Source organism: Chelmon rostratus, chromosome 3 (assembly GCF_017976325.1).
Source record: "Chelmon rostratus isolate fCheRos1 chromosome 3, fCheRos1.pri, whole genome shotgun sequence".
NCBI classification, from domain to species: domain Eukaryota; kingdom Metazoa; phylum Chordata; class Actinopteri; order Chaetodontiformes; family Chaetodontidae; genus Chelmon; species Chelmon rostratus.
Genome location: NC_055660.1, coordinates 21621248 through 21673070, shown reverse-complemented (window position 1 = coordinate 21673070; position 51823 = coordinate 21621248). Strand labels below are relative to the sequence as shown.

The following is a 51823-nucleotide window of genomic DNA, read 5'->3' as shown; positions in this document are numbered from 1 at the left end:
TTTACTCTCTGGCAGAGATGTGGTATTCATAAGTTTAAGGATATGTACATAAACTCTATTTTTGCAAGTTTTGGCGATCTATCGCACAAATTTGGCCTCCCTCATTCTAGCTTATTCCGTTATTTCCAAGTCTGCCACTTCCTTCAACATCATGATCCCAACTTTCCTTACTTATCATCGCCCTCTGGTTTAGATGAATTGTTAAAAATTCCATATGATTCTAAAAGACTTATCTCAAGAATTGGTGAATGTATAGCCTCCTTTAAAAGCATAACACTGGCAAAGATCAGGGCAGGATGGGCAGATGAGATGGGGGAGGACTTGGAAGATGACACTTGGGAGAGTGCTCTATTAAGAGTGAACAACAGCACTTCCTGCGCTAAACTGAGCATTATGCAATTTAAGGTCCTACATCGCATCCACTCCTCCAAAGCAAGACTGGCTAAAATATATCCTAACACAGATGCAAGCTGCGACAAGTGTCAAAACGCTTCTGCTGACCTGACACATATGTTTTGGTCATGTCCAGCCCTGGCAACCTATTGGTCTTCCATCTTTAAAGTTATGTCAGAAGCACTGAATATCATTCTTGAACCGAACGCAACTATGGCCATATTTGGTGTCACAGATGGAAGACACGCAACACTAAGGAAAAGTTATAAAAACATAATTGCTTTTACGACATTGCTTTTACGTAGAAGAATACTATTGCACTGGAAATCAAAATATCCACCCAAAGTGTCTTACTGGTTTAGTGATGTAACACAATTCATACAATTAGAAAAAATAAAATATACTATCAGGGGATCCAGGGATAAATTCTTCTCTGTCTGGGATCCAGTACTGAAGCATTTAGATAAACTTAAAACTGTGCCCACTTAATTAATGTGTGGTGGCCATCTCTCCCATATGCTTTTTTGATGATTGGTGATTGTATTTATGTGAATTACTTCTTGCTTAGTGCATAGCTTGTATATTTGTTTTTGTGTAAGTGTATATGTATATATATATATGTGTGTATATGTGTGTGTATGCATATGTATCTATTCTTCTATTTTTATTGTAATCAGTTTTAATGGTTTGGTGTCCGCCATGTTTTTTAGGGTGGGGGGTGGGGTTAAAATATAAATTTGAGCACAATGATTCCTTTTTATGTATTTTTATGTTCTATGTTGCTAATGCTCAATAAAAAGACATTTAAAAAAAAAAAAGATGGCCTCACATCTTAAAAAATGCTCACAATGTCCACGTGGTATGACAAAAACATTAGTGGTCACTGCAATCAGTCCAGTTTGTACTGAACAGATCCCTTCTTCATATAACTCAAGTGTGACAGGGACAAAATCCACAGTCCTTACTGAGAGATCTGCTTTATTGATCCAGTATCTGTAGACACAAGGAATTTGACCCCGGATTTAATATTCCGTGTTAATACACATTTCAAAGGCTCTGCCACAGCTCATCAAGGAAACACCATCAGAGGAATTCTGACTACAAACACTCAGGAAAATTTGACAAATTCAGCCTCATTTTAACTTCACCTGTTTGTCAGAGTCATTTTGGCACAGAGTAAGACTGGAAATTTTGTCCTGCCACCCATCACCTATATTTGAATCACTTTAGAAAAGGATCTCTGAACAGCTCGAGTGTATAAACAAACGCTTACATTTTTTATTTGCCATTTCAACATTCAATCACAAACAAATTTCTTTCACTCAGCAAGAAAACACAACTGAAGAAATGTCAACAACATTCATACTGTATGTAAAAGCAAGTGCATAAAATTATTAGGAAACTTAAACCATAATTGAAAAGGGTTAGTTTACCCAAATGATTGGCAATAGACTGAACACTAAACAAGTCAAACAAAATACTGCACACTTCCACCACCAGTATAATAAAATATACATGCTGAGTTCATTAAGTCCAACTCAGACAGACTGAGTAGCTTAATAAGTGCACACAACCTGGTGGGTGTCAGCAGGTCATTATTTTTCTGCATAGTTGAAATATATTAAGGATTTTCAGGAAAATTATACACAGCACACGGCATCAATTTAAAGACAGAAAGAATGTATGCACTGAAGCAATAAACTGCTATTCTGATGTTAATGGATATACTGAACTGAACCTGGCCAAGCTCACCATCACTGACTCCCTGTGAAAACTAATGAGCACACAAACCTAAATGCAGACTTGGCTGTGGTGTGTGTGGGCAGTTCTGATCAGGCACATACTGAAGCATTGTTTCAAACACCTTGATAAACTCTTTCTCAGCTCCTTTCCTTGGTATGTATTCTTTCCTTGCACTGGCTGGCTAAGCTTGATTATCACTTTCACATCTGAAGTCTCCCTGTAGCTTCTCCTCCTGCAGCGTAGATGTCCATGGTGGCCTGCCAGTTCATCATTCCAACTGTACGCTGTTCCCACGCATTGAAGCAGGACGGAGGAGATAAACAACGAGAGAAGGCGGTGGGAAGAATACAACGTCTTTGCCATGAACCAATCTTGGATGATAAAAGATTATCCTTTGATCTCTGTGTGTGTCAGAGCTTGAGAAATGTATTGTATGTGCAGACTGTTATATGAGCAGTATTTCAGGCTCTGACACAGCGCAGTAGAGCATGAAGCCCATCTGATCCACCTGGTCCTCTGACAAGCCGCTGAGCAGATTGACAGCTGGCTTGAAGTAACTGTGCAACGCCCCTTGTTCTAGGTAGCCAATCAGCTCTACAATACACTGCTGGAATCTCACATCCAGGCTGATCTGGGACCAGCTGCTCTCACTGTCGCTGAGGTGCAGGATGAGATTGGCTAGCGGGGCGGCTTCGAGTGGTCGCAAGGCGGGATTCAGTCTGCATGCCGCCTTGAGGATTTTAAGTGTCTGTCTGCGGCATCCAGCATCAGCGGCGTCGAGCTGAGCCAGGCGCTGAGTCTCCCACGGGTAGAGAGAGAGGTGCCAGGCGTTGACCCAGGGAGAGGTGAGCTCAGGCTGGGCAGTCAGGACCACGTCCCCCTCCCTCAGCAGAGGCAGCATGGAGATGAACAGGGGCTGATCACTGCTTTGAGCCCCTTATTTTTCATGTCCAGGCCTGAAGGATTACATTAGGAGAGAAGTCCATTAGAGAGAGCAAGCACATTAAGCTTCACACACAAAAAACATCACACAGCTTGTAATAAATCTATGTGTTTGGCCACTTGGGTTGCCTATTTACACCTTCAGAAGATAAGGAGTAATGTGAACAATCATCTGGACTTTTACATGCAAGACTGTGGGAAGGGTGTCACACATCAGGAACAAAATTTAGCAATTGATAAAAGGATAACAGGTAAATCAACAGCATCCTTGAATAGCAGCTTACCACTGACATTTAACCAGTTTTATCATTTTTGGGCAACTTGGCACTTAATCGCTGCATCACCAACTATTGAACAATTGTGTTATCACTTCTTTGTAAACTTCAAACTGTAACATTTAAAAGTGCAACAGCAGTGGTGTTAACTCATGAAAACCAAGCATTTGACTTGTAATTGAATGTCAACATTGAAAACAACAAAGAACACGAACCGAATCTCCAGTCTCAGGTCTGGTCCTCCCAGTACAGGTCTGACAAGACAGTCCATAGTGCTGCTGATGGATGGCCAGTTTATAGTTTCCATGATAGTCTTACTAAACATGTTCACAACAGCTTCTGACGACAGGTAGCCGCCCACCAGGTACCTACGAGACACAAGGAGAGACTGGTTTCAGTGAATGGCTCAATACCCGTGCTTAAAGGATAACTTTTTTTACAACCTGGACCTTATTTCTAGCATTAAATACGGCCATTTACTCACCCAGACAACTTTGGTGGCATTTGGAGTCGTTTTGAAGAAATTAGCCCCAGAGGAGCGTAATGCAAGTACTCGGGGCATCCATGCGCAGCCTCTATATAACGCATAATCGGCGGTTAAACTCGTTCATATTCCAATATTTTGTTATGATTTGCTGGTGCTATTCCCCTCTGAGCCCGTGGTGGCATGTTATCAATATCCGGCGTCTCTAGACAACTACCTCTGACGTGGATGATGTCATTACCGGACGCCGCATGCTGCGAGCAGCCACAACACAACTAACTCTGCGGCGGTCGGCTACGAATACGCAATAACGAACCATAGCTGTGCCAAACTACAGCTAAACTAGCCGACCGCCGGCTCAGAGGGGAATAGCACCAGCATATCATAACAAAATATTGGAATATGAACGAGTTTCACCGCAGATTATGCGTTATATAGAGGCTGCGCGTGGATGCCCTGTACTCGCATTACACGGATATACGCGCCGCTCCTCTGGGGCTAATTTCTTCAAAACGACTCCAAATGCCACCAAAGTTGTCTGGGTGAGTAAATGGTCGTATTTAATGCTAGAAATAAGGTCCAGGTTGTAAAAAACGAAAGTTATCCTTTAAATAAGTCTATTATTACTGCTTCAATGTAAGTTACAAAGGCTTGCAGAGGTAGCATCACCCTTTACACTCACATCGCAGAAAACATATCGATTTGATTCAGTGTTGGTATCAATAAAAGTATTAAATAAGGCATTTTTAAAAATTCTGCATGTGAATGTTTCTAAAGGTTTCAGCTTTAGTTAGAGCTAAAATGGTCAGTGATTGAGAAAAAAAAAACAATCGCCAATACCATATTGATAATAGATTACATGTTTCAGTAATTTTTCAAACAAAACAGTAAAAGAAATGTGAAGCATTCTCTAATTGCAGCCTCTCAAATGAGATGATTTGCTGCTTTTTTTACCTTATATCATTGTAAATGGAATATGTTGGGCTTTTGGTCAAACAAGACTGTAGAGGCACCAGCAGACATGCATGGTCTGCACTGACCACCTAAACACAGACACGTGCACATACGCACACATGCACACACAAAGAGAGAGAGAGAGAGACAGAGAGGGAGACAGACAGAAATAATAAGGTGGCATGACATTATTGAGGGGTAGAAACGTTTTCTAAAAGTGTATTATCAGCAACAAAACTAATATATATTGTATGAGTGTGTACCTGCAGGTCATCCAGTAGAGAACCTCCAAGGCTCATTTCTCCCAGGGGCATGTCAGGATGACGGCCGTGCAGAAAGCCCTGGATCTCCATGCAGATGTCCAGAGCTAAAGACTGAGCCCTCTGGACCTCATGTTGAGCTAGTGCCACCCTCGTGTGATAGTACTGCTGCAGGTGCGCCTAAACAGATTGCAGATATTCTTCCAATGATACACAGCATGTGTGGTTTCTGCCTTAACTGTTTTATAAGAGCAGTCAGAGTATTAAAGCCCAACCCGTGGCAAAACACGACTGGACCTAGGAAGCATCTGAAACTAGAAGGACACTCAAAGAGCAGACCTCCATGAAGAACATTAGCTCACTCTTCTACGATATGCAAATCTGCAAGAGCAGCCACTATATATGTCTCCATAACAACTGCTTTCTGTATGAAGTTTAAGAAGCTACATGTGTCAGCTGCCCCAGAGTATTACTGGTACCCATAAATGTGGATTGTGATATGGAGTCATGGTCTTTCTACAACTGGCTGGGTTTTCTCACTATTGAATTTTACTACCATCTGCTGGATTTTAAGGTGTATGACATTTATTCTGCCAAGGCCAAATACCCTATCTCAGATTGTTAAAGACAGTGAAAAATAATTCAAGTATCTGCCCCATGATTCGAATCAGCTCCAAAATTTGATGGGTCCTTGGATGATGCTACACCCTTCCACCAAGTTTCATGAAACTCAGGCCTGTAGAGGTAACAATGGAACGGGTTCTACTGTCAATATTTGGCCAATCCTGTACATTACCTGTTTTTACAGAAACAAAAGTAATTCGCATGACAAGAATTGGACAAAAGGAAAATTCATTGTCCAGTACTCACTGAGACAGCAACTTTCCTGAGGTGCAGAATAGAAGGTCTTTCTCGTAATCTCCGGGGCTCAGCAGTACTCCCTCAAACTGCGAGCCGACAACACAGACCTGGGGCTTTTCCATCCTCACCATCACCGGGGCTCCCCTGGGAAACATCTGCAAAAATCAGTGGAAACAAAAGTTCAGTAAACGTACCTCAGGTTTTGTCCCTGTGGAAACAAAAGTCCAGTAAACGTACCTCAGTTTTTTTCTCCGGCTGATGCTTTTTGTCGTGTCCAAGACTCATATTATATGAGGAGTTTCGGCTCACCTGCGAAACATCTGCCAAAACTATGGAAGCAAATCTGTGCCATCAGAGTATGAATTTGAATTTTTAGCACTGAATTTTTTTGCATTGAATTTCTGGCACTGAATTTTTTTTTGCATCGAAATCAGACTATGAATTTTAAAAGTCATCAAATTTCAAGCATTGAATTTTATTTGATTCTGATTTTTTTCCAATGTCTAAAACAATTCAGTGTAAAAAAAAATTCAATGTCTCAAAAAAAATTCAGTACCGAAAATTCAGTGTCTCCAAAGATTCAGTGTCGAAAATTCAGTGTCAAAAATTCAGAGTCAACATCCGGGTAACAAAACAGAAGCAATCGATCCCTGAATCAAATCGTTCAACAACCAGCCAATCACGTTACGCTCCACCTGTGACCTGTGACCCCAAAACAGAGAGCGGTGAAGCTCACACAGCTATGGCGACAGCAGGCAGAAACGACGGCCCTTCGGTGAGTGTATTTACTCATTATTTACCATTTTTGTTCAAAAAATTCAGTAACAGATATCACCGGACTCGTTGCACATTAACAGAAGTTCTTGAGCAATATCTGCACAGAACGTATTACGGGGTGGCGTCCGTTAAAACGGTTAGCAATTAGCTAACGCTATGTTTGCATGGGTTACTGCTAGTAATGTCACTCACAGTTCTGTGGCAGCGAGTATCTGACAAGAAATATTTGACTGACAGTACATTTAACTGTTGCTTTACCCAAAACAGTTTTAAAAATAGCACAAATGGACAGCAAATAATGTAGCTGTCTGTCATCAAACTCATTGCTTATCATTATCGTTTCGCTGTTTAAACCCTCTTTGTGCCGCTGGCTTGTAGATCCTAATTTTTTTTGTGCTGTATTTGTGATGACAGGATAGTCAGGCTGACCTTGTGCAGTCAGCCAGGCACTTATTGCAGCTAATAAGTTCGGCTGAGAGGGGCTCAGCCAGTGGTGGCGCAACAAATCAAGATATGAGGTTTAGTATTAAACTTCAGTTCATGTGCATATGGCTTGATTTACCTGTTGCAGATGTATTGATGATTAATAAATATTTTTTGGATACAATCCTGCAGAGAACAGAGACAGACAGAGAGACCACCACTTCAAATGGAAATGACCAGGTAAAGACTTATGGTCAATTTAAATGCAAGCCCTATGTATGCACATTTTCAGATGCTGCTGATTTGTACAGGTAAAATTCAGCTCTTTACTTTTACAGAAAGTATTATAATAATTTGTTGCATGGTATGTTTCTTACCAATATTGCAGACATTCAAATCTAAGTTGGTAAACCCTGGAAAAAGTCCAATCTGATGTTTTGTGACTCTTCAAAATATATAAAGTCCTGTTTAACTTAAGGCTAATGTGAAATTGCTTTATGAACTAAAAAATATATATGGGATTTGAAGGTGTAAAAGATTGCCTATTGCACTTTATACGAAACTGGTGAGGATAGGCAATACAGTGCCATGTTTTTGTATTTTCTATAGATCCTTCCCAGGTCTTTTTACCAAGGGCAGAGGGAAGAGGCGCTTTCCTGCAGCAAATCTTGTTCCTGCCAAGAGACTTAAACCACTTGATGTGGCCTTCTATTTGTTGCCGAAGCAGTGTGAAAAAACCCCAAAAGAGCAGGAGCAAATAGTCCATATGCATGCAGGATTGGGCCGCCGGACTGCTCATCTAGATGAAAACACAACACATGAAGAGGTAATAACAAGAAGTTAGCTGTTTAAGGCTAGCTGTATTGTAAGGATTTGCTAGTTTGTCATGCAGTGTGATAAATGCTATTTCTGGCTGGAATGATGAGCTTTAACTCTCTTTTGGAGAGGCTTACACTTGCATCCATTTTTTGCTTACAGTTATGTGATGCCCTCAAAGTTTTATTTCCAAAATTGGGGGATGTTACTGGTGGGTGGCTGCTATACAAATCTGCAGGTAGGGTGACACAGGTTGACAGTTGCTCACTCATAAAAAAAAACAGTACATATGTGGCAGCTAACTTCACATTATGCAATGCACAACACTGGTACCTAAATAAAACTTCAAAAGATTTCTTCAAACTCATCTCTGTACATTTATTATTAAGCCATTTCAATTTAAGGAATTTGTGAACGTTTATTAGGTCATGCCTCACTGCAAGTCAGCAACTGCAAACTAATTGATTGTAATTTTATTTATAAAAGTCAACAAAAAAATTGACTTGTTTTGTTATCGTTGACTTCTTCAGTCTGGCCTGTTGTCAGACTAGAAGTCTAGTTGCTTTGACATAACTTCTAGTTTAATCTATATCTAATAAACTGTTGAAAGTTCTAATTTTCTTCTTCTCTTTTCTAAAGGTGGATGGGGTAGCCGAAAACTCTCTCTTGTGGCTCCTGATGTTACTGGCTATACAGGCATGATGTTGAAGTCTGTAAGTCGTGGGGGTAAAAATCTATTCATAGCCCCAATTCAAGAGGAACTCAGCACAGATCCCCTACCACTAACTGATGCAGCATTCAGCAGCATGCCCAAAGCCATGTGTCAGAAGTGTGGCGTTGCAGTTCCTCTTCCACTCCTGACAGAACACATCAAGTCTTGTGATGTCATGTATGTTGGCAGTGACGACAACCTGGCTAATGCAGATAGCAGTGAGTCTGAAGACAGAAAACGTAAGAATTCTTCATTTAAAGCTTTTGTCAGCATATTGTATAGTATTAAACAACATAAACTGTTTTTCTTTAAATTAACATTGTTCTAGCTTGTAACTTTTCAATATTTCTTCTATTTACAGCAGATATGCAGGAATGTCCTGTCTGCACAGAAATGTTTCCCATTGACTTGATTGAGGTACGCTCTTCTTCATGTGTGGAAAGGTATCTATTTACTTTCTCTTGTCAGTGTTTTTCTCTTATCAGTAATTCTTATATACAATATCAGTTAAATACAAATGATTCTATGTGGATAGGGCAGGAAAAGAGGTGATGCATGAAAGCATTGTAATTGAGGAAGAGCAAGCAGCAGTGCCTGGACCATCCGGAACTTGCTCAACTGTTACAGATGGTAGGTGTTGTTCAGGGTTAGCAGTGGTTTAGGAAAGTTAAGGAAGGTAAACTGTCTTTGTGAAGGAAAATTGGCATTTATGAAGCATGGCCTACTCTTGATGCAAACCATGAATTGATTACCTTGCTGTAATATTTTTACTTTGACCTGGAATATCTGTATTTTAACTCAAGTAATGGTGTGGTGTTGTGTACTTTATCATTTGATATTACAACAATGTTAAATATAATACTTTTAAATCTTGGCACAGTCTTCAGAGCTCAACGTTGCCAGATTGAATGCCAGATTGGTTCTCCCATTAATCTTCATATATATAGTCAGTGATTATTAAGATGCTTTATTTATGCTGAATAAGGCTTGATGGCTCTAACTTGTGATTTGAATGTACATGTTAAAGATTTTTGTTGTCTCGACAGTCAAGCATAGATCAAGAAACCACTTTTTTTTTTTTTTTTTTTTTATTAGGCTGGTTAACTATCAGTGACCCCACCAAGGCCATATCTCAGTGTGCTGACAGTTTTCTCCGTATTCATGAAACGGAGAACCCCTTACATCTCAGCATGGACATCAGAGAAAAGCCCCGCTGAACAGGACATGGCCCTAATCTCCTTCTACAAGCAACCTAGTGTGGAATGGGGACGACCTCTGAATTGCAAACTTGAAGGTAGCTCCAATTACAAGTTACACTTGTCCAAAAATAATTAAAGTATTTCCTTTGTCCTTATCTTGTCAAACTTTAAATTGTGTTACAGGAGATGCTGCAATTGGACAGGGTGTAACTCACTTTTTTTTCTCAACATGCATGGAAAAACTGAAGTCAGGGTTTTGCATCAATTTTGGTATGCTATATTTTAATTGGTTTGCTTTAACATGAAAGTTCAAGGGATTCTACTTAATGTGTTATGCCTATATTGATGAGAGCTACAGTTTCCAGTCCATGACATTACTAACATACTGTGTATTGTCTGACAACTATTGAGTCTCAAATTCATTAAGAGCAATATTAACCTGCATATATTTGTACTTTGGAAGGAAGCCTATTACTTTTATATTGATTTTATTTTGTGTTTTTATTGTCTTCAACAGCCAACTCAAATGGTACACGGCTCTTTGATGGACAGCCTGGCCATCTAGTCCCCTCAGCCTCTCACTTTCTCGTGGAAAGTGATATGTTCCTGCTGGCGGGGCGAATGGTCGGTCACTCCTTCCTTCATGGAGGACCATGCCTGTCGGGACTCAGCCCTGCTATTGTTCATGTCCTGCTTGGTGGGAGTCCTGAGACTGCAACTGTTACACTAGAGGACTGTCCAGACCTGGACATCAGAGAAACAATCAAGCTTGTATGTCATTCAGATTTTATGTACAATGGAGTATCCTTTTATTGTGTATCCATTATCCTTATTGAGTGACATTAATATATGGCTAACTTAAGCAGATATTTGTTTTTTTCCTTTAATTTGTCGTCATCTGTAATATCTGGCATCATGCATTTTTCTATCTAATTAGTTTCCCTCTGTCTTGAAGCTTGAAGGGAGATCCATACTGTCAGATAAGGATAAACAGCTCGTCCAGGACTTGGCCCTTGCCTGGGACCTCCCTTCCCCAACTGAGAAAAACAGGAGATGGCTTTTTGAGAAACTACTGATCCATGCTGTGAGTGAAACTACTTGTTTTTTTTATCCTGTGAGTGATGTTGTTCATAAATGCACATTGCATTGCTAAGATTCTAAAAAATTGTCTGACAAAATTAAATTGTTGCACTTTTCTCTATTGTTGTACTTTTCTTTATTAGAAAGCTAAAAAACAAACTTTTTTTTTTTTTTTTTCCGGAAACATAAAAGATAGTGGGTATTATCATTAACAGTATTATTTCCTCTTTCACAAGTGGATTGAAGCATAATAAATGTATTTATTGTTTTTTATCTTCAATCTTACTTATAGATAAGGAACGTTATGTGTTCATCCTCTCTGTCTTATTACTACTAACAGGTAGTTGGACGTGTCACAAGGCAAATTAAGCAGCTGAGACGAGGTCTTAAAGAAACCCCAATGTGGGCACTGGTGACCCAGAGACCTGACACAGTGGCCTTGCTTTTCCCTAAAGAGGGAGCAGGACATTTCAGCCCTGAGGTTAATTTTAATTACTCTGATCTTTTATCATTTTCCTAGCAAATATTGTGGTTCATACCTGGTCAGCATCTATTATGTTGTCAGTCTTGTTCTTGTTATTTCTGTTTTCCTACATACACAACCCACAATTGAGTGCAAAAGTTAGATGTAATTTTAAGATAGAAAAGTGACCAAAGTCTTTCTCATGCTATTTTTCAATGCAGGTACTTCTTCAGCGACTCACATGGCCTCATGAGGATAGCGACGATGATGAGTGTTCAGCTGACACCAAATGCCGCGTATCAGGCTATCTTCGACAGTTCATTGCTAATGGTAGGTTTACAGAGAAACTTGGAGGTGCCATTTAAATATTTGGTTACCTGTTAAAGCTATGTAGCTGTATAAAAGCTACATAGCTATTTAAACATTCAGTGTGAATTTCACACATTCACTATTGAGCTGGAAACGGTAACATGACATAAATTTTATTTTTAAGAAATCCACCTGATTAAAAAGAAAAAAGCATTTATAGTCATGTCACTGTTTTCAACTCAATAGTCCAACCAGTCTCATTCTAAAAATTATTTTTCTGTTAACTTATCTCAAGGGTTTGACTAATCTTCTGTTGAGTGTAAGCTGTTACTGTCATAGTTGGTCATTTATCCTGATGACTAATAAAGTCAAAAAAGATCTTTAATTCCTTTTTAATTTACTCCATAGCAACACCAACTGAACTGACCAACCTGGTCAAATTCTGGACCGGATGGGAGATTGTACCACCAAGTCTCTCTGTAGAAGTGGTCGAGAGCAGATACCCCACAGCCTCCACCTGCTTTGAGACCTTGCGCATCCCAGGGCACTACAAGGATTACACATCTTTTAAACATGACATCCTGGCCTGTATTTCCACTTGCCATACAGGATTTGGTCTTGTGTGAGTGTCATGTGGCCTGCATTTACCCTTGTCAGACAAGATTTGTTCAGTGTTTGTTTTTAAGCTTGTTAGTTATTCTGTTAAATTATGGTTTTAACAATTGTAAAACTGAAGGGAACTAGCCCAAGGAAGTACTTCACAAATCTTCCTTGTAAACTATCTCTTTAAGCATTCAAGAAGTTCTTATTGCATACTGAATTTATTTCCACACTGTTACTGAGAGTCCTTTGCAGTAGTACAAACATGTCAATCTCAGCTTTCACATAAAAATGTGGTATGTCTTAAGTTTTTGCAGTTTAACATGTTCCTTGTCAACAGTCTCTGCACTGATATCATTCACACAAGTGAATTATAAGGGAGTGAAAGCCCTTTTTGTAACATTCCTTGTATTACACTGAATAAATCATTAATATAGGTGTATACATTGAAATGAGCTGTACTGGTTTCTTCTTGCCAAAGCAATAAGAATAATAACATTCAGATTTTGCAAAAATACAAAATATTAATCAGTGTCTCTTCAGTCTCTCAACTCAAAAGACCTTCTGATTCTCTGATCAGTTCTTTCACAGATCAAGAAACCGCTCACAAAATTGAACAGCAGCCATGTAAGTATCGCAGCCAAAGGACTGGGATGCAGCTCTTGGGTTAACTGCCTCTCTTAAAGCTGTCATTTGTCCGTCAGTCAGAGGGCATGCTGCGTCTGGAACAACGATGGTTGAGTGGTCATTACACTGAAGTCCGCTGTTTTCCCACTCAATGTCAGGAAAATCCAGTGTGTTATCTGGTCCTGGAATTGGGTAACATGTACGGCCTAGCTCCCACAGCTGGTTAGGGGTCATGTTGCTTTCTGTTCTCAGCGGATGATTGTCCCAACCACTGCAAAAAGTATCCAGGTCATCCTGCAGGCGTGGGACAAACACAAAGTGACAGCAGAAGAGGTGTGTATCATTGGCGATGCTGAGGAAGCCCTCTTCTTCAAGGTAGTGGAGAACATCATAGTAGATGCATGTGACAGCTGCCCACACGTCTCTCCACAACCTCTCAATCCTGGAAAATTTTAATTGAGAACAAAAAAAAAAAACCTTTTTTATGAAAAGGTTTTGATCCACACATGCACAATTATAAAATGACTGATATAATAGTTAAGACCATGCCTTAGAATTTCTACTTTATTGAAATAGTGTTTATGCATTACCCACTATATTAGATCTTGTTACATAAATACTGCATGTCTGCATTAGACCCTATCCAAACGTGACAAATTATAGTACACCTGCTAACAAGTGTATGTTAACATACTACCACTACATGAGGTGGCTGCTTTAAGTAACAGTAACTATTCCCTTGAACAAACCGTTGGTTGTGAACACTCTTTCCAGATATAAAGCTGCTCCTTCCAGTGCCACGAACTGTAAACATCAAGCGTGCAACGTCCACTTTTTCCACTCCCTGTTCACCACGAACCCTAAAGGAGAGACACAACACCTTCAAAGATCACATTTATGTAATTTTGGTTACAGTTTATTGGTTGCTTATTAACACAATGCAACAGGAGTGGTTTAAAATTCTGAAAATGTATATAAATCTTTTTTTTTTCTTTCAAATTATACTAATTGTAGGGGGTAGTGTGATTTGGGCATTCGATTGTTCTCAGAGGTGGAAGTATTTATATCCTTTACTTATCTTTAAGTATTAATAAAGCAATGTAAAATTACTGCATTAGAAGTAAAAACCATGCATGGGAGATCCAACTTCAGTAAAATTTCAGAAGTATTGTGATTTTGAGATAGTATGCAGTATTACAGTAAAAGTACAGTGGTAAAGTTGTTAAAAGACATCTGAAAAACAATTCATTATCCATTGTGTCAAATCTTCATCTGAAAAATAACTACAGCTGTCAAATAAATCTAGTGGAGTAGAAAGTACAAAATTGTAGGGGAGGGAATTATAAACTCGAATCACATGGAAATACTTAACTACTTTACAGTACAAGTACCTTAAATTTGTACTTAAAAGTCCTCCTCCACCTAAGGGCTGTTTTCACATTCATCTGCTGACGGGGAAGTTTCTCTGAGTTTGTTGAAAATCCATTTTAATTAATATTTCTCAAAGAGAAATATTTCATATACACCCTAAAACCTGTCTGAAGGGGATCTTTAAGTACAATACTTGAGTAAATGTACTTTTTGCCACAGACTGTACTGACAAAATGTAACAACTCCTAGTTTAAAATATGTATTTACCGAAGAGGAAAACCAAACTTCTCAACAGATTCTTGGAAGAAAGCCAGAGTGGTTGATGCAAGGTTGTTGGAGGCTGCACGGAGATACATTATCTGCAGCATAAATGGAATTACACCTCCATAAGAGACACAATTCCTAATGATTATAGAAATGTGTACATTTAGTCCAAACAACTGTACTTACCTTACGGGAAAAACCGTCAATACCACCAAAGACAACAATGTTGTAGCTGAAAGAGAAAAAAATAATAATAATGATAATTGGTCAACTGTATATAACATACTGCAAATAAGTAAAAAGTGTTCTACACACAGTTGCTGAATGTAATAGACATGCAATTTTAAGAGATCAGCTGTGATGGTGTACCCACAGTAACATGAAAGAAGCAGTAAAAAAAAATGTTATGGTGCCTACTGACAACTGCTGCAGAGTTTTTAAATTTATGCAGTTTGTCAAAAAGATAGCTTAATAAGAATTTACCGTATCAATTTATGGTTTGTATCTATGTGCATCAGACACTGGGGTCCTGGAACTGAGTAGGTCCGTCGAGCAATGCATCCTACATTGACCATCCGAGTTAGGACACCAGTGGTGTCAACACGGTGCATGGAGGTTCTGACACGGTCATACTGCACCCTCAGTCCTCTGGCTTGCAGAAGGGCCTTCATCATGCGATATCCAGAGTGAGGCTCCCTCGATTTAATCTCTCTCACACACTGATCTAACTCTTCATCTGTCATAGTGCTGTATAATGCCTTTACTGAGAGATTAGACTCAGCCATGCGTCGGTATACTGTGCGTGTGGACATCCCCAAAAGTTTGGCTATGTATGGAACAGACAAGTTAAATTCCAAAAGTTTGCTAAGGTACTCTGGGGATATGACCATTCGTTGTCGCCCAGCTGGTCCTTGCTCAAACTGCACAACTGCAATGTGTTGCTCCCTTTTGTCTTTTTCCAAATTGATAAGATTGTGCAGCTGTGTCAAAGAATCTAAAATAGCTGGACAAACAGTTACTTGACTGGATACCGCATTTAAAAACACAAGCTCTTGTGTGCAAGTGAACTCTAAGAAGTCCAGATCCAGAGGCATGCGTCCCAGAATATGCTCCAGTCGAGAGCGAAGTCTCTCTAACAGGTAATTAAGCAGGAATTCCTAGCAAAGAAAAACAAAAGAGAAAATTACCAATAGAGAAGCAAATTCATGATTGTAAGACCTGATGTTTGGAATATGTGTAATCTGTAATATTAATTGCTTCATCATATGGAAAAAAATAATGGTAAGCATGATATTTTTAAATAAAACATTACAACATTAAATAAACAACATGTTATATTTCTATTATTTCAAGTAAGTAAACATCTTATCTGAGTAAATGTTCACAGCTGAGCACATTAATTTTATATGAAAAATGCTAATTTATAAATGTCCTCTGTAGTGGAAGTCACAACTTTGCACTTATGTTTTTTGGAATATTTTTCAGTAGACAGACTTTGATAAAACAGAGACAATTATTTACAGAATCACTGAAGATATTCTCAAGTGATATATCCCACTGTGATGTTAATTGTGCTAAAATATTGTTTGTACTTTGTCTTTCTCCTCAAGTTTATGCCTGTGTCAGAAAGTATGCAGAATTACACCAGATAATGCTGCCCTGAGCCATAGAGACTGCAGTATTTCACAGTACACCAAGAATAATTATATCCTGTTGTCCAATTACGTGTACATGCTTTAAAATTTGAATGAAGCATTTTTTCTTTGCAATGTGTATTTTAACCACCCAACACTTAATTTATGTCAAAAATTAAATGAAATATATTTTTCCTGGGACTCAGGAGGAAGGGAGACATTTCCACTCCAACGTTTGGCTCAAAGAAAAATACATTTATATAAAGACATTTCAAGAAAAAAAAAGTCGCAAAGTGATTCAGAAAGGAGCGGAAAAAATGAATAAACCAGAACAGAAAATACACAAAATATTGCCACACTTAAGACTTATACACAAGTCGACTGATTTGGCCGCTTGCCAACTGAAGATAACTGTTACAAAAATTCCAATCTGGGCTATAGCTGCGCTGCCAACTCATAGCCGAGCCCTAGGCTACGTTGTACTTGTTTGTTTCATTCATTACAAACAACCTTTGTTGCTTGTAGTTGTCATCACTAACTTATGAGCTAGTATGACACGTGCTGTTACGAGTTATCGCTGTAATTAAATCATTTGCGCCTTCTTTTAATGTTTTGGGAAATGTGAAGTAGCCTGTAACTTAATAGTCTGCGGTTAAACAAACGAACAAATACTTCTTGCCAGTCACATCTTAACATAGCGTTAGCTAATTGCTAACCGTTTTAACGGACGGCACCTCATAATACGTTCTCTGCAGATACTGCTCAAGAACTTCTGTTAATGTGCAACGAGTCCGGTAATATCTGTTACTGAATTTTTTGAACAAAAATGGTAAATAACGAGTAAATACACTCACCAAAGGGCCGTCGTTTCTGCCTGCTGTCGCCATAGCTGGGTGAGCTTCACCGCTCTCTGTTTTGGGGTCACAGGTCACAGGTGGAGCGTAACGTGATTGGCTGGTTGTTGAACGATTTTAATCAGGGATCAATTGCTTCTGTTTTGTTACCCGGATGTTGACTCTGAATTTTTGACACTGAATTTTCGACACTGAATCTTTGGAGACACTGAATTTTCAGCACTGATTTTTTTTTGAGACATTGAATTTTTTTACACTGAATTTTTTGAGACATTGAATTTTTTTTACACTGAATTGTTTTAGACATTGGAAAAAAATCAGAATCAAATAAAATTCAATGCTTGAAATTCGATGACTTTTAAAATTCATAGTCTGATTTCGATGCAAAAAAAAATTCAGTGCCAGAAATTCAATGCAAAAAAATTCAGTGCTAAAAATTCAAATTCATACTCTGATGGCACAGATTTGCTTCCATATTTTCTGCTCAGCCTTGTCCTTCACCGGATCGATTGTCCTGCTGAGGCTGCTCATTTTCATTTTAAGGCCCGATGTTGTTATGTTCATTTGTACGAGCCCGATGGCTTTGCGTTTTGTTAACGACAGATTGTGGGTGCTGGGTGACGCACACACAAGGTGGTTTATAGGCCATTTAAGTTGGTCAGTGAGCAGAGTTTGGAGGTCTGTGTTAGATGCTCAGGAGGAAGGTTAATTGTAAACTGATATTGTATTCTTACATTGTCAGTGAGAATACATTTTATAAATATACATTAGAATAATCTACATCTCTTTTTTTCTGCCCTTTTCACTGACGTGATAAGGTGCTGTGAGGAGTTTTCCTCGCTTTGGGAACTGATGTTGATACAGCCTGCAAAGCCCACTGAGACACATGAATAGGGATATACAAATAAACTTCACCTGTCTGCCTAGTTTGCAAAGGTCTCATCTGGTACAAGGCTCGTCTACAAATGTGTCAACATCTCGACATCTCCTCCTCCACAATGGTTTCAGACCCCCTGACACTGAATGCACACAACCGGCAGATCAGAACATCTACTATCCTCACATCGCTTCCTGACTTCCTGTGACTTCAGAGATGAGGTGGGAATGTGAGCATGTCCACACCTTGTGTATGGAGAGCCGTGCTTGTCAGCAGTCCAATCAGTCACTGGTTCACAGCAGCAGGGGTTGAGATCATGCCGCAGAGATAAGGGTGGAGGGAGGCTGGTGGTTTGTCACGCAATTAGATGACAGAAACGAAATGAATGAAATATAGTTAGATAGTTCTAAAAGAAAATTGGGTGGCTATGTAACTTTATTGGAAAGAAGCTTCATTTTTTAGGGGATCTTTGTGAGGCAGCATCACTGCAGATGATACAAACAGAAAGGCTGGCTTGGCCAGACTCGCTTGAGGTCACTGTGGAGAAGAGAACAAGAGCCAAAGCAAAAACAGTTGTGTATTTTGGAGGCCATCCATTATAGGGTGTTTTTAATGGACTCAGAAGCTCACTTAATAAGCAACGAGCGATGCCTCAGTGTTCCACTGAAGGTCTTTTGTTCCTGCAGCGGTCAGACTGAATCAACACTTTTAGACGTGGTTTAGACCTCTCGTGGCTTTTTATTGTGTTAATTTTTTATTTGTTGTGTACTGTGAATGCAATGTATGCATTGTTTTTGTCTGTAGTCCAGCTTGCTTATGTGTTGGCCGCCTCCGTCCACGTGTCCAAAATGTTTGGGGGGGGTGTCCTCTGTGCACATCTGTGGAGAGCTTTTCTTTATATCGTAGCTTTGATGGCTTTGTGTATGTTGGCCATTTATTCATACAGTATGTGAGACTGGGCTGTAACTTCACAGAACAAAGTGACATTTGAAAAGTGAGGCTGGGACTCACACATGTCACACATTAGTATTTCTGTGGGCACATAGTTTGCCTATTTCTATAGGTTAGTCATTGTTTTTGGTATGTTTGTTGGAACTGTACAGATATATTTAAGGTATTTAGGAGACGTCAGCAATGAAAGGACTTGACGTTCTCCAGAACATTTCCTGTTTCTTTCCTTTTAAACAACCAGACCTCATTATACGGTTAGAGTAAGATAAGCTCATGTTGATCAGTGTGAGAGTTTGGGCCGGTGGAAGTCGTGTGGTGGTAAAACCAAAACCTTAAGCCATAACTGAATATCAGGAATTCTATCCTGCTGTTGGAGTATATAGACCAGCTGAAAATGACGTGAGAGGAAAGGAATCACATACTGATGTACTTTGGTTTATTTTATTACTCCTAGTGTTTCTCCTTATCAAATGTGCAGAGGCTTGTACTGGTACAGTGAACATCTTGAGTTCCTCAACAATCCTGTGAGGGGGTCAATAAGGGCAACTTCTAAGTGTGGCTGTGGTTCCCCTGGACACCGCTTGGTGGCGCCATCGCTTGCACATGAAGTGGGGCAGACGTTTCCAAGAAAGCGAATGTGAAAGTAAAGCTTCAGAGCTTGTTCAGTTTTACACGTCAGCCAGGTAGAAAGCATTGGGGATTCCGGCGCCTGGGAACAGAAAATCTGGAGTAAGAAGCAATAAGCAAGACACGGTTGCTGTAACAATTTGAGTAAGTCCGAGTTGTGTGTGTGTGTGTGGGGGGGGATCTGCTTCATGAACCGAAGTCTTTTTTGTAAATGTTTAATGAGCTTAAACTACTACGTGCTTGACAGTAATATGAGAGATAGTTAGAGTTGTCTCAGACAAATACTGTGTTTATTAGTGCAACTTGAATAGGGTCTGCACTCTGCTTTCCAATTCTCATTGCCTAATCACATGACTTAACAATGTAGGCCATTTTTTATGTCATGGTTTTCATTCTAACTGTGATATTTAATTGCAATCTGATTCGAGAGATTGTTGACATTGTTTATTTGTATTTGAAGTTCAACTTTTCTTTAATCTTTGAGCAGTGAGGACAGTAGCCGAGATGCTGCGCACCCTGCTGCTGATCATATTATGTGCTGGCATCCCGAATGCCCACAAAGGTACAGTACAACATACATACATCATGTTTAGATTAAAAGTTTGCTGTCACTGTGCTGCATCACTTGTTTGATAGACAAGCAAACACTGACACAGTGATACAAGCAAGAGCGCAGTTACAGTGGAAGAGTGAATGAGTGTTGTTCCCCGTTCAGCACTATTGTTACATTCTGCCATGCTGCCTGGTGTCCACTAGAGGGCAGACAGGGCGCACAGAGTTAGATCAGGGAAAATTAACGTTTATATTACAGCACAGAGGCGCCTGAGGTTAAAGGAAACAATGTCACTGACACTGCAGGTTTGACATGAGTGGAGAGAAGAAGATGTGGAGCCCTTAAACTGACGGAATATAGTAAAATGTTCTAAATATAGCTGCAAAAAAAGCTTCAGCTTCATCGCTTGCTGGTGATGTTTGTATGATGAAAGTTAGCTTCAGTGTTGCAGTTAGCTGAAAATGCCACAGCTGCCACAAACACACACACCTCCTGTAATGAAGTGGTTTAATTATCGACACCAATGTTGTATTAACTGTCCACAGGTTCAACGCATCAGAGAGATCTGACACTCATCATGGTTGGAAAAACTGGAACAGGAAAGAGTGCTTCTGGAAACACCATCCTGGGCCGTGATGCCTTTAAAGAGGTAATGTCGCCTGAGTCTGTGACTGAAGGCTGTCACAGAGAAGAGGTAACGGATGGCGACAGGAACGTTGCTGTCATCGACAGCCCAGGGCTGTTTGACACCAAAAGCACACGAGAAGAAGTGAAAATGAAACTTGAGGAGTGTATTTGCCAATCAGTTCCTGGACCCCATGCTTTTCTGTTAGTGATCAGCCTGAAGGCAAGATTCACAGAAGAGGAGAAGGCTGCTGTGAAGTGGATCCGGGATAATTTTGGCCCGGATTCGTCCATGTACACCATAGTCCTGTTCACACACGCTGACTTGTTAGAGGATAAATCTGTGGAAGACTATGTAGCAGAGAGCAAACATCTAAAACGACTGATAAACGAGTGCGGAGGAAGATACCATTCACTCATCAATGGCAAGAGACAGAGCAGAGCCCAGGTCAGAGAACTTCTGGAGAAGATAGAGGACATGGTGACATCCAACGGAGGAAGCCACTACACCAATGAGATGTACCGCAGAGTCCAGAGGAAACTTGAGGAGGAGAGGAAAAAGAGGGAGGAGGAGGAGGAGCGAAGGAGGAAGCAAGAGGAAGAGAGAGTCAGAGCGGAGAGGGAAAGGATTTCAACGAGTGACATGATAGATCTTGCTAAACTGATGCTGTTTGGTGCAGAAGTATACAGCAATCACCCCGAAATTGTCAAGGAAGTAAGTAAAGGAGTCGCAGAACGTTTTAAATTAATTAAAGACAAGTTTATTCAGTTGTGGAATTAGCAAGGTAATAGTCCACAGTCCCTGCCTCCAGTGTTGGGAGCAACGCTTTACAAAAAAAAAGCATGACTGTAATTCCCCTAAGTTTGGTGGGAATTAGGAATGTAACTAAATCAGTTTTCAAATTAAAGGAACAATGTTGTAGATGAGATAGATAAGATGATACGGTCAGAATATTAATTCAAAACATTTATAAAATGAGTATAAAGGAGTAAGAGTTTTGTGTTTTGAGATATCTACTGAAGTTAGCCTGCTAGCCTGTAAACTTTCTGTGAAATACACCTCATTCAAACTCGACAGAAACAAAATGAAATTTACAAAAAACGGATTAACTGTCCACTGCTATAACAATCATGAACTCAGGTGTGGTTCTCCGAGTTAGATGTGAAAATATTGCGGCTCTAGATGCTGTTTTTTCCACGTTTTCTCGCTGCTCTTCTGTCCCTGCCTGCTATGTCTCCATCGTCCCCACAGTCAGAGTCGTGGTCAGAGCTGCTGTAAATCACCTCAGTACTGTAAACCCTGAGTACTGCGTTACTCTTGATATGCTGGTGCAACTTTTGACGGGCAGTCAAATTCTCACACATTATACCTTTAGATAACACCATGACAATAACTCAAAATGAAACTGGTTCATTACTCATTCCTTTTACGTGTTTTACGTGAAAACCGCGGACAGCCGCAGAGGATAGCAGACAAATGCAGCCTAAACTCTGCATTTTCTAGGTTCTCCCTCTTTTTGAACTAATTCATTTATTTTTGAGAAAAGCAACTCTAAACTGAAACTAACTACAAACTTGCACAACACTGCTTGCACCTGTGCCTGTTTGCTAAATTTTAAAATAATCAAACAGAAATGTCAGTGTGAATGCTTTGTTTGTGACTGGGAATGAGAAAGGTGCTACAAAAATCTATTTTTCCATATGTGAATGTGTGTGGAAAAAATGTCAATAAAGTTTGAAGTTCAGTTTACTTTGGCATTCATTGCTATTTTCATTCATGTACTTTGTAACTTTGATGTCTTTTTGTATGTTGGCCGTTTATCCATACAGTATGTGAGATGGACTTTGCTGTAATTTCACAGAGAATTATGTGATACGTCATCCTCATTTTAAACTAAGTGACATTTGAAAAGTGAGGCTGGGACTCAGGACAACAAACATCAGCCATACTAGAAACATCTGTGTTTTAAAAGAAGAATTACACTAGAGTGTTACTGAGGGCAGGTCAGCGTAAGAGTTGCTGTTCTCGTGTTTCTGAGACACATCAGCCAAGCCCATACAAAAAACCTGTTAAGCTTATTCCGAGAGCAGTGGAAAGCCTCTGTGAGGATGCACATTTTCAGATGTAAACTAAAGACAATACAAGGAAATAGGAGGCCCCCTGCGCACAGGCCAGGAGAAATTCCAGAAGTTTCCCAGAAAACTAATGCGAGAGCCACAGAGCTCGTCTAAGTTCACCACTCAGGCTTAGAACAGCACATTTGGCCACCTGGGAACTGGAAAAGGAAAATCCAGAGTAATGGCTGAAGGTAAGACAATCTGACCTAATGTTAAAATAAACAAAACAACATAGATCCTTTGACTTTAAGATGTAGCACTCACTGTGATGCTGTGACACTGAGAGCACAAGAGGGAAACAACAGAACCGTAGACCTCGATAATGATGTCAGTGACTAATGGTCTATTCTCTTTTATGTCTCACTGGTATAATTTCACATCACAGCAATACCTCTGCGGGAAAAGAAGCAGAAAACTCTGCCTCGGTCTGATGGGTGGGGTCTGAATCACTTTGACGGTATGCTAATTCATTGTCTCTCTCACGAAACCTCTCAGTATAATTACAACATACATGTATCTGTGTGCTACTTTCTAATGAGGAACACTTTATAAAGGCTTCTTAAGTTAAAGTAAGGGCTTTATTAATGTTTATTATTGCTTATAAATCAGTTACAAACTTGGGGTTGCCAGGTTGTAAAAAATCCCTTTGTCTGGTGTTTATTCTTCTCTAGTATTCCCAGCTCTGTGTTTGTAGCTGCTCCTTAGTATATCATGATAGCGTAGAAATGAGAAAAATGCGTAACCCTTCATTCAGGATGTACGATAATCTATAACTGCACACTTCGTCACAGTTCCTGTACCTTATATTAAGAGGACTGGAGTTATCATTGTCACTCATTCATTAACAAACTACAATATAACTTTAGAGTCTGCAGTTGTAAATGTGATAAATGGTCTATAAACAGATTTAAGTTCCAGTTGCAAACAGGATGGTTAGCGGTTGGATGCACTTCCTGAGGGATTAAAGCTTTCTCACCAAAACACACGCTGTGTATGCTTGAGGTCTTGCAGATGTTTTGAATATATTGTATATTCTCAAAAAAACACTTGCAAACCTGATAAGTAACACCGTGTTATAAGGACTGGACTGCAGGGTGTTGTCCAGCCATTTCAATGAAAATGACAAAAGCCAATTGAGCTTCCGCATTGAGCGTTAATGTTTCTCCCGCCTGCGTGGCCCCGCTCATCCCACAGACTTTACACTGCGATGATGTCACCAGCTAAAAATAGCTTTTCAAGGATCTGGGAATGTTTTACAAGTTTACCTCCATGGTTTAAAAATTAATAAATAATGGCAATAATAAAAAAAAGAATAAGAATAAATATAAACAGTAATAATCCCCCGTATTTGCTGTTAGAGGTGTCCTCTAAACATTTTTACAGATATCTCTTTTATAATGGCAGGGCTGCATTTATCAGTGTACTCCTTAGCTTACTTGCTTACTGCCAGCAATTCTTGGTCTGTCGAACTGTGTTAATGTGCAAGGAACCCACTTGTCAGGGTGCCTTTAAAAAGACATTTAAAGAGATAAAGCAAGCCATGCTAGAGGGACCAGCCAAAGAGGTGTTTCATGAGCCAGGCAACCCAAGTAGTGCTGCCAACTAATGTGCCAAAAAAAAGAAAGGTTTCACTTTCCCCCTGCGCTCAACATTAAGTTTGCTTCTGCTGTTGCAGCTCTGGATTTGTCAGGAGGATTGAGGATCGTCCTGGTGGGCAAGACCGGGTCAGGGAAGAGTGCAACAGGAAACACCATCCTCGGGAAAGCTGCCTTTAAGGAGGACCCGAGCTCCGTGTCTGTGACCAAGCACTGTGAGACAGAGAGGGGTGAAGTGGACGGGACCATGGTCCAGGTGATTGACACTCCGGGTCTGTTTGATACAGGCATCACAGAGGTAGAATTGAAAACCAGAATAGAGGAGTGCGTCAAGATGTCGGTGCCCGGCCCTCACGCCTTCCTACTGGTGATCAGGCTCGGAGTAAGGTTCACCGAGGAGGAAAGGAATGCTGTGAAGTGGATCCAAGATAACTTTGGAGACGATGCCTCCATGTACACTATCATGCTGTTTACGTGCAAAGACCAGGCTAAAGCTGACAGCGCTCTGAAGGAGTGCAAGGAGCTGCGGAGACTCTCGATTACATTCGGACGCAGATACCACGCCTTCAACAACAACGACGCAGATGACAAAGTGCAGGTCAAAGAGCTGATCACCATGATCAAGGAAATGGTACAGGATAACGGGGGGAAACACTACACTAATGAGATGTATGAGACAGCCCAGAGGAAGCTGAAAGAGGAGGAGGAGCAGAGGCTGCTGGAGGAGGAAGAGAAGGAAAAAGAGGAGAGGAAAATGTGGGAGGAGGAGAGGGAGAAGAAAGAAAGAGAGCGAGTGAAGGAGAAAAGGGCCAGAAGAAACAACATTCGCGTGGCCTCGGCTGCTGCTCTCGTGCTGGTGGTAGCCGGGGTGGCTATAGCGGTGGGAGCTGACACCACGGTGGCTCTGGCTCTGGGGGCTCCTGTGCTCCTCATGGGAGTGTTATGTGGTTTAGCTGCCATCTGCATATGGAAGGGCATGAGATGCAAAGGCAAAGCAGGTGTTCCAGTATAACTATAGGCAGAAGCTTGTGACAAGGACATGTTGACCCATCTGCAGTATGTGACAGTGAATACACAGTATTGGTATTGCACAAAACTACTTCGAACTACTCAGTGATGATGTTTTGGCCTTTTCTGCATTCTGCTTCCAAAATGATTAAGATTTGAAGGCACATAGCAATGACAGAAGTATGTGAATTTAATGCTGACAGTAAACGAACGGTATGAAATGCAATACTTGTCCTCTTTTTGTTTTCTTTTCACTCATTTATTGTCTGGAGCTCATAAAACCCTCATAAGGAGTTAAATTTGAACGGATGTGTTCTGGTGTCAGTTCCAGTAAATAATGTTAGATTGTACTCATATTGTGCTGACAGAGAATTTACAAATACATTTTAGCGCAGTTTATTATACTTTCATAACTTGTGCGATAATTGCTCAGGCGAAACATTCATGCAGGTTGATTACTGTTCACTACAGTGACGTGCTGTTGCCCTCGCTGTATTTTTAGTAAGATTACGAGCTCACTTCCTGAGAGGAAATGAGAGACAATGGGAAACGTCCGCTGACCAAGTGGAAGCATTCTTAACAGAGCAGCCCCTCACTATGCTGCCACCACATCACTGCCGGTGCACACCATCTGCAACAAAATGTCCAAGGAAGGCCTCACAGTGATGAAATGTAGGTCAGTCTGTCAGCCACATACTGATCGATGGAAAGGTAACTTTTTAATGTAGTGATGAATCTGAATCCCATTTCTTTAGACAATGTTCTGTTAAATAGTGTATTTTCATTACATGTGTAAAAATAATTCCCATCCGCATCCATCACATTAAGATTTTAACCCAAGAAGAGGGATCTCTTCTACTTGTGGCTTGTTATCTAAAAGAGAAGAGACACCTCTATTTCTTCGTCCAATAGAAGAGACGTTTGGTCCATGCTTTCTCTTTTATTCTCCATTAGCAAGTTTCTAATTCAGCCGCAAGGCTCAGAACCAGAGAGGATAACAAGGTGTAAGATATTCAATACTGTATTTCTATTTTTAAAATGTAACACTGAGATTTTGTCAAACACAGTATTTGTCATGTGTGATGACTTGGTGTTTAGTTTTCTGTGGATTAGCTTTAAATTAAAATCTGTACGATCAACTGGAGCTGTTGCGATGAAGAGGTCATTCAATTTGACAGACATTTACAGTAAAGACACTGTCACTGTCACATGCATCTCAAGGTTCAAGAATGAATCGAGATAGGCTAGATAGGCTAACTCTAGTTCCTAAAAAACTATGGGATACATTTATGTCTTTACTTCAGAACACACAGAGGTCCTGAGTAAAGAGTATTGTCTATTGCCTCTATGTAATTTGCCACACTGTCACCCCCTTATTCCCTAATTTCACATCTTGTTCCCTTATACCTACATGTATGAATCAGTAAGCACTGTGCTGGTACACAGTTAGTACAGAAAATTACACTGTAAATTGGGAAGACTTTTGGCATACAACGCAGGCTCCAATCTAAAGCATTACCCAAGTAACTTTACAGGAAGGAGCTCACCATTAGTCATAAAGGCATCATGAAGACATTTTGGCAGCTGTAATCACACTTTACATTATGATGACAAGATCAGTATTATGATCATACTCATAATGCAATGGGAGTGTTGTTAGAAGACATCATAATTTGCTATGCATGCATTATCATGCACCTTCAGTTTTCTTGCTGAGGGTTAGATGAGAAGATCAATATCACTCTCATGTCTGTTCGTTAAATATGAAGCTACAGCCAGCAGCCAGTTAGTTCAGCAGATTAGAAACAGCAAGCCTGGCTCTGTCCAAAATCTGCCTACAGCCACTTCTTAAACTCCTTAACTAGCATGTTGTATTGAATTTATAGTAGGCTATAAAAGCATAAAAGTATCAGAAATAATTAAGTGTAAATTGCATTTGTAAAAGTATGAAAATGACTTGGCAGATTTTTTCCGACAAGTCGTGTCATCACTGCGAGGTTGCCAGGCAACCAGCACAGCCCCGTCACTGTTCGTGCAGACATGAGACACAGTCGGTGAGCTTTAGAGGTGCCAGGCTGGTTGTTTCCCCTTGTTTCCAGTCTTTATGCTAAGCTACTATAAGCTAACCAGCTGCTGGCTGTAGCCTCATATATATACTGTGCAGACATGACATCTAACTCACTGCAAGAATGCAACACAACATGAGCTTATTTTCAATAATGATCAGCTGATTTTTATTTTAAATTTCTTAGATAAACTCTTCATTTATTTAGAATATATCTGTAATTAATGTAGCGAAAAATTTTTGATTCGATCTTTCAATAAACAAGCCTTTTTTCCTTTGTAAAGATACCAAAACAGTACGCTATTGTTTTTCCGGAGGCAGCTGAACGAGCGTGAAAACAACATCTGGCCTCATCTACATGTTATAAGTCAATGCAATGAGCCATGTCAGAACTCAAAATTATGGGTTCTGTTTATGGCCGACAGGTGAATGTAGGTCCAATATTCACCCTTCTTTCAGCTTTGTTTTAGTCTCCACTAAGTCCTGAGGAAAACATTTGTGTGTCCAGCTTCCTCTGAACTCAACCTGGCTTGGTTTATCTCAAACACTCAGCAGTATGAAGATCAGGAAGCTTTTGTGTGCATTCTCACTTTTAACCCTGAGAGTTTCATGGAAGTTTTTGGTAAATCAAACAAAAACTTTTTGAGATTGTCGTCACATTGCTTTATTCTACTGTTGCAAACAAAAAAATTACCAGTGTTCTCCACACAAAATGATATTCAGGATAACAGTGTACAGCATCAGCATTTACAGATTTGTCAAAATATGTTCATTTATTGTTCAAAGCTTATGAATTAATGTTGAGAAATGAAGATGTGCAATAAAATCTTGACAATAAAAATCAAATATGGATTTTCAATCATGTAGTGTATGAAAAAGCAAACTTCAGAAGTTTGGCTTGGCATGACTTAGCTCTCTTTTTCTTTAGGTTCTTTAGGTTTAGGTTTCATCCACCACCCGATGGCTTTAGAAATCCCTGCACCAGCGAACATGAATAGTGAGCCCACGGACAGAGCTGGTGGACCACGAGCTACAGCTGTGACTGTTGCTGCTACAAGCAACTGATTACTTGCATTGTTCAAATGGTCTCCACATTTGCTCCACCATTCATCTGAATTCATTTTCCTCTGGGCCTCTTGGTATATGCTGCTGGTATAATGGCCACCATTGGACTGCACTATCTTATCTATCTTTTCAAACAGATCAGCCACCTGGGTGCGATTTTCCATGCGTTTATTGTCAAACACGACGTACCCAGCTGTGCGGCACCTGATGAGCTCCGTGACTTCAGAGTTTTGTACTAAATAACTCTCAATTGACTTCTCGAGCTCATCTCCCCTCGTGAAAAGCACAAGCGTGTACTTAGAGGCTTCCTCACCAAAGTTGTCCTTGATCCACTTGATGGCGTTCTTCTCCTCCTCTGTGAACCGTGCATCCAGTCTGATCACCAGCAGGAATACGTGGGGTCCTGGCACAGACAGCATGATGCATCTCTCGATTTCTCTTTTCAACTCGTCCTCCGCAGTCGACGTGTCAAAGATCCCGGGGGTGTCGACGACACTCACAGTTCTTTCATCAAAGTGGCAGAACCCTTTTTTACATGTCTTTGTCACAGAAGACAGAGACATGCCTGTGGGAAAAGGTTGGTGTCCCAGGATGGTGTTCCCTGTTGCACTCTTCCCTGATCCGGTCTTCCCCAGCAGGACAATCCTCAGGTCTCTGATGACCGGAGAGCTGGAGTCTGTGGACAAAATGGCAGTGAAACAGTTTGTGTGAATTGTTGGATTGTGGGTCAGCTCAGGAGTGTAAAAAGCCTGCATATGTGCCGACACACACAAGTGACGACGCTCACCTTCATTTAAGCTTAAACCCATCTTGCTGTAGAGAAAATAAACCAAGGAAACACAGATCAAATCTGAATCTGAACTGCAAAATCTGTCTGAACGTCTGTACTTGTGTGTGCAAACAGTTCCTCCCTCCCTCCTTGCCTCTGTCTCTGTCCACCACAGCGATTTCCCGGAAAGTGAAACTCTCTCTCTCACAGTGGTTTCCAAGAAACGAAACTAAGGCTTTTGGAATGTTTTCCATGTCAACACACAGGCTTCAAAACACTATATAAAAAAAGTTGAGCCTTCCCACATGCTGAATCTTATCTCAGCTTTGGCACACACTCTTAAAAGAGAGTTTGAGATTTGCATCACCTTTTTGTAGACAGAAATCAACAATAGTCAACAGTATGAGTTAACTAACTTTACAACTGATATGTCCCATTCAGTGATAAACAAGGTTTAAGGCTGATTGAATGACACAATGTAGGGCTGCACAGTGACATGCAGCTGTTTCCCCTTCACGCTGCACACAGAGAATACTAAAAATGAGGCATCCTGGCAGGCAGCTAATGACTAGCAAGCCTCTTTCTGCAGTGAGCAAAGTGCCATCAATGAGCACCCAAGTGTCTAAAACAAGGAGCATGTTGAAGCCAGTGTGGAAATGATGGAAGTCTCTCTAATGCCATCTAGTGGCTATACGGGGTAACTTTTCGTTTATCCACCTGCATGCTGTCAAAATGTCAAAATGTAATGACTTAAGTGGAGTGAGTACGTTTGTCCCACCATAGAATGTTTTAACCCAAGAGGCCATTTTCACTTCTTTTGGCGGTTCTGCATGAAAGTATGACTCCGATCAGCTTTCACCTGCTCCACCTTGGCTCCGTCCATTGAGTTCAATCTGACCAAACATGGCAGCAATCAACAGTGTCTCTAACAAAGTGTCCTTGTGCTGTCATTTTTTTTTTTTGCATAACCAGCTGTGTGTGTGTATTTAGTATGCAGTATTACACACTGCTGCCCTCCCACACCCCTGTGTATGAGATCCAGAGGGACAAGCTGACCAGTCATAACGGAAGAAAGACACTCACATCACACAGCTACACCACCAAGAAGGATCATCAACACGCCGTCTGTGGACATCTGACTGCTTGAAAAGTAAGTTTTCTAGAGCTTATGAGGTTTTGCCTGAACTGTGGAATGGAGTGGTGGTGTGCTTGAACTAATGTTAACAGGTCCAGATGGAGCAAGGTTAGTGCTCTTGTTTTTACTTACTTTACTGTAATATTGCATCATGTGCTGTACTGTTCTTTAATCATTTTAACTCATGCCGTTCGCACAGATGTAGAATTACTGAGCGAGTTTGTTTAACATGTGCTTCTATAAAGTCAATTTGCTGGAAACTGTGTCATCTTAACAGTACATGCACAGGTGGGGAAGACGGGCACTCACCTCATCAACTCACAATCACTCGACGTACTGAATGACTGTTGGGAGATCTGACTTTTATTCAGCGAGAACTCAACACTCAGCAACAAGAAAAGTCGCTCTAAAGTTCCTCCAGCGACCATGGCGTCAACAGGTCTTCAGCTGCTGGGCCTGGTGTTGGCTGTGCTGGGCTGGGTGTGTGGGGCGTTGGTGTGCGCCGCTCCTCTGTGGCGCGTGTCCGCCTTCGTGGGTGGAGAGCTGGTGATTGCTCAGGTGCTGTGGGAGGGACTCTGGATGAACTGCTTGTCTCAGACCACAGGCCAGATCCAGTGCAAGACCTACGACTCCACCCTGGCCCTCCCCATGTCGGCCCAAGCCGCCAGGGGCCTCACCGTTCTCTCCCTGCTCCTCTGCCTTCTGGCCCTCATCCTCGGGGTGGCAGGGGCCAAGTGCACTCACTGCATGGGTGACGGTAACCAGGCCTCCAAGGCCCGGCTGGGTAGGATAGCCGGGGTGTTCTACCTTGTGGCTGGCCTGGCCTACATGATACCCATCTGCTGGACTGCCCATGCAATCATCCGGGACTTCTACGATCCGAACGTTGCAGCACCTTTAAAGAGAGAGCTGGGCCCGGCGCTGTACCTGGGCTGGGGGGCCTGCGTGCTGCTCCTGGTGGGGGGCGCTCTGCTGCATGTCGGTTCTTCTCCACCAGGTGGAAGAACGCTGCCCGTTTCCGCAGGAGCAGCGAAGGACAACATACATGCAGGCGCAGCAGGAGAGGTGAAGCAACAGGAAAAATCTTTTGTATGAGATCATTTTATTGGACATTTGAGGTACAAACAAACATGGCGGCCACAACGTCGTCAGATGAGCGTGTGGAACCTGCAAAGTCACAATCTGTTGGAGGATATTCAGCCTGTACTGCATTTTATATCTTCTGATGCAGAGTTAGTATACGTTTCTTTAAGTTATAATGTGGATTTCATTACATGTTGGTAAATGATGGTTTTACATTTATTAATACATTTACATGACAAACCTCTAATAGAATTTCCATGACTGAATGGCTTTCTGTCAGAGTGGGAGCTGACATGAACAGTGGGAGGATTTTAGATGTTTAGAGGTTGACTAATGTGTGTGACTACATTTCTCAAATTCCACTCTGCCTCTGCTAATGAGTGTGTGTGTGTGTGTGTGTGTGTGTGTGTGTGTGTGTGGGTGGATTGTGTACAGAAGACCAGTGTAGATTGTATATCTGCGTGTGCTGGTGTGTTCACTGAAAAAATGTGTGGGCAGTCAGAGCCGATGTTTGTTTATTTACTTTTTATGGATATTTGGGGATTTTCCAAACAAATTTATTCTTCGTATTTTAGCTTTCCTTTTTCATTTATTTGTTTTATGACCTTTTATTTTTAATGTGGTTCTGCAATATATATTTGTACTACTGTATACGTTTTGATTGATGTCAGTTGTAAACACCCCTCTTATCCAATATTCAGAGCTTGTTTCTTTGGCCTACTTATGAGAAATAAGTATCATTGTTTATGTTGCATTATCTCCAGTTGTAATAGTTTTGTTAATTTTGTTTAACAAAGCATAATTTATTTCTGATCCAAATAAAATGATTTAATATTTTCACCTTGTGTTCTCTGCCTTTGTGTCAGTAGTTTACTAGTTCTCAGCATTATATGAAAGTATTCTTTGGGCTCTAACTTTATTAGGATAAATAAAGTGGGCTGGCTAAGTCCAGTTAGCCTTATAATGTTTTACCTAGCTTTTGGCAGGTGACTTAATAACATTACACAGTTTACAATTTTCAGTCCATGAGTGTGACTTTTGCACCTTTACATTTTGTATTGACTGTCTTTTTTATAATTTAAAACTACTTGTGCACAATAAATGTGCGTGTTTGCATTCCACTACAACTGTTTTTTTTTTTTTTTTTTGCTATACATTAGATCCCTGATCATTAATCCCCCTGTGATGGAACGGACTGTGTGTTTATGTGCAGAATATCGTCGCTGGGATGAGTAAAAACAATGAAATAAATATATGAGAGTGGGTGCAAGGCTAATGGAAATCAGCAACGCCTGCACACTCACTCCAAACCACATATTACTTAAACGGACAACAATTCAGTCCCAGATCCCAAACCATTACTTAACAACAATGAGTGGTGATGGCAGACCTAATACACTTGGGGGCAGTAAACACTAAGTGAGGGATGTGCTCCCTAACATTGACTGTCACCTATTATGACACCCATTGCAACATGGTTTGTCTCTGTACTGCACAGGTAGTGGACAAGATAATGTAAACACTTACAGATAAAGAGCTACGTATTTGCTAAACTCTGAGGTTTTTCTTTTCATCTACACTTTGGGCATGGATGGTTTGGCCTATGAGTTGCCTCATCTGAAAATTTAACAATATGACCCACCAATGCTGCATATTTGTAATTGTGATTAAGGTAAGGTTTTAATGGACTCTATGCAAACAGTCATCTAACAGTGTCTCCCAGAAGTCTTGCCTGCTGGTTTCCCTGCCAACAGATTAAGACTTGTTTTAAGGTCATAAAGGACTACATGTGAAGACCTGTGGCTCTCTGGACTGTACCACTGCAAGCATATTTTCATTGTATGATCATTCTTCCTCCCTATTTCTAGTAAATGTTATGATCGGTGTTATTCCACTGCTGGGCACAGGGGGCAGCAATTCGCCCAGTCACACAAATCAAAAGATTTATTCTTCAATATGTACTTTCAGAAACCATGCTTCATTTTCAAATATGATGGCTGTCTGTCTTGGATAACTTTGTAGCATCTGAGATTGCTTCCCACACAGTGAGACAGTCAGATGCTAAGCTAACATCTAGCCAAAAATGTAAAGAATGACTCACACAATGACTCACGTATTAACAAGCTAACAAAAGTGAGGCACTCCAGTTGTTATGCAATTTATGACAAGACTTGGCACATGACATCACACACTGATGAGACTTAGGCAGGCTGAATGTGCCCACCCAATGACAGCTGAAGTCCATATAGTGGCACAGTTTGCATCAAAAAATCTGCATACCTATGTTCAGATTTCTACAGAGGGTTACGGTGTCAGTAACAGGACTTTGTAAATCCTTATTAACATAACCTTATAACAATAAATATAATCAGAGATTTGTGTGTCAAACAAAAAGTTAGCACCCTAACAGGCATGGCATGTAGCAATAAGGAAAGTATTTTCATCCAACCATAAATAGTGCAGATTGCTGTTTATTGATTACATTTATTGCATTTTAAGTCTTGCAGTGTAACACAGCATACATTTGTGTATATGATTAATTTTTGAGTTGTACAGTAGGACATCAACTGCAGCACAGGTGCTTTCAGACACAACGCCACAGTGGTGCCACTGTGCTCTGACACATTATTTCCAGTGGCTCGCACCATGGCATGGAGCACAGCGGCGTTCGTATCCCAGCGGTCCGCTCGGCGAGCTGGCTCCCACGATTCAACCAAGTTGAACAAACCAGTAATGGGGAAAATAGGAAAAATGACATCAGCACTCAGATACGATACTAAAACCAGTTTTAAAAATGTGAAAATTTCTCAAATAATCGCTAACCTCTGTTATAGGCTACTGATCCGTAACAGTAATGATTTTCATGAACTTTCTTCAAATAATCTGGAATAAGTAGGGCTATTTTTGTCCCATGTGTGTTAAATCTGTCCTTTAATCTACTGTTCAAATGACACAGTTAGTCAAATACAAAAGTCCTGGTGTCCCATGTTTGCTTTAGACCCTGTAGAGGTGATTACGAGAGTATTCTTCTAACTCTACTCGCTGTAACAACCTGAGTGTGTGTGAGCCTTGTAAACACTGTTGCATGCACACACACGTTACGAACAATTGTACCAAAGGCATTTTCTTCCACGGTGAACCGGCTGAAGTCTCTGCCTGGCGGAGAAAGTCGACTATTGTCCTCTTAAAGGGACAGGCTGCCTGAGCGGCCTGCACAGCTGCAGGACGGGTGCGTACCCCTTTAAGACGCCACATGACAGTTCGCCGCGGTGAACCGGGGCTGTGTGAGTGGGAGCCGCCGGGGTCTTTAGCATTCCCGTACCCCGCTGTCGACCTTTGGATCTCGGTGTCCGGGGCGGGTAGGCAGCTCCGCCGCGCACGGTGGCAATTGGCTGCGCTCTTCTCGTCCGTCTTCAGCTGCTTCCTGTTGCACATCGTGGACCATCCAGAGCAGACAGTGCGCGCACACACACACACACACCTTTACATGCATACACGCAGGCTATGTGGCGCGAGCGGCGTGCATGGAGCCCAAAGTCCTCCACCGGTTCGTGGCGCAGTCTCTTATCGAAATGTTTGAAGATTAACGAGGTTACTCGTGTCCTGTAGAGCACTCGCTGCTGCCAGCTGCACCCTGCAGGCCGGGAAGCCGACAGAGCGGGCGGACAGCGTGTCAAGGCGGACTGCGAGTTAGGAAGTCACCGCTGTAGCTGCATCGGACCGCTGCAGAGCACGGAGCCATGACCGAGAAACGGATGTCGCGGTGGTATTTCGGAGGGCTGGCGTCCTGCGGAGCCGCCTGCTGCACGCATCCTCTGGATCTCATCAAGGTGAGGGGGGCTGAAGTCTGCGCGTAACCCTCCGCTGGCGCGTAGAGGAGCGCAGGCCCGAACACCAGGCCACAGCTGTTTCCAGCAGGAGCCACACAAGGCAGGCAGCCTTTAACCTCCTGGCCACTCATCGTACAACTGCATGTCAGTTGGATATCTCTGTGCGCCCGCTGCAGCTGCGGCGAGCCTGTCGTGGCCGTGCCAAACTCTGAGGTGTCGCATGTCTTCCGTGGCATCGCTGGAATGTGTATTAGGATGTTCAGGGCTGTTCAAATGTAGGGCACAGGACGGGGCTTGGTTAGCCCAGGTGACAGTCATTTGTGAAAGATAATAGTAAGTAATTGTTGGGTTAATTTTACACAGGCCACATTGTGCCAGCAGTACGCTGAATGGCACAACGTGGTCTCAGTTTCACGTGGGATAGTCCTGTTGTTTTGAGATAAATGTAACGTGGTAAGCAGAGGGAGTATGTGTTGTCCTCTTCATATCAGCCTATTAGTGCCTGATAGCAGAAGTGTGTGTGTGTGTGTGTGTGTGTGTGTGTGTGTGTGTGTGTGTGTGTGTGTGTGTGTCTCACTGGGGTCATGCATGTTCATTCTTGTTGATCTCTGCCTCACTGCGCTGCACACAGCAGCAGATCAGTGAATCTCTGCCCAAATCCTTCCTAGCTTTTCTCCTCTCTCTCTTTTTGGTTGCATTGGGAACAGCGGCACATGACCCTCATAACACTAGCTGGTGCTCAGGAAGTCATGCAACCTTTAATTATGCAGACAACGCCAGTAATCACCACATTGCAGGAAAACTCAGGGGTTCATTTCTGCCATAATTGCTTGTTAGCTGGTGATGCCATATGAAATTATAGCATTGTATGACTGAAGTTGCTTCAGTGTGCATGAAGTTCTTAAAGTTTTTTCTTTATTCATGTGCTATCCACATCGTTTGTCTACCCATGCAGCAGTTTTCTCTTTGAAGAACCACTAAGCAAACTGTGAGGTGTTTTTCATCTAAGACTGCAGAGTGTGGGAGTCTTTAATAATCTACAAAACCAGATGCTTTCTCTGCTGGACTCCCCGTCCCAGACACAATAGGTGTACTCGGAGATATCAGCTATCAACAATCAAGAACAACCTGTCTGAGCAGGAAGAACACTTAATTGAGAACTTTTCTTGAATATTTATGTTGTGGTGCTGCCTGAGGATATTCTCATAATTTGACTAATACATAATAAAAACTAAAACATCCCCAGTGTCAGCAGATTAACCGACAGTGGAGTGAACCTGTTCTCACATTCACTGGAAACTGAACTCCACCAGTCGTCGGTGCTGGTGAATGGTTTCTGGATAATCCTTCAAGAATTGTTTGAAGTGGTTAAATGATTTTCATCTGAGGAGATCTATGAAAGACTTAAGCTTTCTTACAGAGAGGGAGAGACAGTGAGCTGGGTCTACGTCAGTCCGGTGCGGCTCAGGGTGACGAAAGACAAGTTCTGGCCTCATAGTGGGATGTGGTCCATGAGTGTGTGTGTGTGTGTGTGTGTGGGTTCTTTTGCATGTGCGTTTGGTTTTGGGATGTGATTGGTTGTATGTCGGGTCATCTAAAAATCCAGGATTTAATCAAGTGATTTTCCAAAGTCTGAAGTGACCCCCCCCCCCTCCAACTTAAGCCCTGTTTATTGGCACCATTAACAGTATGCTGAATTAGCTGTTAACATGACCGGTTTGCAACGTACCTGTGGTTGTATACACAGCTGTAACTGGATCACTTGGATACTGAAGAAAACTTTAAAACATGATGATTCTCAGTGAAGTTTTATAGTCTTGCTAAACAGATTTATGGATGTTTATTCATGATGGCCATCAGAGGTAATGATATTCAAGGAAAGCATACCACTGAATCTAAAAATATCTGTGTCATGTCTGTTCACAGTTATGACTCAAGGATTTTTGACGCAAACTGTGGCACTTGAGTGCAGAGGGTTTTAAGGTAACTTCATTGCCTCCACAAGCTGTTTTTTCCGCTCCAACTGCTGACCGTGTTGCAAAACCTGCAGGCCAAACTACAATTGCTAACTTCCCCTTGTTTTCACAACACTGGCTGGCACTTGTCTCTATCCCTCTGCACCGACCCTTCGGCTCTCCCCCAGGTTTGAAAACCTCTGCTTTAAACCGCACTCTCTGATGTTTGCTGCTCAGTGGAGTTATGAAGGTTTAGGTGCAATAAAAGTGGTTATGTTTAGACCAGACTATATGTTTTTGTTTTTCCCATCACCTGTCATAAATATATTTTGCCGCAAGTCCCTAATTTCACATCCATATTCAGGCAGTTATACATTAATTTCCTTTCTCTTGCACATTAAGCTATTTTTTTATATTGACCATTAGTGCACAAGAGATCGGCAAACAGTTCTTAGAAAGTGAATTTAAATTAGAGAAATACATGATTAAACAGTCGTCAGTAGCGGTATTCCCACATTGCTCGGATGTGACCATGAGGTGTGGGTATGGTGCCATAAGTAGTTGATCCATAACTCATTTTCTGTTGTGTTGTACTCTGTATTCCAGCAGATTGGAGTTGAAATTAATTAATAACTATCAGGTTAAAGGTTTAATTTCTGCTTTGAGAGCGACTGAGGGTAACTTGTAGCTCCTTTTTGAATAATGCAGCAAGACAGTGACAAGGCTACAAGTTACTCCTCTGATCCAATATGGATGCAAGTGTGTGTATGGAGTCAGTTCTTGCACCTCAAAGTCATTGTTATTCCAAAAATGTGTTGTGCTGGAGTACAGAGCCCACGGGATAAAAGAATGTGTCACTGTCTAAATACTTGCAAACTGCTCCGGACAGTCATGTGGTCTTGCACCAATCAGACTGCTGCAGTTGCAGTCAGGTGGAGAGTGTTGGATGTAGCTGACACCATATTTGGTCCTCTGTCAGGACGGGTGCTTTCATGAAGTGGTGCTCTAGCTGGCGAAGGGGAGCTCTTTTACAAAATAATATGGAATAGTAAAATCAAGAAGTCACAGAGAACTCGAGGAGATGTGAAAGGCTGCTATAAAAAGTCATTGAGAAATCCTCATTGATCGACACTGGAGCAGAATTATTATGCCTGTGAGTGTGGGAGCCCTGTGTATAGTTAATGACTGGAGCTGTACACAGTGTTGACACTCAGGTGTTGTGCTAACACTGTGATGGTTATGGATAATTCCATGAATTTAAGGTGTTAAGTGTTAATTCGTAGAAATGAGAGTGTGTGATGGAAGCTGGAGGTAGCACTGACCTGACAATCATTCATATTTGTTTTGTAACGTCAAGTGAATTTCAGCTGCTGTTGCAGCCCTTTCTGTGTCGCAAGCTTGGTTTACATCACAACTTCACCCGTCACTGCTTGAGAAACAATGATATAATAATTAAACTGATGTTTAAAGCAACGATCTGTGCTCCACTGTTATGTAATATATTAGACCAAAACAATTCTGTAATTAATTTAGTTGATTTGTAATGACAGCTTGCACACATGAGGACTCTGAGTCAGTTCTGTTGATGGCGACTTTGCAGCAGCGGCGAATGTCTTCATAATGCTCTACACTCACCACATTCCTGTCAACAGCAGCATCTAGATTTAGAAGGTCTGCCGTGTAATTTAGAGGAGAGAAAATGTGAATGTGGATTTCGGCAGGGAAGCAGGGCTTGACCAAACACACACCTCATGGCAAAGATTGCCTCGTCATGTTGCATTGATTTCCTCCTTTGTGTTAGCCAGACATCCATTACGCCGTCAGAAAAGTTGCTCCATTGTCGCCCGATTCTGATACGGCAGATTTGCTGTACAACATTTGTCTGACCTCACCTGAAGAAAAATCTTTAGACACTTATCAAGTCCGCTGGGCGTATACGAAAGCAGATAAGTTATGAAGTTGTGTTTTAGTACAGGAATCACTGAGGCCAGCCACCAGAAACGCTCGTTCTCCAGCCTGATTCTTCTGCTGTAGCTGTCCTGTGCTGTCGAGGCTTCGTCACATGGAGGTGGACAGTTTGTCTTCCTCTGATTGGATGGTCAGGGGCAACGTGCTGATTGGCTTGTCAGCGGAGACATAAGAACTGGACCACCATAGAAGTCTGTCAGACCTTTAGTCATGCTGACACGCTGTCTCTGTGGATGCCATTGTCTTCTGGTTGGTCCACTACTTTAGACAAGACTGAAATATCACAACTGTTGGATGTATTGATGTAAAATTTTGTGCACATACACATTTTCTCCAGAGGAGGAATCCCAATGTCTCTGACGATCCCCTGACTTGACCTCTAGCTCCACATGTCTACTTGGATCAGGGGTGGGGAACTGTTTCAGTTTTATAACATCCATCCAGAGCCACTCTGAGGACGATGACTGGAACTGCTTGTCCTCAGCGAGACGTCTCATGTCAGATGATAGTGATAATGATGCTACTCGCAGCTTGTCTTTCAGGTTTAGGTCCCTCAGTATTGAGCAGACCTGAACCTTTGCAAGAGTCAGTTTTTTAAAGGACTGTTCACAGTCGCAGGTTGTCCCAGTGTTTCCTCAGAATAGGAAAATCCGACCGTACATACAGTTTGTAGAACTCCAGCAGAGCGAGGTTGTGGTGTTGTGGCGCTCTTTGTTGCTTTGCTTTGCTCAATGGTTTTGCATTGCAGGCAGGGTGGAAAATTAGCACCAGCCATTTAAAAAAAGTTAGTTTCCCCCGGTTATAAGTTGTCAGGTACTTCGGCTGGTTCCACATAGCAAATATGTCTGCTTCCGTTTGTTTGCTTTTCATGTCCTGAATCCTCTCTTCAAATACCTGATGGGACTGCTCACCAGCATAATCAGATGTCAGAACAGGCTTTTGTTCTAACAGAACAAACACAACACTTTATCTGTACTCATTCTGTCTCGCTGCAGGACAGTTTTCCCTCAGGTAAACAATTAAAGATTATCTTAACTGACCTTAGTAAAGGCAAATGATGAGACAAGAAAAACATTGTGTTTTGAAGGTCATAGTGGCGTTCAAACTCATGCTGATTAGAACAGAGGACAAAGGCCACATTGTAGAGCTGCTGACCTCCTCTGAGAGGGACAGTACACACACACACACACACACACACACACACACACACACACACACACACACACACACACACACACACACACACACACGGGTAAAGACGTGTATTATAACGTCCTGTTACACATTACTCTCTTGCTTCACTGATTGTACACATGAAGGTCCGTTCAGTCCTCGTGGTCAGTGCGACTCAGACTGTGGAAACAGTCATGTGATGTCCTCTGTGACTCTGGAGAGGATTTCTCAATTCTAACAGAATAACCCTGATGATGTCATAGCGATGACAGCAGGGACTAAATGTTTTCAACAGACAGAAAAATACAGGGGTGTGACTAAAGATGGTATTACGTTGTTATTGTGGGAAGTGTAGGAAGTGTCTGTAGTTTAACTCGCACTAAAGACGTGAGGATGCCACTGCTGATTAGATTTAGGCCATCCTTTTTCTAATTTGTCTCTCACAAGCTCCTCAACTCTATGGAAGTTTGATGCTAAATCTCTGGAGTATCTCTTTAAGAGGTGACACATTCAAATGCTTGAATATGTGAGCTGGTGTCCAAGTTACCCTGCAAGAGGGAACCAAAAGAAGCGGTTACATGTCAGCTCCAACAGGATCATGCACTGTCTGTGTCTGCCTGTAGATTAGTTGTGTCTGTGTCCTGTCCAGCTTGGGACTGACAGCGACGCCAACGCTAACACACACGACCGTCTTTCCAGGTGCACCTGCAGACACAGCAGGAGGTGAAGAAGAGGATGGTGGGGATGGCCATTCAAGTGGTGAAGAGCGATGGGGTTCTGGCTCTCTACAATGGCCTCTCTGCCTCTCTTTGCAGACAGGTATGTGCATCGGTGTGCATGCCTGAGTCTGTTCTGGAGCTCATGTGTGTTGTTGTGTGCATTAGTTTGTCGTGTGTGTTTTCTATTTAGCCAGGCAAACCACTGAGGGAGGAAACCTCTCGCAACGAGGCCGAAGAACTGCAGAAAAAAAAACAATGCAGAATCACATGACATATAAAACTGCATCAGAAAATAATACTGATATAGAGCTAAAGAGTGGCTGTCTATGAATAGATCAGTAGGTTAGTTTTATTAAGCAGAGGAGGATGGCAGTCTGTGCAGCAGACTGGAGAAAAGAAAAGTTTGAAACACAGCCACCGGATGATGATGAAGAGTAGAATGTGTTTTATCCTGTAAACACTGCATCCTGTTTACTTTCTGACCTGAGACTTTAAATGATCAGAACCTTTTTTTAGATGAGTGGTTGTGTTGCAAGAGGCTCCTCCCAGTGTTTGAAAAAAAACAAAGTGTTAAATAGTGAGGAGAGTTTAGGATACAGCCCTGTGCTCCACTCATTCTGTTTCTCTCTCCTCTCCTCTCCTCTCCCTCTTCCTCTCCTCTCGTCTCCTCTCCCTCTCCCTCTCCCTCTCCCTCTCCCTCTCCCTCTCCCTCTCCCTCTCCCTCTCCCTCTTCCTCTCCTCTCCCTCTCCTTTCCCTCTCCCTCTTCCTCTCCTCTCGTCTCCTCTCCTCTCGTCTCCTCTCTCCCTCGCCTTTCCCTCTCCTCTCCTTTTCTCTCCTCTCCCTCTTCTCTCCTCTCCCTCTCCTCTCCTCTCCCTCTCCTCTCCTCTCCTTTTCTCTCCTCTCCCTCTCCTCTCCCTCTCCTCTCCTCTCTCCCTCTCCCTCTCCTCTCCTTTTCTCTCCTCTCCCTCTCCTCTCCTCTCCTCTCCTCTCCTCTCCTCTCAGATGTCCTATTCCCTCACCAGATTTGCCATCTATGAGACAGTGAGGGACATGATGGGCAGCGCAAACCAGGGCCCGATGCCCTTTTACCAGAAGGTCCTACTGGGAGCCTTTGGAGGTAGTAGAGTGCACACACACACCCACACACACAGTTATGTTTCCATCATTTTTAGGGACGTTACATAGACTTACATTCATTTCCTGGAGACTTACCCTCACCACAACTTGCCTAACCTTAACCTTAACTCAAGTCTCCACCCTAACATTTAATAATTTACAGTATGGGGACTTGTGTTTTGTCCACATAAGGAAGGCGAGTCCCCACAATGTGACTGTGTAAACACATATGTGTGCTCACAACATGAGTAATACACGTCCACACACACGCACACACACGCACACACACACACACACACACCTTCTGCTTCTCCCCCTCTCTTTTCTCACACACACACTTGCTGTGTCACCCATACTGGACTGTGTGCCAACAAGATTTCTCTGCCATCAGGTTTTACTGGTGGGTTTGTTGGCACGCCGGCAGACATGGTGAACGTCAGGTAACGTGTCAATACTCAAAACTTATGAACATATTCACAGTTGCAGTTCTTGTAAATAGACTGTTAGCTTTTTTGCCCGTGTGAGCACAGAAAATAGTGGATTCAAAGGATCTGAACTGTTGTTACTTCTAGGATGCAGAATGACATGAAGCTACCACCGGAGCTGAGGAGAAAGTGAGTGTTGTAACTTGCTCAGCTAAAAATTGTCCACTTAGATGTTCTAAATGTCTCATTGTAATTTAACCCTGAATGTTCAATTTCAGCTACAAACATGCTGTCGATGGGCTCTTCAGAGTCTTCAGAGAAGGTAAATACTAAGCAGTGTAATGTCTGTACCTTTATGAAACGCACATGGTGGCATCGTATCTGACCTCTGACCTGTGTCCTGTGTCCTGTGTCCTGTGTCCTGTGTCCTATGTCCTGTCCCACAGAGGGTGTGAGGAGGCTGTTCTCAGGAGCCACCATGGCCTCCAGCAGAGGAGCGATGGTCACTGTGGGACAGGCAAGTCACACTGCTACGTGATAGGCTGATATTTAGCATCAGGGCCTTTTGTTTTTGCCATCACAGGTACAACATTTGTAACTGAAGACATCCTTTTAAATGCCTGCATGTGTTAATGAGACCTGAGGGATTCTCAGATTACTGGAGAGCGACGTCTGTTTCTTTATTTCTACCTGAGCACATTCACAGTTTAGATCAATTTTTCCTCTTAAATACATGAATACATTATTTATTAGTCATGTCCACCTATAAGTCCTGTAATAAGATCTTGGAAATAGATTGAATTAGGTACATTAACTCATCGATGCTAAATCAATTTCCTAGATGAATAGGCTACTTATTCAAGTGGTTCCATTGACACAATGCATAATGCAATATGCATTAATCCACATAACCTCAGCCTCACTTCCCTTGTCTAAAGTCTGTGCTGGCAAGCATATCCACAGGAAACTGACTTCAGCACTGACACAACTGCTCACATCCAGTCCATCTAAAAATGTAGTGAGTATTTATATGGAATGACTCAATAAGGAGCAGAAGAGAATACGTTGTTTTTTTACACCAAGCTGCTCTAAATCTCCTGTAAACAGATTATTGAAGGACATGTGTCTGTTCATCACTTTGAAGAGTCTCCACAGAGCCATTTGTCTCATCTGCGTCATTACATTCATCACTGGACCTTTAGGATGCATGACTGTAGAAGCTGGATCTAGAGAGCGTCAACACCAGAACACAGACGCGTTTTCCACAAAGTTAATACGGTGTTGATTCAGGAATTATATCGCTAATGCTGACAAACTGTTTTAATACTACAGTTCAACTAAAACAAAGCAACTGCTGTCAGATGTCCCCTGATTGGTCCACTTGTTAGAACGTTATAAATATTTTTCTTCATCACATCAACGGCTGCATGCTAAGTATCTTAAAGTCAGTTCATCTTTTTTATCATTCATAAAAACAAGAAATAAAAACAGTCGTTCACCTCTGCCTGCTACAGTGTGTTTTTTTGTTTTACCACTAGGGGGAGACAAATACTGACAATGAAAAATCTGGCGCTTTGCAGGTTGATATTTGTGCTGTTTTTGACCAGTTGTATCGCCTCCTGCGAAATGAATAAATACCAGTTGTACATGACAGATGTCACTCCAGCATGTAGCTGCCAACTGCACTCATTCTATCAAACTTTTTAATAAACTTCAAATTAAGGCCACATTTTGCTGGTGGATCTGGATCAGATCACAGATAGACCAGCTTCACGTAGTAAAGAGAACACAGATTCCTCATTTTGTTGTCTTTGAAATGTCACAGATTTTCTCCGTCTCCCCTTATTTTCCCCACCTTTAGTTGGCGTGTTACGACCAGGCCAAGCAGCTGGTCGTGGGAACAGGCATGATGGGAGATAACATACTCACACACTTTCTTTCCAGCTTCATTGCTGTAAGTATCAGGTTTTATCTGTGTGCCCTGGAAGCCTGATGGAGTGGGTGTAAAGTTTACAGGGCTCTTTTGTGAAGTGATGAACTGTTCCTCTGCAGGGAGGCTGTGCCACATTCTTGTGTCAACCTCTGGACGTAATAAAGACAAGGCTGATGAACTCAAAGGGAGAGTACACAGTGAGTGGATCCCTCTCCATTGTCTGCTCTAATCCTTTCATTCCTCTGTTTGTCCATCTTCTTTATTTCCCAGTGTTCACTCTCACCATGTGTGTCTCTCTCCTCTCAGGGGGTGACGCATTGCTTACGAGAAACTGCCAGGCTGGGTCCGCTGGCGTTTTATAAGGTAAAAACCTTAGTGCCACTTTTAATCAGAGGTTCTTGATTACAGGTACTTAAACTTTATTATCTCTGTTATTTGACTCACTATCAGGCTCAACGCTGGATGCTTTGATTCATACTGACCGCTTTGAGCTGTTCCCTGGCTGCAGCACAGTCAGAGAAAAGTCTGCTCTGGATAAATCCAGTCATATAACAATAAAAAAAACTATTATTAATTGAAGATTATTCTGGTCCAGAGTTCAAAGCCAGTCTGTTGTAGTTGTAAAATTAGCACCGGTGACAGATTGATATGTGTAAATGGTCTTAAAGTACACACATATTTGTCCTCATTGATTAAATGAATGAACAGGAAGTTTTACAGCCCCTTAGGGAAAGTCTTGAATGACGAACATGCTCACAATAAACGTTAAATCATCGGACACTATCCACACACATGCAAAAAGCATCAAGTTTCACAGTGGGGCCACAGTAGTAAGAGCATTTCAAATAGCATGAAGGGGTGGATTTACAGTTTACATTTATCAGGCATAGAAGCTTTAAACTGAAAGATGCAATGGGAGAAAACTACCCATATTAATCTAATGCCACGTGTTTTGTTGCAGGGTCTCGTCCCTGCAGGGATCCGCTTGATCCCTCACACAGTGCTCACCTTCATCTTCCTCGAGCAGCTCAAGAAATACTTCGGCATTCTTATCATCTCCTGAGCACGCACTGTGACCGGCCGCTGGTCAACCGCCCACCAACACTGCCGCTCGCAGCACCCCACCATCGCTCTGCTCTCTGCACCGACTAGACAATAAGGGAAGAAAGGGAGTCATGTGCAGTTTGTCATGGGCTCGCACATGTTATCCTCCTCCTTTTGCTCTACCTCTCTCTCTCGACTAGAAGCGAAATTATTCTGATTATTATGAGCAGCAACTTCTGGAAGGGACAAATACTGGAATTAAAGATGATTTCCTCCGTCAGTCGTAGGCGATCAAAGAAAGGAGATGCTAAATACAAAGGTGCTGCGGTGGGGTTAATAGAATGACCCGCCAGGTTTAGAGAGGAGGTTACAATTAGCTAAGCAGATGTTTAATGTGGTTGTCCAGGTGAATTTCAGGTAGGCCTGCGGTTAGTTATGTGACAGGATGAGACGTTTTGAGATTAAGTGTTAATTTTGAGTTAAGGAGCAATGAATCTGTCCTGTTAACGACAGATTAAATGTTGACTGTAACTAATTCCAGATGAGGTTTTGTGATTCATGTTTTAATCTGAGCAGTATTTAAGACTAATTAAGCAGTGCCGCACAGAGCTCGCACCAACGTAAAAACTGCTGTTGATTACGGCTTATACATTAATGTTTTTCCGGATTAGTCCTCTAGAACACTTGTGTCCTGTTAGGCCAGGACAGAGTTTATGATTTAGCAGAAGTCAAAACGTTAAGGAACACAGTGAAGCCTTGTCATCAGTGCCATTCTTTTCCAAAAGACATTACTTAAACATGACAGAACAAACTGTTAGGTACGGAGGCCGGGAACGCTTTGCTGGCCATCAGTTTATTATTGCCATTATCTTGAGGTAATTATTTTCTGCTAATTGCAGGTTAATTTATTGTGGTGTTGCGAGAAAACAAAAGATTTCTCCAGATAATGAGAGATTTATTTTCTCTGTTTCAGCCAGCAGCTGCTCAAATGAAGTCTTTTATAATGGCAGAGGGTATTAAGTCGTTATTAAAGCCATGCGGCTGGCAGTGAGACTTGTAACCCTGTGCCACTATACATCGCGACTTCTACAGCGTCTCCACAGAGCCCACAGACACCTGTGGACCATGAACACAGGCTTTTATCCAACATTTGTGGCGTAGCTAAAGCTGAAAGCTGCTAAAGATTGATGGTTAATGACAACAAGATATTTCAGCATGTTAACGTCTGACGCCTGGGTCAATAATCAGCACTCCTTGATCTGACATTGTCAGCTTTCGAAGTTGCTTAGTGATCAAGATGCCATCTACGCATGCTGGCGTCGTCCTCCTGATCTCTGATGACTAATAAGAGGAAGTGGCCTTTTGTTTTCTTGTGATAACAGGTTGATTATCTCATTTACTCGAGACAGCAAAGCTTGATTTCTCAAGAAAATAATTAAGTCCTGATCCTCAGATTGAGGCATTAAAAAATAATGGCGAGCGCGGCTGCTCTCAGCTTCTGTAGTCATGCAGTTAAATAGTTATCATTCCCAACAGTGGTGACCAAATGTGATGCACCCTGACTTGAGCTGCTGATTTGTTTGTCTGCACTGAATTAGTGTTTTATAATTGGAAATAACCTCCAGTTGTCTTTAACTTTTATCTGATTCTCCTTTACTTCATTCCGATCCTCTGTCATCATTTCACTGTCAAGGCTTTCGGACAGGACCAAGCTCGTTTGTCTCATGTTTTTACACAAGGAGGGAGTTTGTGGGGAAACTGTGAAGCAGAGCGTTGACAGTTGCAAACCTGATGAAGGTACATTTTAGCAGTGGCTGTTCTAGTTTTACTTTCCCAGTGAAATGCTGTACGACCACTTGATCTCTTTAAGTTCTTACTGTTGTTACTGTCTCATTGAGCTGAACGTGTGGCAGACTTCATGACTCAGGATGCTACTCTGTTTTATAAGGCACTTTACTGACATACTGACTAACCTGCTGCGTAGAAACACATGCTGCACACAAAAACATGTTCCAAATTGGTTTCAGATGTTCAGAATTTACTGTGTCAATGGTTCCACTAGAGGGAAATCTGTATTGTTTTGTGACCCTTTCCAGTCCTTTGATAAGTTTGAAGTTTGAGTGAATACATTATTCTGTTCTGTGCCTGCTCTGTTGACGGAGACCTTGTCAAGTCATGTTGCCTTACAGTGTGTGTCCCCCAGGGGGCAGTATAGTAGCGTGTGAGCCTGAATGAGCCTCTCTTTAGCATCATGTTAAGCCCCGTGCCTTCACCAAAGGGTCCATGTATGAAAAGAGAGCCACAAACTCAGAGCAACCTCAGACAATGACTGTACAACTGCATGTTCCTCTGTTCAAGTGTTCCTCAATAATGTGAGATACTGTAGATCAGCCATACTAAGTAATGTTAACCCTAAGCTTTCCTCATATGTACAGAAATGAAACTGGAGGGACTCTGTTCTGGGTGTGTGAGTTTGCATTTTGTAGATCACTAACTAATGAATTTTGAATTAAAATACTAATGTGAAAATATGGGCGTTTGTTCAGTTTGACTGTCTGCTTCGTTAATGCAGTGTGTCCAGCACCAGCCCGCCCTGTGCGCTGAATACACAATTGCGTATGGCAATGGATACATCACTTCAAGCCAATCACCATCTGTCTGACCCAGGATGCCCCCATGTCAGTGGATAGACCAGGCCAGTGGATGGATTTGATCGGCGCAGGTGCTGCAGCAACTGTGCACTCGATCATTATGCTGCTTAAGTGCGATAGGAGGAAGAATGACATTGCGGCGCCTCCAAAAGGCAAATATTCCTCCTGCGCTGCCAAAAGAAAGCGGAGCAGGTCCTCGTCCACAGAGGCCACCATGTTGCACTGCCATGTTTCTGCAGTAGACCAGAACGGACAAACCAAACGCTGGGTCCAGAGAGGGCCTTTTGGGTTTTTAGCTGCGACCGCAGGAAAGTGTGAGGCGAGCCATGTATGGCTGCATTGATGACGTGTTTCTGTAGGCCAGCGCGGAAGTTAGTGTCACCCTGGTTTCTATGGCAAAAAGCCAAGTCTCCACTGAATTTTGCATTATTGAGTAAAAGTATGCTTTCCGGCAAACAAAAATTTAGGATGCCAAGAAGTTCTGTTCAGCAAGATCATCTCCACAAATGAACACCACGTTTATGATTTTTGAGGCGCTGAAGTAAAACGCTAACATTAGGCTACGTGGTTGCATGACTTCAACATCACCGCTGAGCTTCCTACTACACTGAACTATACAGACGTTACTATAAATTGATGACTCTACGAGTTGGAAAGTTAGAATAGTTTGCAAGACGAGTTTCTGTGTGATGACTCTGTCAACCTCCACTTAATAACAACTTTCTTTTATCAGGAAAATCATGTAAAAGCTTCATATGCATGAGTGGGGTATTTACTGGTGTATTTTCTGTCATGGAACAAAACATGAAAATCTCTCAGGATCATATGAATAATTTTTCGGGCATCTAACCAAAAACCTTTTAAACAAATTCAGTTGGTAGAAATCTGCAACCACACCAATAGATGTCACTAAATCCTACACACTGGACCTTTAAAGAACCTTGGAAATGTCTTTTCTGTGCACTAAAAAATATTTTGTTTGTGCACTCAAAGCAGTTTGTAAGTCATCTTATTGGAGAAATTACACCTGTGTAGTTGTATGTCGTTAATAATGAACTCATTCACACCACAAGCCAACAGTATTCATTTTTCTATGCATTGACTGAACTTTGTTGTCATTTTTGATTATTGTGGACTGTGTGACTGCTGCTGAGTGCTGGCTGGGCTAGGTTGTTTTCCTGCCAACACGCCTGCCGTCGAGAGTTGCATGACCCTCAGTTTTTGTTGATGGTTTAGAAAGACTTTGTGCCTTGAGGATGTTTACTGCAAACGTGTGTTGTAATGCAAGGATTTTGCTCACTCTATAGATTGCAGGATTAGTGGCTGTACAATATTAACGGGTCGTCATGCTGCTAAATGAAATAACAGCTTTTATATACAGTTATATATATACTATGTACTACTATATGTAGTTTTATTTCATAGTTCTCTGCTCTCTGCAATGTAAAAAGGGCCCTCAAAGACGATCTTGAATAGGGCTCCCTGTTGTGTAGAGCCAGGCTTGTCTTTTATTTTGGTAGTAAATCAGATTGTTGTAAATCAGACCACCTTTTTATGAAATCATTATTTTTGTGATTTCATAAATCAGCTGCAGGCCCCTTGGGCAGTGTTCAATCCACGTCATAACACAAACCAAGCAATCTTTGTGTTTGTGCTCTGTGCTGCCACAAGCTTACGGGGATTTGTCCTCATCAGAACAAGGACATATTTAAATGTTTGCTCCAACAGTCTTTCACAGTCCGCAGGCCTAAGATCTCAGCTTATTTCACAGAATTATGGCCTCCCAGCCTGCACCATGTGGCAGGACCATCCACAGTCAAACGGTCGTTTTCAGCTGTGATGATGAATGCATGACTCTGTTCCTCTGCCTAGATGAACATTGCTGTACATTCCTTTATTATCACTATCCATCACATACAAAGCTTTAATGACTGCGACCATTCACCTCTACCATCACACGTATGTGTGGGAACTCGTGAGCCTTGTGCCTCTGCATGCATTCTGCCCACAGTGGTCAGGAGTGCTATGTGTGCACAGCCGAGGGACATATATGCTGTGTGTGTGCAGAGGGATGAGGAGTATCAGGCTGTAGGCCTACTTATTGTGATGCTCTCACCTCAGGCCAGGCTTTGATTCCAGGAGGAAACAACATCCTCTCAACCACACTCTTTAACCCGCAGGCAATTCAGGTTCTGTGTGTATAAGTCTCGGTTTTCATAGACAATAGGCTGAACTCATTCATCACAGGAACAGGGTACTGTTTCTTCATTTTGCTTTTAGACCGACACTCATTTACAGTCCGTATTTTCTGACTTGACATCTGTGTACAATTTGCAGTACTGCTGCTTTTTTACGTAGGCAAGCAGAGTAACAAACATTTCTTTCCATTCATGCCATTAAAACAAAAAGGTAAGAAGCAACATTGATTAACAGAGATGCAAGTTAACCTTCTCCTCAAGGGCTGGACTTGAGCGTGTTTGTGAGTGGGTGTGAAAATCTCAGATGGAGAGGTGATGAGAGCAGTCGTGAAGGTGTCTCAAATTCTCAAGGCAACTACACCTCCTACCTTCAGCATGAATTAACTGTCTCCGACAAAACTGGGCTTAGTTCAGGCTTATTCTGGCTGACTGTTTCCAGTGTGCCTCCCAATCACTGGCTCATTCACAGCTGTGTCATCATATTCATGCAGGTGTACAGTGCGGATATTATAGCTCGTTGCCTGACTATGCTGCTGGTTCGCTGTTTCCAACACTGTTTGTCGCTGCAGCTCCCTCCGCAACACCAACCTTTCAGCATCTTTAAGCAGCTCTTAGCATTTTACAGATGCTCTTACTAACCTTGTTTCCATCCAGCAGCAGCAGCAGCTGTGTTCAGCACTTGGCGTTCACCATCGGACACAGAGACAAATGAAGTTAACATCTGGCTGATGAAGGCTGAAGTCCAACATGTGAAGAGCCAGAAAATTCCCCCAGCAGTTGGTGGAGACAAAAAAAAAAAAAAAAAAAAAACAGTAAAAGAAAAGTGATATTGCCTTATTTTTCAGGTGGCCAAAAACATAATGCCTTATGTTGCTTAATGTCTGCTGCATGTGAATATGCAACTGTTTACTATCCCATAATAACTCCTTAAATCAATATGTTAGGCTGTGGATTTGTCACCTAGCTGTAGTATCTATGCTACCAAGTGGCCAAATCATTTAATTCAGCTCTGTCATTTCATGGTTGATTTGCCTGCAGTCACAGATATGGTCTGCCTTGGAGACAGCACTGATAGCATTGGTTGGGCTGAGCAGGAATAATAAAGCAATTCTTCACTCCACTGGCCAGTGTGTGAGAGGGTGATTCTGAAGGCTACAGTCCAGGTGGATCTGAGCATGGTCGAGTGTTCAGGGAAATGTGATTGTGAGCTTTCGGGTAAGGCTCATGGAGAAGAGTAAAGGTAACTTTCTGCTTGTTGCTCTGCAAATGGTGACTAGACTTCAAACTTTGAACCTGAAT

At 41.8% G+C, this 51823-nt stretch overlaps 7 protein-coding genes across 8 annotated transcripts; 5 read left to right on the top strand and 2 right to left on the bottom strand.

Annotated features, from left to right (window-relative positions):
• Positions 1-2053: 2053 nt before the first annotated feature.
• Positions 2054-4533, bottom strand: LOC121604618 (mitochondrial dynamics protein MID51-like). The gene is made up of 4 exons (XM_041934181.1): positions 4520-4533; positions 3569-3721; positions 3263-3270; positions 2054-3072 (listed from the first exon to the last, which is right to left on the bottom strand). The coding sequence occupies exons 1-4, from the start codon at positions 4531-4533 to the stop codon at positions 2582-2584; spliced, it is 666 nt and encodes a 221-aa protein (XP_041790115.1). The 3' UTR covers positions 2054-2581.
• Positions 4534-8120: 3587 nt separating this feature from the next.
• Positions 8121-12317, top strand: LOC121604613. Its single transcript, XM_041934174.1, has 5 exons — positions 8121-8166; positions 10795-10923; positions 11260-11400; positions 11604-11712; positions 12100-12317. The coding sequence occupies exons 1-5, from the start codon at positions 8131-8133 to the stop codon at positions 12315-12317; spliced, it is 633 nt and encodes a 210-aa protein (XP_041790108.1). The 5' UTR covers positions 8121-8130.
• Positions 12318-19506: 7189 nt separating this feature from the next.
• Positions 19507-21548, top strand: LOC121604005 (GTPase IMAP family member 9-like). Its single transcript, XM_041933373.1, has 3 exons — positions 19507-19640; positions 19984-20058; positions 20595-21548. Coding segments are annotated over exons 1-3 (936 nt in total). The 5' UTR covers positions 19507-19639; the 3' UTR covers positions 21455-21548.
• Positions 21549-21693: 145 nt separating this feature from the next.
• LOC121604004 (GTPase IMAP family member 4-like) lies at positions 21694-25612 on the top strand. Its single transcript, XM_041933372.1, has 3 exons — positions 21694-22982; positions 23177-23248; positions 24467-25612. The coding sequence occupies exons 1-3, from the start codon at positions 22973-22975 to the stop codon at positions 25396-25398; spliced, it is 1014 nt and encodes a 337-aa protein (XP_041789306.1). The 5' UTR covers positions 21694-22972; the 3' UTR covers positions 25399-25612.
• Positions 25613-28104: 2492 nt separating this feature from the next.
• Positions 28105-29454, bottom strand: LOC121626487 (GTPase IMAP family member 9-like). Its single transcript, XM_041965034.1, has 2 exons — positions 29312-29454; positions 28105-29200 (listed from the first exon to the last, which is right to left on the bottom strand). The coding sequence occupies exons 1-2, from the start codon at positions 29331-29333 to the stop codon at positions 28368-28370; spliced, it is 855 nt and encodes a 284-aa protein (XP_041820968.1). The 5' UTR covers positions 29334-29454; the 3' UTR covers positions 28105-28367.
• An 867-nt stretch (positions 29455-30321) lies between these two features.
• Positions 30322-32269, top strand: LOC121626495 (claudin-9-like). The gene is made up of 2 exons (XM_041965047.1): positions 30322-30443; positions 30706-32269. Exon 2 carries the CDS (start codon positions 30855-30857, stop codon positions 31521-31523), a length of 669 nt encoding a protein of 222 aa, XP_041820981.1. The 5' UTR covers positions 30322-30443; positions 30706-30854; the 3' UTR covers positions 31524-32269.
• Positions 32270-34757: 2488 nt separating this feature from the next.
• On the top strand, positions 34758-48198 carry slc25a10b (solute carrier family 25 member 10b). 2 transcript variants are annotated; one of them, XM_041933748.1, is made up of 12 exons: positions 34758-34968; positions 35121-35341; positions 41137-41256; positions 42160-42274; positions 42665-42713; positions 42846-42887; positions 42977-43020; positions 43145-43215; positions 44560-44652; positions 44751-44828; positions 44938-44994; positions 45593-48198. In XM_041933748.1, the coding sequence occupies exons 2-12, from the start codon at positions 35252-35254 to the stop codon at positions 45692-45694; spliced, it is 861 nt and encodes a 286-aa protein (XP_041789682.1). In that variant the 5' UTR covers positions 34758-34968; positions 35121-35251; the 3' UTR covers positions 45695-48198. The 2 variants fall into 2 exon arrangements, with proteins under 2 accessions (XP_041789682.1, XP_041789681.1); XM_041933747.1 differs by having other exon boundaries at positions 34758-35341.
• The last annotated feature ends 3625 nt before the right edge of the window (positions 48199-51823 follow it).

What these genes read in the sequence shown, in the direction of transcription:
- LOC121604005 (XM_041933373.1), top strand. An exon ending in CATCCCGAATGCCCACAAAG is followed by an intron (nt 20,059 to 20,594) that starts GTACAGTACAAC and finishes AACTGTCCACAG; the next exon opens with GTTCAACGCATCAGAGAGAT.
- LOC121626487 (XM_041965034.1), bottom strand. Translation starts at nt 29,333, where the DNA reads ATGGGTTTAAGCTTAAATGAAG. An exon ending in GGGTTTAAGCTTAAATGAAG is followed by an intron (nt 29,201 to 29,311) that starts GTGAGCGTCGTC and finishes TTTTGTCCACAG; the next exon opens with ACTCCAGCTCTCCGGTCATC.
- LOC121604613 (XM_041934174.1), top strand. Translation starts at nt 8,131, where the DNA reads ATGTTACTGGTGGGTGGCTGCTATACAAATCTGCAG. An exon ending in GCTGCTATACAAATCTGCAG is followed by an intron (nt 8,167 to 10,794) that starts GTAGGGTGACAC and finishes TCTGTCTTGAAG; the next exon opens with CTTGAAGGGAGATCCATACT. An exon ending in CAGGACATTTCAGCCCTGAG is followed by an intron (nt 11,401 to 11,603) that starts GTTAATTTTAAT and finishes TTTTCAATGCAG; the next exon opens with GTACTTCTTCAGCGACTCAC.
- slc25a10b (XM_041933748.1), top strand. Translation starts at nt 35,252, where the DNA reads ATGACCGAGAAACGGATGTCGCGGTGGTATTTCGGAGGGCTGGCGTCC. An exon ending in CCTACTGGGAGCCTTTGGAG is followed by an intron (nt 42,275 to 42,664) that starts GTAGTAGAGTGC and finishes CTCTGCCATCAG; the next exon opens with GTTTTACTGGTGGGTTTGTT. An exon ending in CGATGGTCACTGTGGGACAG is followed by an intron (nt 43,216 to 44,559) that starts GCAAGTCACACT and finishes CCCCACCTTTAG; the next exon opens with TTGGCGTGTTACGACCAGGC.
- LOC121626495 (XM_041965047.1), top strand. Translation starts at nt 30,855, where the DNA reads ATGGCGTCAACAGGTCTTCAGCTGCTGGGCCTGGTGTTGGCTGTGCTG.
- LOC121604004 (XM_041933372.1), top strand. An exon ending in GGGTCTGAATCACTTTGACG is followed by an intron (nt 23,249 to 24,466) that starts GTATGCTAATTC and finishes CTGCTGTTGCAG; the next exon opens with CTCTGGATTTGTCAGGAGGA.